The 59,010-nt window shown below is 37.4% G+C and overlaps 2 protein-coding genes across 2 annotated transcripts; both read left to right on the forward strand.

Annotated features, from left to right (window-relative positions):
* The first annotated feature begins 7,239 nt into the window (after positions 1-7,239).
* Positions 7,240-40,833, forward strand: SEC62 (SEC62 homolog, preprotein translocation factor). The gene is made up of 8 exons (XM_040248684.1): positions 7,240-7,549; positions 16,299-16,407; positions 17,612-17,717; positions 23,588-23,792; positions 24,039-24,131; positions 31,863-31,923; positions 33,752-33,871; positions 38,069-40,833. Exons 1-8 carry the CDS (start codon positions 7,514-7,516, stop codon positions 38,536-38,538), a joined length of 1,200 nt encoding a protein of 399 aa, XP_040104618.1. The 5' UTR covers positions 7,240-7,513; the 3' UTR covers positions 38,539-40,833.
* POLR2L (RNA polymerase II, I and III subunit L) lies at positions 39,155-46,332 on the forward strand. The gene is given in 3 exon segments (XM_040265352.1): positions 39,155-39,197; positions 46,060-46,270; positions 46,272-46,332. Coding segments are annotated over 3 exon segments (315 nt in total).
* The last annotated feature ends 12,678 nt before the right edge of the window (positions 46,333-59,010 follow it).

Here is a 59,010-nt window from a genome sequence, read left to right on the forward strand (position 1 = left end):
TTCAGTGAAGAAAGGAGCCAAGTGCTAGGCTTTGAGGTGCTATGACAAAATCTGGGGTTGTTGCTTGTTTTCTAAAAACTGAAAGTCTTAGAGGAAATCTAGCCAACGCATTTTCATGTCCACAAACACTTTCTGTGGCTGAGTTGCGAAAATCAAAAGCATGAAAACCAAAAAAGAAAAATAATGAAAGCATCTCTCTACATGTAGCTTTTATTAATTCTCAGTCAGATGATTGTGGTGTTCTCTCTAAAGCTCTCTTTCTTGTTTCATAACTCTTTCACACTCTGTTGTATCATTCTCAAAATACTCCCTCCCCACATTTCCAAGGTTACAAGCAGAGAATCGTTCTTCACCGATCTGTGAACAATGAGTTCTGTTTGGTAAGAGAACTTGACAACTGAAGCAAAAGAAATCCTGACGTTAAAACAGGTTGAGACAGGAAAATGATTAGTAACTCAAGTGTCTGGGTGGAAAGGGATTATGAACTTTCAACACCTACCCATTCCGTCCTGTCAAGCTCGGAGCCATGTTAAAACCCCATAATTCAGAAAGACACATGTAGTGCAGTGTTCACTGCAGCACAATTTATAAGAGCCAGGCATGGAAGCAACTCGAGTCCATCAACAGATGAATGGGTAAAGAAGACATGAGATATATATATAGGTATATATATACACACACACACACACACACACACAATAGAGTGTATATAGAACAAGGAACAAAACTGGGTCATTTGTAGTGATGTGGATGGACCTAGAATCTATCATACAGAGTGAAGTCAGGAAGGAAAAAATAAATATCACTATTACTGCAGATATATGGGGCTTCCCTCATAGCTCAATTGATAAAGAATCTGCCTGCAATGCAGGAGACCCTGGTTTGATTCCTGCATTGGGAAGATCCCCTGGAGAAGGGATAGGCTACCTACTCCGGGATACTTGGGCTTCCCTTGTGGCTCAGCTGGTAAAAAAATCTGCCTGCAACGTGGGAGACCTGGGTTCAATCCCCGGGTTGGGAAGATCCCATGGAGAAAGGAACAGCTACCTACTGCAGTATTCTGGCCTAGAGAATTCCATGGACTGTATAGTCCAGGGGGTCACAATGAGTCAGACATGACTGAGTGACTTTCACTTTCATTAGAAATCTAGAAAAAATGGTACAGATGAACCTATTTGCAGGGCAGGAATAGAGATGCGAACGTTGAGAACCAAATTAAAATATAGCTGATTTACAATGTTGTGCTAGTTTCAAGTGCACAGAAAAGTGATTCAGTTTCATATATATATTCTTTTTTAGATTCTTTTCCATTATAGGTTATTACAGGATAATGAGTGTGGTTCTCTGTGCTATACAGTAGTCCTTGTTAGTTATCTATTTTATATGTAGTAGTATGCATGTTTTAATCCCAAATTCCTAATGTATCCCTCTCTTACACACAGTTCTTTTCCTTAATACAGCAAGCAACTTTTACCACGGGTCATACTCTGCCAGAAGTCTGTGCTCTACATCAGAGGTAAGTTCTGCCTCAGTGGTCTCAATCTACACCTCCTCTGAAGCTAGTGTTCTGTTTGGGTCTAACTTACCAGATCAGGCTTCTTTTCCCCTTATAAGGAGCTCCCGTTGTCCTCATGCCTCACACTGTTCTTTCTAAAACTCTGACTCCCCATGTCCATCACACATGTTGTATATGCCTTCACAGAGTTCAAGGTCTTTTTCTTGGAAAGATGTTCAGGGCAGATCCATGGATAAAAACAGATTCACAGTGAGAGAGAAATCTCTATCGTCCTCTCTACAAAACCACAGAAGTTCTTTTCCAGATCAGCCCCAACCAAAAAAAAAAACAAAAACAAAACAGCTCCACAGATACCACAAAAGGAAACAATTCTTAGAGGTAGGGATGGAGGTTGTCATATTAATTCTCATTCACAATTCCTAACTGATGGCCGCTAGAGAGTCAAGCCACATAGATAATTGGAAGAGTAAATTAATAAATAAACTATTTCTTACAATATTATTCCAATTAATACATGAGAAGGAATGATAACAATCGAAAGTCAGCATTTGGCAAACACAACAGTAATAATTATTTCAGGCAAAGATAATTAATGAGTGCTAAAATGAGTGGTCAAAAGTATGCTGGAAAGCAGAATATTTACCTGGTTTCAAAGTAACCCCCCTTAGATGTTAACTAATTTCAAAGGAAAGAACTGTAACTAAGTGGTCAAGGTTAGTATCACCAGTGACGGAACACATCAACTTCCTTCCTCTTAACAGAACATGCTGAGCAGGGCACACTGTCACTTCTGTGATAGTCTTGCCAAAAATGCATAATCTTAATATTCAGTTCAGTTCAGTTGCTCAGTCATGTCTGACTCTTTGCGACTCCATGAATTGCAGCATGCCAGGCCTCCCTGTCCATCACCAACTCCCAGAGTTCACCCAAACTCACGTCCATCAAGTCAGTGATACTATCCAGCCATCTCATCCTCTGTTGTCCCCTTCTCCTCCTGCCCCCAATCCATCCCAGCATCAGAATCTTTTCCAATGAGTCAACTCTTCACATGAGGTGGCCAAAGTACTGGAGTTTCAGCTTTAGCATCACTCCTTCCAAAGAACACCCAGGACTGATCTCCTTCAGAATGCACTGGTTGGATCTCCTTGCAGTCCAAGGGACTCTCAAGAGTCTTCTCCAACACCACAGTTCAAAGGCATCAATTCTTCGGCACTCAGCTTTCTTCACAGTCCAACTCTCACATCCATACATGACCACAGGAAAAACCATAGCCTTGACTAGACAGACATTTGTTGGCAAAGTAATGTCTCTGCTTTTGAATATGCTATCTAGGTTGGTCATAACTTTCCTTCCAAGGAGTAAGCACCTTTTAATTTCATGGCTGCAATCACCATCTGCGGTGATTTTGGAGCCCAAAAAAATAAAGTCTGACACTGTTTCTACTGTTTCCGCATCTATTTCCCATGAAGTAATGGGACCCGATGCCATGATCTTCGTTTTCTGAATGTTGAGCTTTAAGCCAACTTTTTCACTCTCCTCTTTCACTTTCATTAAGAGGCTTTTTAGTTTCTCTTCACTTTCTGCCATAAAGGTGGTGTCATCTGCATATCTGAGGTTATTGATATTTCTCCTGACAATCTTGATTCCAGCTTGTGGTTCTTCCGGCCCAGCATTTCTCATGATGTACTCTGCATAGAAGTTAAATAAACAGGGTGACAATATACAGCCTTGACGTACTCCTTTTCCTATTTGGAACCAGTCTGTTGTTCCCTGTCCAGTTCTAACTGTTGCTTCCTGACCTGCATATAGGTTTCTCAAGAGGCAGGTTAGGTGGTCTGGTATTCCCATCTCTTTCAGAATTTTCCACAGTTTATTGTGATCCACACAGTCAAAGGCTTTGGCATAGTCAAGAAAGCACAAAAAGATGTTTTTCTGGAACTCTCTTGCTTTTTCCATGATCCAGCGGATGTTGGCAATTTGATCTCTGGCTCCTCTGCCTTTTCTAAAACCAGCTTGAACATCTGGAAGTTCACGGTTCACGTATTGCTGAAGCCTGGCTTGGAGAATTTTGAACATTACTTTACTAGTGTGTGAGATGAGTGCAATTGTGCGGTAGTTTGAGCATTCTTTGGCATTGCCTTTCTTTGGAATTGGAATTAGGTTTATCATATCTTATTTTGATTTAAACATATTTATATTAATTTTTTTCTTTGTGATAACAGCATTAAGTCACTGACATTATCAGTTAACATATATTAAAGTGCTTTTTATAAAAAGAATGCCCCAGAAGGTCTGGCCATTATTTGCTATGCTTCCCTACAATTTTTTTCTTTATATACTTAACATACCAAATGGACCCAGAGGAAGTGTTATTTAAAACAAAACCTAAATGTATCAGTGTTCAGTTTGCATACCCGTGATCAATGGGAATACACATTTACATACTATTTATTCCCTTCTACTTCCTGGGATGGTAGCTCCCAGGAAACTGAATTCTTCAAGTCCTCACCTATTCATTAGTCCTCCAGTGAGGGTATCAAATCACAGAACTCTTTGCTTAGCAGAGCATGGTAATGAGTTTTTATATTTATATATCCAAAGGAATCTTACAAAGAGTAAAGACATCAAATTCTCTACTCCATGTGGCAAGAGAAATTCTGAGTTTCAGAGACAGCCCTGGGGAGAAGAAGTGACAGAGTCAAGGGGTAAAGAGCAGTTTTGCTTTGACAAAAGAAAGGGAAAGAGGCAATATCCTTCATTTGGGAAAGAAATAAAAGCCAAGTGACAGGAATGAGATTGCAAATTCAAAAGGAAGTCAGAGGAACAGGAGAAAACTCACCACCACCATCAAAGATATAAATGGGGTGCTGATAAGAATGCTTGAGCTATTTTTATATAGATCTTAAGTGGATTTTAGACCCAGAATGTGACATTTGGGTTATAATTGTAAACTTAGTCATTCTTAATGTTGCTACACACACCTGGGAAGAATGGGCAGGGGGCAGTTAACAATGAATGGAAGATGGCCTACAGAGTATAGAGAGGGTGGAATTTGGGGGCAATGATTAGGAGGCTTTTGCAACAACAGTTCAGGTAGGAAGTGGTAAAGACTTGATCAAAGCAATGGCAGTAGGAAAGATGAGGAAGGGAAGCTTCCAAACATCTCAGCTGTAGACTCAACAGGATTGTTGACTGACCGGTTGGGATAACTTCCTTGAAGGTTTCTAGCATGAGTGATTAAATGAACAGTGATGCAGTTATAAGTTTAAAAATACAGTAAAAGGGACAGATTTTGCCAGGGAAATGGTGATTTCTAGCTGGCCATTAATTGGAGATATTAGAAGACAGTTAGAAATATACATTTATGCAGTATTTTGGAATTAAGCTATTAAAATGTAAAAGAATCTCCAGAATGTATAGAGAAAAAGGAAGAAGATGAACATGGAAGCATGGTGACCATGAACACTGACAAGCTGGGTAAAGAGAGAGGACTCAAAAGAGAAACAAGAAGGAAGAACCTGATATCACGAATGCCACAGAAAGAGCATAAATTAAGTGCATGGTCAATATTGTCAAATCCTTAATATGATGCTACAAAAGAAGCTATTGAATTTGACGTGAATATTAATGGATGGTGGAGGTAGAAACCAAAGTGTTTGAACCTGAGTCTCTTGTGTCTCCTGCATTGGCAGGTGGATTCTTTATCACTGAGCCACCTGGGAAGCCCATTCTCCAAATACAACAGTACAAAACAGATCTACCCTGATTCTGGATGGGGAGGCCTGAAGGAAATAAAGACGTTTCATATTGTATTGTCTTGGGTTAATCAGTAAGAATCACTTTTTCCTTCACCCCTCTCTGACTATACATACCTTGATTCTAGATTATAGAGGGAAAAGGAACCAAGGACTTGCTGGGAAAAGGAACTAAAGGACTTGTTGATACTGTTTCTGGAGTGCAGAATTTCATAGTTCAAAAATGAACTTCAGCTATCTTATTTTATAAAAGAATAGGCATCAAGATGCCACTATTCACCTTATTACATACATACTATGGAAAACAGATAATTTTTTAATGATATATGTCCAACATAACATTAAGTGAAAAAGGCATATTATGCAATATGATCTCAATTGGAGGAAAGGGAGAAATATATAAGTAGACACAAAGTATAAATAAATACTAGAAGAAAATAAACTAAAATGATAACAGATTTTTGAGTAGTAGCATTAGGGATTTTTATTTCCTTCATCTTGCTTTTCTACATTTTTCCAATTTTCTACTATTTAAAATGCTTTAAAACCTCCATTAAAGTCACAAGAATTTCATCTAGAAACATTTACTAGCAAGTTAAGCCCATTCTCTTTATCTGGGCAACTCTAAAATAACAATGATGACACCACCCTTACAGAAGAAAGCAAAGAAGAAATAAAGAGCCTCTTGATGAAAGTGAAAAAGCTGACTTAAAACTCAACGTTCAGAAAACTAAGGTCATGGCATCCGGTCCCATCATTTCATGGCAAACAGAAGGGGAAACAATGGAAACAGTGACAGACTTTATTTTTGAGGGGGCTCCAAAATCACTGCAGATGGTGATTGCAGCCATGAAATTAAAAGACACTTACTCCTTGGAAGAAAAGCTATGACCAACCTAGACAGCATATTAAAAAGCAGATACATTACTTTGCCAACAAAGATCCATCTAGTCAAAGCTATGGTTTTTTCAGTAGTCATGTATGAATGTGAGAGTTGGACTACAAAGAAAACTGAGCATCGAAGAATTGATGCTTTCCAACTGTTGTGTTGGAGAACACTCTTGAGAGTCCCTTGGACTGCAAGGAGATCCAACCAGTCCATCCTAAAGGAAATCAGTTCTGAATATTCATTGGAAGGACTGGATGCTGAAGCTGAAACTCCAATACTTTGGCCACCTCATATGAAGAACTGACTCATTGGAAAAGACCCTGATGCTGGGAAAGCTTGAAGGCAAGAGGAGAAGGGGAGGACAGAGGATGAGATGGTTGGACGGCATCACCGACTGGATGGACATGAATTTGAGTAAGCTCCAGGAGTGGGTGATGGACAGGGAAGCCTGGCCTGCTGCAGTCCCGTGGGGTCGCAAAGAGTCAGACACGACTGAGGGACTGAACTCACTCAAAATAACAATAGTTATAACTAGTCTCCCAGGTACCCTGCGGTCTTCTTAATTTCAACTTCTTAGATGTTCTCTATTTATCTTATTAGTTCCTCGTACCTCCCTGAGTTCTGACTCTTGGATTCTAAAAGAGCGTTTTGAGAAGCAACGTGGAAAATGGAATGCGGAATCCAAAGTTTGTGTCAGATGAGCCCAACGACTCTCTACATTGTATGGGGAAAGATAATTGGGCTTCAGTCTAGGATGTGCCATTTACTAACGGTGGAGCCTTAGATAAACCAGTTCATATCGCTGCACCTCCGCTGTCTCAGTTTTCCCACCTTCAAAATGGGAGTAGAATTTACAAACAGAGTAAGGATAGGGCAGGGCTCACTACCAAAAGAGGAAGTATCACAGTCAAAGACTGTCTAGAATTCCATCCACTGCTATGCTATGTCACTTCAGTCGTGTCCGAATTCCACAGGTCCCAGTAAATCCTAGCGGAAAAGCTCCACCCCAAACCGACGGACTCCGAGGGGGTGCGGCCCCGGAATCTGTATTTTAACAGCTTTCCAGGTGAGTCAGATGTCTAGTGAAGAGGACTCTTTCCAGCTCTTTAATCCACTTATTAACTTCCTTCTGGTCCTAGCGATTTCCAGTTCCCGCAAAAAAAAGGAGCCGAAGAAAGAGGGGAGAAAAAGTATATCCAGGGTCGGAGTGGCAGATACCGGTCACTCACCAGCTTCCTTCCTCCCCCGGCGCCAGCCGCCAGGTTACATAACGGGTCCCGCGGCGCGCTCTCGCGAGGTTTCCACCGCCCCCGCCTCGGTCCACGTCAGAGGGAACCGGGCGGAGCGGCCAACATGGCGGAACGCAGGCGACACAAGAAGCGGATTCAGGTAGCAAAGCCGAACCCTTGGGTAGGGGGCTTTAGGGCGCTCGGAAGTGGAAGATGCTGGGAAAACTCCCGGGAAGGGCGAGCGAAATCGAGGACGAGGTGGGGTGGGGTTCCACCGCGAGGCCGCAGGTTGTGGGCTGCGTCGTTGTGAGGGGCCTGAGGAAGGGCGGCGTTGGAGACAGCGGAGGTGCTGGGGCTGCAGCGGAAGGCAGCAGGCGCTGCGCTCGGAATCGGCCGTGGAGGCGCGGCCGTCAGTTCAAGGTTCCGGTGGAGGCGCCGGCCTGGGCCTGTGCTGGGAGGTCAGCGCCCTCCGAGCACAGACATCGACCCTCCCGGGCTCCTCCCCTCCCTTCTCCACCCCATCTTTTCGCCGTAGCTGTCCCGAAATTGAGGCCACGGTAACTAGGGTAGAACGCGGAGGACTGACCTAAAGCTACCCGTTCTTTGTGCGCGGATAGAAGGACCGTAGGAGGTGGGAGTGAGCGGGATTTGGTCAGCTGTCCCGAGGCCCCGGCGGCGAACTGCGTATCCAGGTGTTCGTTTGCTTGTACCCTCCTTTCTCGTTTTTATTATTAACGTAAGCGTCCAGTTGAAGCTTTGTGGCTTTCTTTCAGCGACACAGTGTAAATAAACAAAACTCTGGGTACTGCAACGAGCGGGTCGCGCCCAGAAACGTTTGACATGGCAGTGTGTCATCCTCATAACCTACATAGCATCCCTCCCTCATTCCACAGGCCTGTCATCTGTGTATTTCTTCCCTACAATTTTCCCCTGTTGGTCATGCTCTCTGCTGAGAGGATTAAACATGTGGAACATCTTAGACTCAGGATGTGTGTCTGCTTGTTAGTTTATGTGCCTAGAAACCTTCATATGTCATCATAAATTGGGCATGTTGTAAATTGTTAATATGCTAATCACAAATTGTTACACTCATTTTCTTTCTGTTCCTTACTATTTCATTGCTTAGAATGACTTTCTGTCTGAAGTTTTATTTCCCTGTTTAAAAAAAGTTTACCACTTAACTTACACCATGGGTGATTTAGGTATGCAAGTTAAAATTATCCTTAAAAGTCTGAAGTACTAGGGGAAAAAAAAGATGTGATCAGTAAATCTGAAATTTTGGAATTGAGAAGAAATAAGAAAGTAGTTTCAAATAGAGTACAGAAGGGGACCAAAAAGAGACAAATCCTGCCCCCTCCCCCAAGTTCAGACAAGTCATAAAACCAAGGCTTAAGTTTATTGTGAAAGAAGTTTATAATTATACTATTCCTAGTCTTTCAAAATTTAATGTTATTGGTCAGTTGTGGATACATAATATTTTTATTAGAATTCGTATTGAAGTTGTCAAATTAGTACTTACTGAATTTCTTATATTTACACATATGGTACATTTTATGACCCTAAATAAACTTTTTTAAAAAATTTCAACTGTTCTTTACTGTGGTCACAAAGGTGATCTTAATTTACTTTGAATAGCTGCTCTATTTCAATTGTGATCTCATATTAAGCAAAAAGATTAAAAACTGATACAGCAGTGGTAGTGACTGGGAGCTAAAACTTGAGCCATACTGTGCCTGTTTGTACCCCAGTGTCAGTATTTATTAGCTGTGTAATTTTGGTCAAATTACTTAGCTTTTTTCCTCTATTTCCAAATCCATAAGAAGGAATATTTACCTTGAAAAGAGATCCTCTTTGGGTTGTGGTGGAAAAAATACATGAGTGGATGACTTATTATTAAAGGTTATAAAAGCTATGAAAATAGTATTTGGTACATAACTTTTTTTCCACCTCCCTGAGGATGAAGGGTTTAGGATAACTTTTTTTAGGTTTTGCTAAGCACTTTGATATGCTGAAGAAAGATTAACAGTTACCTATTCAGTAAATAAACCTTTGAGTTGTGAGTGCCATAAAAATTTTTTTACTTACTATTGTTTAATTGTGGATTAGCAAAGTATGTGAGGATCTGATTGTTAAAAATCAAGTTGTTATACTGCTAAGTGAAAATAAATGACATTTCTCAAATCCTCCCAACTTTTCTATATAGCTATGCTGTGTGGAAGGAATCTTATAGAGCTCTTGGGCATGCTACTTGGAGTACTACTATGCAGTCTCAACAGATTAATAAAAATATACAGTAGCTTATCAGTCTCCCTTTTTTTCCCTTCAAGGAATCAGAAACTAATATTGGCATTACTTTAGACAAAAAGATCAAATGTAGTGGCCATGTTTACAGTTGAAGTTACAGAAAAAATCCTATTGTAAGACTTTTAGACAAAAAGTTCTGTAATATCAACTCGATTTCCTGTTGTTTGTTACTTGATGTTTCGTGTTTACAAAAGATTTCTACATATAATAGAATTAGGGACCTTGAATTGTAATTTATATGTTGGGGGAAAGGATTGCTACATGTAAGTTCGGGGTTTTAAAAAGTAGTTAATCTGTATGCTTTTTCTGGGATAGCCTAATTTTAGATTTCTGGTATTCCATCAAAGTTGGAAGCAAGAGGACTATTTCGTCACATTTCCTTCTTGGACTCACTTTACTGGCCACTGAAAACCAAAAGTGAGCTATGTGTTCATTGACATTACATTGGGAAGTTTTCTTGTTTGAGATTCCCAAGTGAAAGGGATCTCAATTCAAATTAATAAAATATTTGAAAACAAATAACTGTTAGTTTTCTAAGATATGCAACCATGTAAGTTCAAGAACTTACAATAAACGCTTATAGGTTAACAAAGTGCTGTTTACTAGAAAGGTTAGCTTAAAATCCTAGTACCATCAAATTTTAGAGTTGAAAAGGGTTTTCAAATTGGGTTTTTTGGAAACCTCAGTAGCCACTACTATACTACCATTATCCCTCATCCTTTAAGCTACTGTGTGTGACTTTAAGCAAATGATTTATCTAAGATCTCTGGCTTTCAGATTTTAACTTGAAACCTATTTGCATTTTCACAAATATTTTACACTGCTTGTGAAAGTGTTTGTCGCTCAGTTGTGTCTGACTATGCTACCCCATGGGCTGTGTGTAGCCCACCAGGTTCCTCTGTCCATGGCATTCTCCAGACAGAAATACTGGAGTAGGTAGCGCTTCTCCAAGGGATCTTCCTGATCTAGGGATGGAACCCTGGTCTCCCACATAGCAGGCAAATTCTTTACCATCTGCGATAATACTGCTTGTATAAAAATACAAATTGACAATTGGTGCCCTAATCTATTTCTTTTGCTCAGTTTATTCAACAAGCTTATTTATTACCTAAAGCCTCTTGATGAAAGTGAAAGAGGAGAGTGAAAAAGTTGGCTTAAAGCTCAACATTCAGAAAACGAAGATCATGGCATCCGGTCCCATCACTTCATGGGAAATAGATGGGGAAACAGTGGAAACAGTGTCAGACTTTATTTTTTGGGGCTCCAAAATCACTGCAGATGATGACTGCAGCCATGAAATGAAGAGATGCTTACTCCTTGGAAGAAAAGTTATGACCAACCTAGATACTATATTGAAAAGCAGAGACATTACTTTTGCCAACTAAGGTACGTCTAGTCAAGGCTATGATTTTTCCAGTAGTCATGTATGGATGTGAGAGTTGGACTGTGAAGAAGGCTGAGCGCCGAAGAATTGATGCTTTTGAACTGTGGTGTTAGAGAAGACTCTTGAGAGTCCCTTGGACTGCAAGGAGATCCAACCGGTCCATTCTGAAGGAGATCAGCCCTGGGATTTCTTTGGAAGGAATGATGCTAAAGCTGAAACTCCAGTACTTTGGCCAACTCATGCGAAGAATTGACTCATTGGAAAAGACTTTGATGCTGGGAGGGATTGGGGGCGGGAGGAGAAGGGGACGACAGAGGATGAGATCGCTGGATGGCATCACTGATTCGATGGACGTGAGTCTGAGTGAACTCTGGGAGTTGGTGATGGACAGGGAGGCCTGGCGTGCTGCGATTCATGCAGTCACAGAGTCGACCACGACTGAGCGACTGAACTGAAGATTATTTCTGTTGAATAAGTTGATTTAAAATTTTTTTCATCATTTTTGAGGGTAGGAGAATGAGGGAGCAGAAATTCTAAGTCAAAAATTCTGTAAGATTGAAGCCCATGGCTTACTGACTCTTGATCTAATTTTTTTTTTTTTTCCTCAAAAAGGTTATCTTAAGTACCAGTTAAAATAATATATATCTAGAAATGGTAACGGAGAAGGCAATGGCAACCCACTCCAGTACCCTTGCCTGGAAACTCCCGTGGACGGAGGAGCCTGGTAGGCTGCAGTCCATGGGGTCGCTAGGAGTCGGACACGACTGAGCGACTTCACTTTGACTTTGCACTTTCATGCATTGGAGAAGGAAATGCCAACCCACTTCAGTGTTCTTGCCTGGAGAATCCCAGGGATGGGGGAGCCTGGTGGGCTGCCGTCCATGGGGTCGTACAGAGCAGACACGGCTGAAGCGACTTAGCAGCAGCAGCAGAAATGGTAACCCCAGTTTCATTGTAGTATTTTCTAATGTTGATGTATTCTGAAATAAAAAATTGTATTTGTTAAATAATTTAAAAAGAAAGTTCTACCCTAGCTTTCCATTTTTGTAATTTTGGACTGTGAGTTGCAACTGCTGGCATCTTGGTGTTTGGGTTGGCAGTCCACCCTCAAAATGTATTGCTTCTTTGCTTGCTCATTCTAAGATGTTTGGGCTCATTCATTGAGCTACAAAGTTCCCTTCATTGGAGAGTTGATAAACTTGTTTCTCTTTGTAAGTGGCTGATGCTGTTCCCAAAAGACCTTCAATTTTTTCATTAGATTTCTAGAAAAGTTAGGAAAATATTCTGAAGGTAATGTATATATAGACAGGAAGAAGATAAGACTGTTTTAGCCTGCAGCAGGGGAGCAGTGAGAATGAAGATTCCGTGGCAGGCTCTTCTGTATTACTAGCTTCCCAAGTCATGTTATCTTGGTATGCTTCAATAACAATCTTTCTGGCTTCAAAGCCCCAGCAGATGGCACAAATCCTAAACTCTTAGAGGCAGCCTACAATATGTATAAGTTATATGTGGTATAATGAACATGTCATATTTCACAGAAGATAATAGTTTTTTAAGGATTTGAACTTGAAGGAAGAGCAAGGAAGATATCCGTTCTTTTGTGCAAATATCTTAAGCATTCTAGTTAGATGTTTTAGGGAAGTTACTGATACTTTAAGAAAGTATCAATGAATAGGGAACTCTGTGTCTAGTTGAGAGAGATTATTCAAGTCCATGTTTTCTGGGCCTTTTCTGTTTATTCATGCTTAGTAGTGCCTTTACCAAGGAGGGGAAGGGAAGGAAGATAGAATACTTGAGTATGTTTTTGCAGTTGTGGAAAAGAGCTTGGTGAATTTGAAGTTAATTGTTAAAATGAGGTTTTTAAACTTGTGGATTCATGTAGAATTCGATTCCATACTGTATAATAATAGAGTTAACTTTTCAGTTTCTTTTGTTTCCTTATAACATAGTTTACGTGTGATGCCTATATCAACAGTCAGTAGATTGGTACCATGTTTAGTTAATGGTTTGAGTGTTAGTATGAGTGTAGACTTGTCATGCCTAAGGTTGATGTGATTGTTTCCTCTCAGAATAACCTTCATTCCGAAATTCTGTTATTGAAAAACTGTCCTTTTAGTTGATCAAACTAGAAATTTGACATCTTTTATTAAGTAATTTCATTCATCCTTTATCATTGAGTCCTTCCTATCTGTTCTACACTTGAAATGTTTCAAATATCAAAATCCTTCTTAGTCCAGAGTATCACGTCACATCCTACTTGAATACTAACTAGTTTCCCTGCCTTATGCATTTATTCCCCAGTTCATTCTACATGTAGGCTCCAAAATAGTGTCTCAGTCATTTTTTTTCTCATTATGTCCTCCTCCTAGTCAAAAACTTCCTGTGACTTACAGGGTAAATTTAAAATTTCTCAGAATGCTTTGAATACTATTTAGCCCTATTATACTTGCACGTACTTAGCCTCAAAATGCTTTCTAACTTGTCTCTAGTGAAACCAAATTTTATGCTCATTTTCAGCCACAGTATTTTTATACTATTCATTCAGCTTATCCTAAACTTGTTCATCTTTCAGAGTCTAGGTCCCTCTTCCAGGAGATCTTTCATAGCTCCCATTTTGTACTCCTAAAATATTTTTCCTACCACTCATTTTGAAAAATAACAGTTGTTGTTTTGGATAGTTGTAACATACTGTAGGTATTGTGCCTTAACAAATTTTTGGTATTAACTGTAGCACCCAATGGTATTTTAGGGTAAACAACTCAGTAAGTGTATGTTTGAACAATTTACGTTTATCTCTTCTCCCCCACATATCATTTTTAATCAAGCGTATCCCAGTAACAAATCAGTCAATTGGATAAATCTTTAGATTGACAACAGATGTATTAACTGAGGGAAAAATTAAACATACATGGGTGTGATTATAAAATAGTATTGGTCTCTATAAAGCCAATTATACTATCTCATTATTACCAACTATTTATATAGTATGACTTTTTTGGCTGTATATGAACATACAGGATATTGTTTACTAATAGATAAGCCTTCTAGAAATTCAGTGTTACTCAGGCATAATTAAATGCTATCATTTTACGTATACTAATGTATTTTAGTGTGATTTCAGAAACCAAAATATAGAATACTTTTTAGCTTGTGAGAACTATATTTTGTGAAAGTGAAAGTTGCTCAGTCTTGTCCGACTCCTTGGCGACCCCATGGACTGTATAGTCCATGGAATTCTCAAGGCCAGGATACTGGAGTGGACTGGACCCCAGATTAAATAATTATGAACACTGTAGATGGTAGTGAACTTGGTAGTGTTAAAGTTTGAATTTACAGCTTTTTAAGATTCTATTTTTCTGTGATATTTATTTTTATATATAAAACTAAAGGTCTTTTATTCTTAAAATATTTGTTTTTTATTATAGTCTTCATTTGGATTGAATGGTTTGGGTTTTTAGTTTTTCTTTTTTTTTTCAATTTTTATTTTATATTGGCGTATAGTTGATTTACAATGTGTGGGTTTCTAATTTTTATTGTCACAAATAGTAACCCACAAATGAGGTAGTATGAGAGTATAAATATCATGCACTGTGTTAATTGGCTGTTTGAAGCAGAGAAATTGGGAAATGCAAAGGAAGAAATCCAAGAAGTAGCTGCCTGGTGACCCAACAACAAGGGCACAGATTTTCCCTTCATCTCACAAATTACTCCTCTTCAGGATAAAGTTAAACCTGAGACTTTGTTAGTTGTCCCTTATTTTCCACAGACATAAGTGAATTCAGACTTCTTTGAAATTTGTGGAAAAACTGATGTAAATACAGATGATTTAGATAATTTTTCCTTTTTTTGTATTATTAGAATGTCTTGCCTAAAAGGTAACTGTCTTCAGCATTATTTGTTCTCGGCAGTCTAGATTCTTGGCAGTTAATTCTTCACAATTATTTGGCACTTTATTCATTTTAAGAAATAGACCTTCATGAAATCATTCACATTTAAATTATATATTGCTAGAAATATTGCTTGAGTTCTCTATATATTGTGCTTAAAAATGTGAAGACAGTGCTTTTATTTTGATATTAGTAGCTTACAGCAGTAAGACAACTTCTAAAAGTAAAAAAATACAAGATGTATATACAAATGTAAATTGCTCTCATTTTCTTCAGTATATGAGTGGGGAGAAGAAGTACACTGCTTTTAACTACTCAAAAGTAGTTCAGAAGATAAGGAAATACAGCAAGATGGGAAATGATAAACAATGAAGTGGTAGAAAATTTGGAAGAAGGAATGGAAAAATTTTAGAAAACAGGGAAGGATTAAAGCAGCCTTTTCAAAACTCCTTGTTCACTTCCATTAATCAGTTCTTGGAGTGAAAGTCACTCAGCCATGTCTGACTCTTTGCAACCCTCTGGACTATACAGTCCATGGAATTCTCAGTCCATGGAATTCTCCAGGCCTGAATACTGGAGCCATTCTCTTCTCCAGCGGATCTTCCCAACCCAGGGATCCAACCTAGGTCTTCTACATTGCAGGTGGATTCTTTACCAGCTGAGCCACCAGGGAAGCCCAGTCAGTTTTAAATGAGATTATAATTTACTTGTCTATTGCATTTAAAGGCAAGGTGAGAAAGGATTCCCTGAAAGTATCTAGAATTTGTAACCCTAAAAGAAAAGGGAATACAGATCTTCAGCATCTCAAGTAGTATCTTGTATCTGGGACCACACTGGGACAGCTATCTTTGGTTAATTTGAGAACTCCTCCTGCAATCTCTAGTCTTTTGTTTAGGGTACATAACTTTGGCTGTTACTTAACATTTATTTATGGCACCTGTTTCTACTTACTTTGGCATTTGGGCACTCACTATTGACAACCTCTTAATGTTTTGAATTATTGTCTTATGGCTTGTAAAGAGAGACCAAGCAAGGGTAAAGATGAACTGGTACAAAGTGGTTACCATGCTGGTAAAACAACTCAAAATAAATGCCTTGTAGCTGAAGCCAAGAGAGAAGCAACTTTGGGCCCTGTCAACTTGTATTTGAAAAATGTGTAATTTTTAAAATATCCGTTCTGTCTTTTGTATAGATTACCAGGTCTGCTCTAGAAAAAGCTTGAAAGAAAGGCCTGTAGTATGCTTTAAAAGATTTTCAGAAAAGATCTGTAATTCTTCAGTGTATGAATGTCTCAAGTAAATGATTACGTTAAATTTAATATTGTTACTTTGCAGGAAGTTGGTGAACCATCTAAAGAAGAAAAGGCTGTAGCCAAGTTTCTTCGATTCAACTGTCCAACAAAGTCCACCAATATGATGGGTCACCGGGTTGATTATTTTATTGGTAGGATTTCATATTTAAATTATGTTAGTGTACGTATTTTATAAGGAAAGAAAGAAAGTGAAGTCGCTCAGTTGTGTCCGACTCTCTGCGACCCCATGGATTGTAGCCTATCAGGCTCCTCCATCCATGGGATTTTCCAGGCAATAGTACTGGAGTGAATTGCTATTTTCTTCTCCAGGGGATCTTCCTGACCCAGGGGTCGAACCTGGGTCTCCCACATTGTAGACAGATGCTTAACTGTCTGAGCCACCACCTAATTTGGGGATAGGCAGATGTTTTAAAAGTGCTTTGCAAGAATGATTGGTGAAGCTAGGTGAGGGGCATATGGCACATGATTATCTTATTCTTTCCTTTCGTGATTAAAAATATCAGTAGTAAAAATAAAGTACTTCTTAATGACATTTGAGATATTTTTATAATATAATGAGATTTATTTTCAGTACTAATTTTTAATCAGATAGTACATGTACTTAATGATACTTTTTTTAAAAACTCCAGCATAAAATTTAGTGTGAAACCAGTCTGTTGGAACCAAGTTGGGAGCTTTTTCTTCATATAATCTGAACAACTTCATTATAAGCTAATATCATCTGTAGTATTGCCCCATAACTTATAAGTCAATAGTTGTTGAGTTTGCCTGTCTGATCAGTTAAGATTGAATTGCCATTATAGAGAAGAAATTGCTTTGTATTCTCTTTAGTGCTATGATTAATGATTTTGCTAGTCAATAAAAGTTTGAAAAATGGACATGCTATTCTTTTCAGATCTCATCTATTTAGCTTTTTCTAGTGACAGCAGTAGATTGTTCACAGAACTTATTCCTTGGTGGGTAAAGCTTAGAGACAGAATTTCTCTTAACTGTGGTAGAGGACGGTTTTTGCTTTGTCTTACATTTTGATTATTTGATAAGAGTGATATTTACATTTATTTTGAACTTTTTAAAGAACATTTTCTCATTAATTTATATTGCTTGAGTTAATATTTTTTATTTATCATTTATTTCACAGCATTACTTTAAAAAGCTGCTTATCAGTATGTTTCACAAATTGAGCTCTTTGTCATGATTGTGTCAGACTTAAATTTTCTGTTGAACTTGGTTTTATTTTCGAATGCTGGAATGTTGAAATTTGCCTTATAGAATATTATTTAGATAGACTCAAGTTCTGCTGTATACTAAATTTATAATAATTAATTTCTTCTTTAGCTTCTAAAGCAGTGGATTGCCTCTTGGATTCAAAGTGGGCAAAGGCCAAGAAAGGAGAGGAAGCTTTATTTACAACAAGGGAGTCTGTGGTTGACTACTGCAACAGGTACTCTTTATTTCTTAGTGAAGGATAATGTGACTAGTAATTTAAAAACAGTCTCCATGGTCCTAAAGCTCCTTCCCTATTTTCATTGTTTAGTTCTGTTGCAACATAGCGCAAGCATGACTTTTACACATAACTTGGATATTTTCAGTATCTCAGGAAATGCATTTATTTGGAGTTAGACCATCATATTTTTATAGTTTTTATTTGTGTTCTGTTAAATTTATATATTTGCAGGCTGACTGAACTGAGGGATCAGCAATAAAAATCATACACCAGTGCCTATCATGAACATAAAAGTTCTTTCTTTTCTAGAGAAAACAGGTGGGGAGTCTTTTCCAAAACTTTGTCAGGGACTCCTAATTGGCCTGTTGTCCCTGTTGTTTGTGTGTCTACCCACTGAGCCATTAGCCAGGTACACTCTTCCATTTTGTTTGTGATTGCTATTGTATTCCTTGTGAAATCAAGGCAGCTGTGACATCTACCTTTTCTTGATTCCAAGATGAAGTATAGACAGTTCAGTAACATGTCCATTTATTTTATAGATACTTCTTCTTTGGGAAAAATGTTTCATGGTGAATGTGTAAAACAATCCGTTTTCTGGGAGTCCAGTGGTTAGGACTCTGTTTCCACTGCAGGGGCCATAGGTTCAATCTCTGGTCAGGAATCTAAGATCCCTCATGCCATATGATATGGGCCCCTCCCCCCCAAAAAAAATCACTTTTCTCTTGGAAAGAAGTATGCTGGTTTTGTGGTTTTCCCCGCTCCCCGCAGTTTTTCCCCTTGGTTTATTTACTACTTGAACATATTTATTAAGATGTTAGTAAATCAGATTGCTTCTGTGACAGTGAATTTTACAATTGGTGGGAATTTGACATTTTAGATTATCTTATATATTTAGTAGGGAGATACACATAGCATTTACTAATATATTGATTAATGGCATTTAAAATGGCAGCCACATTTTAGTCCTCAGTCATTGAGTTGTGTCTTAGTCTTTGTGATCCCAAGAACTGTAACCTGTCAGGCTCCTTCTGTCCATGGAATTTTCCGGCGAGAATAGTGAAGTGAGTTGCTGTTTCCTTCTCCAGGGAATCTTCCTGACCAAGGGATCACGCCTGAGTCTCCTGTATTGGCAGGAGGGTTCTTTACCATTGAGCCACCTGGGAAGCAGCAGCCACATGAGAACCCTCTTAAAAAACTGTGGAAAAAAATTTCACAGTTTGTCTGCTAAAGCTGTAAAGTTGAAGAATTGTTAAATGTTTCTTAAAATTCTTAGCTGCCAGGGAATTCCCTCGTGGTTCAGTGGTTACGACTCCTATTTTCACTGCCATGGGCCTGGGGTTCCATCCCTGATTGGGGAACTGAGACCCCGCAAGCTGTGCTGCACAGCCAAAAAAAAGTTCTTAGCTGCCAAAAACTGGAGTCATTAATGGACCTTTCAAAAACAATGAAAATTTCATTGTTGGGGCAGGGATTAAGCTAACAGCAGTGCAGTCACTATTTTCCTTTGTAGCCATCTGTGTATTAGAATTCCAAAGTGCAAATTTCCCTACCTGCCTCAAAATAGACTTATTTTTTATACATAGTATAAAAAGTAGAAGGTGCTATAAATGCACAAACAAAGAAGTTAAATCACTTACCCAAAGTCACAAAGCTAGTAAGTGGCGAGCCAGAATTCTAAATCCAGCCATCAGGCTTTGTCGTGTAGTCCATGCTCTTAAACACTGCACTATACTATCTCCTCCAAAATAATGATCCATTTAATGAAGCAAAAATTAAGATGAAGGATTAACCTGTCAGTATTGTGTGAATATTAGTGCTTGCTTTGGCAGCACATACACTAAAATTTAATATAAAATCTGAACCCAACTCTCCAAGATAAGCAGCCAATATTAATATATTTCTCTTGGCGTTTTAGGAGACTTGATACTTTGTTATATGAAAAGCAAAAACAAACCTTGAGTATGGAGATGGTTCTAGCAATATAATCACTTTTTGTTGTATATGTTATTCCCATTTATATCAAGCTTTTTGTGTCCTTTTTGCACTGAGAAGCATAAATTTTTCAAAACCACTTATAATAATAACCATAGAGACCTCATGATGACCAGCTCTCATGGGTTCCTGACTGACTACAGGCAAAACCACAGAGAGATACTAGTCCTGTCTCATTCTCTGAAGTGTGCTTGAGGGAGGTTGAGGAAAAACAAAAGAAAACAGGAAACTGTAGTATGATACACAAAACAGCCTTTTCTAGTATGCTCCATGCCTCTTCATGGCCTGTTTCAAGTACAGACTCTTAAATCTTGTATCTAGTGTCATCCTGACCTTCCTGTGACTTTGCATCTCCAAGCCCCCAGTCCACTAATGTCCTTTTCACTCTCATACATATACCACACTCATTCTCTTTTCTGGTCTTTTTTAGGTAATAACCTACCACTTCCCCACGTGGTTCTATCCTGCCTGCCTCTCAATATAAGTCCCCCACATTCCATCTTTACCATTTAGTATTCCCCAGGTCCTCTAGCTTACATTAATCTAATATTCGACAGAATTGATAAAGGTAATATCATGCAGTTTGGTCCTTAACTGTTTAAATAGATTTGTTACATGTGTGTATGTTTTTTTTAATTTCTTGCCTGCTAAATCTGAAGGCAGTTGGAGGACTGTTCTATACTTTACTGTAACTCCACAGCAGTTAGCTCAATGTGGGCATTTGATAAAACCTCACCCTTGTTAGATAAGTTAAAGTCCTAAACACATGTCTGGCATTTAATAAACATTTACTAAACCTGGGAAAAAATTCAGAGGTGAAGAAAAGTAATAAGCAATTTAGTGACATTTTGCAGGCTGCTTTTAATCCATTTATTTATTCTACAAGTACTTACCAAATATCTATTATAGGCCAGGCCTCAGGAATACAGAGATAAATGTGACTTGGCTCTTGCCTCCAAAGCACATATTGTTGTCCGTTAGAGTAGATCTGTGACTAGTTACAGTATGGTGTGTCCCACAAGAAAGAAAGGAAACTTCAAGAATAGCCTCACAGAGAAAACATTTTAATAAAATTTTGAAACGTAAAATAGGTGATTACCCAGCAAACAATAGGGGAGTGGACATTTGATCCTGGCAGAGGGCATAGGACATCCTGAGTTAGGAAAGTATGAGTAGTCTGTGAAAATGTCAGTTTATATAGATGATTTGTTCTATACGGTGTGTTTAAAGCTAATTAATTGAGGCAATGATTTTATTACAATAGTGTCATCTCATTTTTTGAGGCATATGGTGAATTGAAGTAGACATTCCCTATCAAGGAATAAGTCAATGATTCTACTTATTAATGAACGGAATGAGGGTATAATGTAATGATTTATAAACCAAATGTGTTTTCCCTATTAAATTAATGATCTCACTACAGCACTGGTGATGGCTAACATTGAGAACATGCATTCTGGGCACCATGGTAAACAATCTGTATGCTTCTCATTTAGTTCTAGAAACACCTATGAAATAGGTACCCCATTTTAGAAATATACTAAAATTAAGTAACTTACCCAATACTGTGTAGCTAATTAGGTGATAGAGGTGATATTTGAACCCATCTACCTGATTGTGAATTTCTCATTACCAATTTGATTGGTTAATAATCTTACTTTTCTCTCATGGCGTGGAGCAGCTGTGCAGGAGAAGTAACAGAAGCAGATGTTCCTGCTGATTCTGTCCTCTTCTGTAACTGCTTGTCAGGGGAAGAATTGTTTTTTTCCCTAAAGTTCTGTGGTTTATTTTTTTAATTATTTACTTATTAAGAACATTTTTTTCACTAAAGCAAAGAAAACTTTGAGAACCCAAAGAAAGCAAAGAAACTTGAGAAAACTTTGAAAATAATGCAGAAGAAAATCCAAAGTACTAATGATGTTGCCCCAGGAATAATTACATTACCATTTGAGACTGTATATTCAAGTATCTGTATATATACACATGTACTCTTAATATATGGAGAGCTATAATATGAACTGTAGTATGAAATGCTGCTCTTCAATTAACATACAGTGAGTAAGATGTTTTTTCATTTTCATACTAAATTGTAATAAATGATCCTGATAAAAAATCTGGAACTTATATAAGTGAAAAATAAATTAGAATATTTTCATTATAAATTTTTGTAAGAAAGTCTGAAGTAGAATGAAAATTAAAGATTCCCCCTCATTCAGATACTCACCACTACTCTTAAATTTCACTTTCTGCTCATAAGTAGTTAATTATTAAGGGTCTCATTTCAGATTTTTACTTGTTTACATATATGTGTATATGTAAACAGTTATTCATATATGTATATGTAGTAGATACTAATTGGAGAAGGCAGTGGCACCCCGCTCCAGCACTCTTGCCTCGAAAATCCCATGAATGGAGGAGCCTGGTGGGCCACAGTCCATGGGGTTGCTAAGAGTTGGACATGACTGAGCGACTTCACTTTCACTTTTTATGCATTGGAGAAGGAAACAGCAACCCACTCCAGTGTTCTTGCCTGGAGAATCCCAGGGATAGGGGAGCCTCATGGGCTGCCATCTATGGGGTCACACAGAGTCGGACACAACTGAAGCGACTTAACAGCAGTAGATATTAATGCTAGATTCTTTGGGGACATTTCAGACAGTTGCACAATTGTATACTATATAGTTCTTCTGAACAAGAAAAAGTCCAAATGAGGAGACCTAGAAATTAGCTTTTTGGCAGTGTTCATGGGATGGTCCTAATTGGGCAGCAGAAAGAAGCCCAGCCAAGCAGGTCAAAACACAGGTAAGTACAACATAATGATCAGAAATAAGTCGTATTTGGCCAGGAAGGAAGTGTCTAGTTAGCAAGTGGTATGATGTATTGGAGCAGGTACCAGTGGAGGTAGAAAGGTGGATAGTTACCATTAACAGGCCCAGCTGATGGCAGTGAGACCTAGCTTCTAGGTTGTGTTTTGATAGTTATCCTTTATCAAGACAGTAAGGAAGGAACAAATGAGGAACTCTGAAACTGGAACATAAGATTTGAAAAGTTTTTCTTCTAGGTGATAAAAATAAGCGTAACCCGGTTGCTTGAGTGGGATTAGAAAAGATTGAGTCAACCAAGGTTGACTTAATTTGGTCTCAGCTGAGCTTCCAAACTCATCAGATAAGAAAATGAACAACAAAAAAGAACAAAGCAAGCATCTCACTCTTAAGTTTATAACAAATATAACATGAATTGTATTAGAAGAAAAACTGCTGTGGATAACATAACAGAACGTGTTGAGAGAAACACATAGTGTTGTCTTGCCAAATACTTCATACAATTTTTATCTTGATACTGTGAAGAATTGTTTACAGAGTTCAGAAATCTCAGCATATTTAATTATTCATTAATTGAAGATATTTCATTATAGTGGCAGGCTGAGTAGTTAGGTACGTGGAGAGAAGAAAATAACATCAAGAAAGACATCTGAAGACACAGTTTGGATCAACAGATCATGAGCACATTTTTAATCTGTTAACATTTAACTGTTTTATTTTCCCCCTATATTTATATTCCACTTATGTCTACTCTTGAATTTGAGACTTAACTTTAAATAAAGCAGAATTTTGATTACTCCTTATGAACCTAAAGAAAAGCTTAAGGAATCTCATTAAATTACATAGTTGAAAATTAGATTTCATATAATCAGGTTGACTGCACAAGTTTTCGAATAGACTGTTTTTCCATGGACTTACTAGTTGTAATTTTTCTTGTGAGTTGCCAATGTATGTCTTTTCTTTGTTCACTTTATTCAGGTCTTGATATTTTTGCTTTTCAGTCTACATCTACATAATGGATAGGGAATATAATGTCATACCTTTTTTTTTAAGGCTTTTAAAGAAGCAATTTTTTCATCGGGCACTAAAAGTAATGAAAATGAAATATGAGAAAGACATAAAAAAAGAAAAAGAGAAAGGAAAAGCTGAAAGTGGAAAAGAAGAAGATAAAAAGAGCAAGAAAGAAAATCTAAAGGATGAAAAGACAAAAAAGGAAAAAGAAAAAAAAAAAGATGGTGAAAAGGAAGACTCCAAAAAGGTGATTTCAACTAGAATTAAGTAAAAATAAAAAATTTATTACATGCACGTTATCACTACTGGCATATCAAGACTTTTAAAATCTTAGGCAGCAACCACTTAAACCATATTAGGGTTTTTATAAATACCATGATTGAGAATTTTGATTTCTGTGTCTCATATAGTAAAACTTTGAGTATATGAATGTCATATTCCTTTTTGCTTGTTTGTAAATACTTTTTCTTCTATTCAACTTGTTTTTTAATAGGAGGAAACTCCTGGAACTCCCAAAAAGAAAGAAACCAAGAAAAAATTCAAGCTTGAGCCCCATGATGATCAAGTTTTTCTGGATGGAAATGAGGTGAGAGTATCTACTAAAAGTAGAAACCCAATTTTCCATAGGAGTTTTTAGAATTATCTTTGATGCCTTCACTAAGAAAAGAAGTAATTTAGATAAATTTAACCATGTAGATATAAAATTACCCTTTTTAAAAATGAATTTCTCTGAATTTATATTTATAAAAATTTATTAAATCAGTCAGAAGTACGTTCAATTGTCTGTGATAGGTAGAAAACATGAAATAACAGTGACTTAAGATGGATACTTATTTCTCTCTCATTAATGAAATCTGATGGTAAGCAGATACAGCAGCTCCATGGTGGATTTGAAGTTTTCTGCCTGTGTGAGGCAATTAGTAAAGATTATCTCATGGTCCAAAATGACTGCCAGCCTTATATATGCATCCAGAGGAGGGAAGGAAAGTGAGGGACATGCTTCTTTTTTCAGGATACTATCCAGAAAACAGGCAGGTTCTGGCCAATGGAATTGAACCATTGGCCAGAACCTACTCACATGGTCATGCCTTCCTGCCGTAAAGTCTTAGAAACATGATTTTCATACTGAGTGATCCTTTGCCGAGTAAAATACAGGGTTTCCATTACAATCAAAAGGAAAAGAAGCAGAATGGTTAATGAGGAACACATACTGGTTTCTACCTCTCACAGTCAGACACATTACTAGAAGAGTCTAAAATTTTTAACATTACTTGATGCTTTACTCAAAATCATTTTAATGTATTTAATAGAATGTTTGTGTGGTGGTAGCCTTCCATGAAGACCACTTAAGTTAGTCATTTAACCATTACAAAAACATTTGGTTATATACTAGCCATTGAGTTGTGAATTTCTTTCTATGCTTAATACAAAGGTAGTATAAATTTAAAAAGTAGTCGTTCTTGGAGCTGTGAGCTTGAAATTCTGGGAAGGCTTTTCAGACAATGTGCACTAGGCTCATTCCAGACATACTTGCATGAGGATCTCTAGGATGGAATCTAGAGTGTGTATGTGTGTGTGTTTTGTATTACATTTCCATGAGTGACTCTGATGTGAAGCCCTGTTTAAGAACCAATGTAATAGAAAACCACAGGTCTTTCTTAATGTGAAAGCTCAAATGCCTTCAGTTAAACATCAGGTTAACTCTATGCCAAGTCATTTTTATAGGTGCTGGGAATAGCGTAATAAAAAGATAAAATTCTCTTCTTGAAAACTCTTAGTCTAGCAAGCACACAGACCAGACATCCCTCATTTTGTTGTGCTTCAGAGATAAAGTGTTTTGGGAGGGGGTTTTGTTTTGGTGTTTGTTGTTTGTTTGTTTTACAAGCTGAAGATTTACAGAAGCCCTACATTGCATGAGTCTATCGACTTCATCTTTGCAACAACATTTGCTCACTTTGTATGGGTCACATTTTGGTGTTTCTCACAATATTTCAAATCCTCTTCTAGCAAAAAAAAATTTTGACTCACTGAAGGCTCTGATAATGGTTAGCATTTTTTAGCAATAAAGTATTTTTTACTTAGGGTATGTACATTGATTTCTTAGACATGATGCTATTGTACACTTAATATTGACTATAGTATAATGTAAATGTAACTTTCATATGTACTGGGAAAACCAAAAAATAAAAAATTGTATTATTGCAGTATTATTGGAGCTAATCTTGGAATATCTGAAGTATGCCTGTACTGTATTATGACATGGGATAGTATTATGATGGGAGAATACCAATCAGGAATGGTTAATCCAATGAAAAGAGGGTTAAGAATGATCTGGAGATCCTGGACACTTGAGCTGAGCCTTGAAGGATGACTGGCAGATTGCCAGGTGCACTGCAAAGGAGTTAGAGGCCTATTAAACAAAGGAAGCAGCCTGAGCAAAAGCTTGGGTGCTTGCAGTCCCAAAAAGGCTAAGGTTTTATTCTGTACAAAGAAGTATGCTTTCAGACTTTTAAAAAATTTTATCTGTTCTTTAGGTGAAGGATAGTTGCTTTACAGAATTTTGTTGTTTTCTGTCAAACCTCAACATGAATCAGCCATAGGTATACATATATCCCCTCCCTCTTTAACCTCCCTCCCATCTCCTTTCCCATCCCACCCCTCTAGGTTGATACAGAGCCTCTGTTTGAGCTTCCTGAGACATAACAGTAAATTCCCATTAGCTATCTGTTTTACATATGGTGATGTAAGTTTCCATGTTACTCTCTCCATACATCTCACCCTCTCTTCCCCTCTCCCCATGTCCATAAGTCTGTTCTCTAGTTCTGTTTCTCCATTGCTGCCCTGCAAATAAATTCTTCAGTACCATCTTTCTAGATTCCGTATATATGCATTAGTATACAATATTTATCTTTCTCTTTCTGACTGACTTCACTCTGTATAATAGGCTCTAGGTTCATCCACCTTATTAGAACAGACTCAAATGTATTCCTTTTTATGGCTGAGTAATATTCCATTGTGTATACATCTAGGTTGCTTCCATGTTGTAGCTATTGTAAATAGTGCTGCAGCGAATATAGGGGTACATGTGTCTTTCTCAGTTTTGGTTTCCTCAGGGTATATGCCTAGGAATGGAATTGCTGGGTCATATGGTGGTTTTATTCCTAGTTTTTTAAGGAATCTCCATACTGTCTTCCATAGTGGCTGTACCAATTTACAGTCTCACCAACAGTGCACAAGGGTTCCCTTTTCGTCACACCCTCTCCAGCATCTATTGTTTGTAGACTTTTTGATTATGGTCATTCTGACTGGTATGAAGTGATAGCTCATTGTAGTTTTGATTTGCATTTCTCTAATAATGAGCAGTATTGACCATGTGTTAGCCACCTGTTTGTCTTCTTGGAGAAATGTCTGTTTAGGTCTTTTTCCCACTTTTTGATTGGGTTGTTTTTCTGGTATTGAGTTGTATAAGCTGCTTGTATGTTTTGGAGATTAATCCTTTGTCAGTGGTTTCATTTGCTATTATTTTCTCCCATTCTGAGGGTTGTCTTTTCACCTTGCTGATAGTTTGCTTTGCTGTGCAAAAGCTTTTAAGTTTAATCAGGTCCCACTTGTTTACTTCTGTTTTTATTTCCATTATTCTAGAAGGTGGGTCATAGAGGATCTTGCTTTGATTTGTGTCATCGAATGTTCTGCTTGTGTTTTCCTCTTAAGAGTTTTATGTTTCTGGTCTTACATTTAGGTCTTTAATCCATTTCTAGTTTCTCTTTGTTTATGGTGTTAGGAAGTGTTCTAATTTCATTCTTTTACATGTAGCTGTCCAGTTTTCCCAGCACCACTTATTGAAGAGGCTGTCTTTGCCCCATTGTGTATCCTTGCCTCCTTCGTCAAAAATAAGGTACCCATAGGTGCATGGGTTTATATCTGGGCTTTCTATCTTGTTCTGTTGGTCTATATTTCTGTTTTTGTGCCAGTACCATACTGTCTTGATGACTATAGCTTTGTAGTATAATTTGAAGTCAGGAAGCTTGATTCTTCCAGCTCCATTCTTTCTCAAGACTGCTTTGGCTATTCGAAAATTACTAGAGCTAATCAGTGAATTTAGCAAAGTTGCAGGATACAAAATCAATACACAAAAATCATTGCATTCCTATATACTAGCAGTGAAGAATCAGAAAGAGAAGTTAAGGAATCAATCCCATTCACCATTGCAACAAAAAGATTAAAATATCTAGGAATAAACCTACCTAAGGAAACAAAAGAACTATATACAGAAAATTATAAGACACTGATGAAAGAAACCAAAGATGACATAAATATATGGAGAGATATTCCATGTTCCTGGGTAGGAAGAATCAATATCGTGTGACTCTACTACCAGAGGCAGTCAGTCTACAGATTCAGTGCTATCCCTATCAAATTACCAGTGGCATATTTCACAGAATTAGAACAAAAAATTTCACAATTCATATGGAAACACAAAAGACCCTGAATAGCCAAAGCAGTCTTGAGAAAGAATGGAGCTGGAGGAATCAAACTTTTAAAGATGGGAAATGTCTTTTAAAATTTGTTTCTTTAGAGTGCTAAATGGCAGAAGTGACGTCTGTAGATCTGATTTCCAGGATAAATATGCAGAGTTAAAAAAGAGGATTGTTGGAACCAGATCAAAAAGACAGTAACAAAGAGCTTTGGTCAAAATAGAACCAGGAAATGGAGGACTACTGTTATTTATAAAAACCAAGAGAATAAAACTAAGAGTTTTATGGTTGATGAACAGAATTCTAATTATTCTAGATGAAATTTCTGTTGTATAAAGTAAGCTTTAAAGCAGCAGTTCCCAGCTTTGGGGCAGTAATATTATTGCAGAGAGTCATAGAATCTTTTATGTTCACTGAGCATAATTTTTTTTAATATTTATTTTAATTGGAAGCTAATTACTTCACAATATTGTATTGATTTTGCCATACAACAACATGAATCTGCCATGGGTGTACACGTGTTCCCCATCCTGAACTCCCTGTCCCACCTCCCTCCCCATACCATCCCTCTGGGTCATCCCAGTGCACCAGCCCTGAGCATCCTGTATCATGCATTGAACCTGGATTGGCGATTCGTTTCATATATGATAATATACATGTTTCGATGCCATTCTCCCAAATCATCCCACCCTCGCCCTCTCCCTCAGAGTCCAAAAGACTGTTCTATACATCTGTGTCTCTTTTGCTGTCTCACATACAGGGTTATTGTTACCATGTTTCTAAATTCCATATATATGCGTTAGTATACTGTATTGGTGTTTTTCTTTCTGGCTTACTTCACTCTGTATAATAGGCTCCAGTTTCATCCACCTCATTAGAACTGGTTCAACTGTATTCTTTTTAATGGCTGAGTAATACTCCATTGTGTATATGTACCGCAGCTTTCTTATCCATTCGTCTACTGATGGACATCTAGGTTGTGTTCTTGTCCTGGCTATTATAAACAGTGCTGCAATGAGCATTGGGGTACACATGTCTCTTTCAGTTCTAGTTTCTTTGGTGTGTATGCCCAGCAGTGGGATTGCTGGGTCATATGGCAGTTCTGTTTCCAGTTTTTTAAGGAATCTCCACACTGTTCTCCATAGTGGCTGTACTAGTTTGCATTTCTACCAACAGTGTAAGAGGGTTCCCTTTTCTTCACACCCTCTCCAGCATTTATTGCTTGTAGACTTTTGGATAGCAGCCATTCTGACTGGCGTAAAATGGTACCTTATTGTGGTTTTGATTTGCATTTCTCTGATAATGAGTCATGTTGAGCATCTTTTCTTGTGTTTGTTAGACATCTGTACGTCATCTTTGGAGAAATGTCTGTTTAGTTCTTTGGCCCATTTTTTGATTGGGTCATTTATTTTTCTGGAATTGAGCTGCAAGAGTTGCTTGTATATTTTTGAGATTAATTCTTTGTCAATTGCTTCATTTGCTATTATTTTCTCCCATTCTGAAGGCTGTCTTTTCACCTTGCTTATAGTTTCCTTTGTTGTGCGGAAGCTTTTAATTTTAATTAGGTCCCATTTGTTTATTTTTGCTTTTATTTCCCATATTCTGGGAGGTGGGCCCTAGAGGATCCTGCTGTGATTTATGTTGGAGAATGTTTTGCCTATGTTCTCCTCTAGGAGTTTGATAGTTTATGGTCTTACATTTAGATCGTTCATCCATTTTGAGTTTATTTTTGTGTATGGTGTTAAAAAGTGTTCTAGTTTCATTCTTTTACAAGTGGTTGACCAGTTTTCCCAGCACCACTTGTTAAAGAGATTGTCTTTTCTCCATTGTATATTCTTACCTCCTTTGTCAAAGATAAGGTGTCCATAGATGTGTGGATTTATCTCTGGGCTTTCTATTTTGTTGCATTGATCTATATTTCTGTCTTTGTGCCAGTACCATACTGTCTTGATGACTGTGGCTTTGTAGTAGAGCCTGAAGTCAGGCAGGTTGATTCCTCCAGTTCCATTCTTCTTTCTCAAGATTGCTTTGGCTATTAGAGGTTTTTTGTATTTCCATACAAATTGTGAAATTATTTGTTCTAGCTCTGTGAAAAATACCATTGGTAGCTTGATAGGGATTGCATTGATTCTATAGATTGCTTTGGGTAGTATACTTATTTTCACTATATTGATTCTTCTGATCCATGAACATGGTATATTTCTCTATCTATTAGTGTCCTCTTTGATTTCTTTCACTGGTGTTTTATAGTTTTCTATATATAGGTCTTTTGTTTCTTTAGGTAGATATATTCCTAAGTATTTTATTCTTTTTGTTGCAATGGTGAATGGAATTGTTTCCTTAATTTCTCTATTTTCTCATTATTAGTGTATAGGAATGCAAGGGATTTCTGTGTGTTGATTTTATATCCTGCAACTTTACTATATTCATTGATTAGCTCTAGTAATTTTCTGGTGGACTCTTTAGGGTTTTCTATGTAGAGGATCATGTCGTCTGCAAACAGAGTTTTACTTCTTCTTTTCCAATTTGGATTCCTTTTATTTCTTTTTCTGCTCTGATTGCTGTGGCCAAAACTTCCAAAAGTATGTTGAATAGTAGTGGTGAGAGTGGGCACCCTTGTCTTGTTCCTCACTTTAGGGAAAATGCTTTCAGTTTTTCACCATTAAGGATAATGTTTGCTGTGGGTTTGTCATATATAGCTTTTATTATGTTGAGGTATGTTTCTTCTATTCCTGCTTTCTGGAGAGTTTTTATCATAAATGGATGTTGAATTTTGTCAAAGGCTTTCTCTGCCTCTATTGAGATAATCATATGGCTTTTATTTTTCAATTTGTTAATGTGGTGTATTACATTGATTGATTTGCAGATATTGAAGAATCCTTGCATCCCTGGGATAAAGCCCACTTGGTCATGATGTATGATCTTTTTAATGTGTTGTTGGATTCTGATTGCTAGAATTTTGTTAAGGATTTTTGCATCTATGTTCATCAGTGACATTGGCCTGTAGTTTTCTTTTTTTGTGGCATTTTTTTCAGGTTTTGGTATTAGGGTGATGGTGGCCTCATAGAATGAATTTGAAAGTTTACCTTCCTCTGCAATTTTCTGGAAGAGTTTGAGTAGGATAGATGTTAGCTCTTCTCTGAATTTTTGGTAGAATTCAGCTGTGAAGCCATCAGACGTGGGCTTTTGTTTGCTGGAAGATTTCTGATTACAGTTTGAATTTCCGTGCTTGTGATAGGTCTGTTAAGATTTTCTATTTCTTCCTGGTTCAGCTTTGGAAAGTTGTACTTTTCTAAGAATTTGTCCATTTATACCAAGTTGTCCATTTTATTGATATATAATTGCTGATAGTAGTCTCTTATGATCCTTTGTATTTCTGTGTTGAGCATAATCTTAATAATGGTCCTTTGCATCTCATCAGTTTGAGAGAACAGGGTGGAATTGAGAGCTGATGGATCTGTCATAGGACCTGACTACAATCTGTCTTAACTGTGCTCTTTGATTGATTTTACTCTGCTCATGCCTATATACATCATTACCTTAGGGACAGAAGGCTGTACAATTGCTGGTCTTTAAGTTGAATAAGTAATGGTTTGTACCCAGGAGTAAATTGTTAAAAACATGGAAGTACATGAAAGTGTACTTAACTGCATTACCTAATTTATAGTTTTAAAAATAATTTTCTAACTGAATAGGTACCCAAAAAACCACTGCTACTAAAGGAAAGGTCTTTGAAATTTGTTTAATCTTTAAGTAGTTCTTATGTGTTAATAGGTGGGAACTAACTGTTGCTGTAATGTGATCTTAGAACTTTAAGCACTGGAGTTTCTTGATTCTTCTAGGTATTTGTGTGGATCTATGACCCAGTTCACTTTAAAACATTTGTCATGGGATTAATTCTTGGTAAGTACACTCTCTAAAATTTAGAAAGGAAAGTAAACAATACAGAAGTTAGAAAGAAAATGTTTAACATAAAATGGCTATTTTTTTAAAGTACATTTTAAATAAAGCCAGAATATAAATGATAAACTGAGGAAAATATTTGCACTACCTTAAAGCAAAGATCTTTAAGAAATTAACAGCCTGCTAGAAAAATGGTAAAGGTAGCTCACAGATAAAGAAATACAGTGACCAATAATTGTGAGTGATACTTAATCACCCTCATGTTAAATACAAATTAAAACAATAGCAGTTATCAAGAGGACTATAAAGTAGAATAGTAACTATTATTAATGAAGGTCCAACACTTAAGAAAAAGCACTAATAGCTCTAATGCTCTAATAGCTGTTGGTATGTTCATTGTTTTATTTTTTATGGAGAGAAGTTTGATAATATCTTTCAAATTTTAAATGTATACACACCGACCCAAGTGTTCTGTTTCTAGGAATTTATCCCATGGCTGTTCGTAGTAATACAGTTGCATAAAGTGTCTGTTCAGAAATATGCATTGACATTTAATTCTAATCCAAATCCTTCAGACTGTAGTTAGAAGGATAATTAGCAAATATCTTTCAAGTTTTAAATGCCTTACTTTGTGACCTAATAGTTAAACTTCAGGGAGTTTATCCTATACCTTAATCAATTGCACACATGGGCATTGGTAATTGTTGCACTTTTGTCAATAACAGGATAAAGCTAGAAGCAATTCACGTCTCTCACTAGGAGGATGGGGAATAAATTACAGTACTAATACATGCCAGAATATCATGCAGCTTTGAAAGAATTAGATAAGGTGTACTCTCAGAAGGATACCTAGAATATATTAAAATTGTGAAAGAGAATATTGTAAATTTTTTTTTTTTAATCTGTGTGACTAGTTTTAATTGTATACAGGCAGTTTCTGGGCATACAAAAAAGAAACAATAATAGTTAACCTCTGGGGAGTGGACCAAGAATTGGGTAAAGACTTCACATTATACTTTCTGGTTTATTTTTAATTGTTTTTTCCTTTATTGTTTTATTTATTATCATAGGTGTGTGTTATTCCTGTGAATTTGGTTGGGGTAGGGGTAGAGAATGATTTAACAAGTAGAAAAAAATAGATAGCAGTTGAACAAATTTGATCAATATGTTATCATAGGATCCCATTCAAAATAATAAATTCAACCCTTAGCTTGTAAATGAAATAGCCAGAATTGGAATCCTGGTTTCTCTTGCTCTAAACAGCTAAATACCAGTCATTAGTTTGGTTATTCCATGTGGTCCCACTGTACTTAGGAAAAAAAACTGGAGATGCTTGTATATGGTTTCCCTATCACCAAAAATTATCTGTATCAGAATCATCTGATGAGCTTTTCATTCAGCAGATGTCAGAGTTTCACCCCAGAACCAATCTCCAGGGAGGGATCTTTGGAATCATTTTTTGGTTAGTTTTGTTGGTTGGTTATTTCTTTAAGCATCCCTTTTTGGTAGACAGATATCTTATAGTTAAAAATGAAGTTGAAAACAGCAGCAGTTGATCATTTAAGGAGCTAACAATTTCACGTTTTTAGACAGCACTTTTCTAATTATATGTAATTTATACTAGAGAAATATTGACCTAATATGAGAATAGTAGTTAAAATGTTAGGTTGAACTATGCAGTGATTGATAACTGAGCATATTATATGTTTCAATAAGTTTATGTTTTAATTCTCCCCCTAGGGGTATGTATATTCACTGTCTTGGCAACTGAGCCATTTAAAATTTTAATCTAAAGTTTCTATGTGTAACTTTTCATCTCTTGTTCCAGTGATTGCAGTGATAGCAGCCACCCTCTTCCCTCTTTGGCCAGCAGAAATGAGAGTAGGTGTTTATTACCTCAGTGTGGGTGCAGGCTGTTTTGTAGCCAGCATTCTTCTCCTTGCTGTTGGTAAGTATTGTTACTAGCAAGACTGACCTCAGTAAGAGGTAGCTGTTGAGCAGTTTGGACTATAATCTGGAGCTTCAGTAAAACTTAATAGCAAAATTAATGTAGGTGAATTAGGAAGTATATGGGCCTACCTCTTTGGTCATATCCCAAAACTGACTCAGGCTTCCAGTAGTATATGTGTTTAATTAGATTTACTCTGTGTGATGAAAGGATTTAATGTGTCTTATTCTGCAAATGGGCTTCCCTGGTGCCAATGCAGGGAAATGCAGGTTTGATCCCTGGATCAGGAAGATGCCCACGAGAAGAAAACGGCAACCCACTCCAGGAGATCCCTGGAGATCCCTGCCTGGAAAATCCCATGGACAGCCTGGCAAGCTGTATAGTCCATGGGCTCGCAAAAGAGTCAGACATGACTTAGCAACTAAACAAGAGTCTGCAAATGGATATGCTTTAAAATTTAGCTGCCATAAGGACTTTAATATTTTTACAGTGATTGGTCATTTAATAAACATAATACTTTCAGTTACCTTTTTTTTTGCTTAACACAAATGAAACTTATGTTAAACATTTATATTTTATATAGTAAATGATTATAAACAATTGATTTGCCATTTTTAGGAAAAATCTGTTTGTACCATGGACCAAAATAAGTTCTTGATGCATTAACAAGTTTTAAAATCCTTTTTGAAAATTAACAAGAAAATATAAATAATGTTATTTTACTTTTCTGAATGATTAGGGGCTTTCATAGCTAAAAATAAAGCATTATAAAAATAATCCAGTTCAATTCAAAAGAGGAAATTAAAAACAAATGATTAATAAATATATGAAAAATGCTTGTCACTAGATGTCAAATAATTAAGATAATGAAGTATTTTTGGCTTATATAATTAGGAAGATTTTTTTTTTTAATGGAAATACTCAGTGCCAAGAAGGATTTGACTATAAGGAAATACACCTAAATATATACCTAAATATAAATGGTGATGATAGTTATGAGTGATTTTAGGATTCTTATTTATACTTGTCTATATTTTTTACAATGACCATGTTATTTAATATGAGGGAAAAAAGTATTATTTTGCTTAAAATTCTAGTCTTTGAAGATTTTTTCAAAGGATTAACTGGTCTAATTTAGTTTTTCATTTGGGAAATAGCAATGTTTTTCTGCTTTTTTAAGCTGTTTAGTGATTTTTTTTTTCCTATCATATATAATTCTTTGAATCATTGAGAGCTTATGTTGCTATATAGTAACTAAGTTCTGATTATTTTCCTCAAATGACAAATCAGCTTTTCTACCAGAACATATAGGAGGAGTACTTTATAATAATTTTTTAAACAATCGGAATACTGATTTAATATCTGTTTTTAGAGGACAAAATTTGACCAATATTGTCTGAAAGAGATGTGTTACTCTGAGATTCTATGACATGTAATGTAGTGGATTATTATGTTTATAATGCTCTAGCCCCTAAGCAATAGCCCTAAGCAATTTCCCTCCACCCTGGACATCAAGGGGTCCTGATTTGATGCTACCATCCATAGACCCAGGGATTCATCAAGTATTTTCATTCAGTTCATCATGTTTATGGGCCTCCATTTATGGGGGGAGTTTCTGACTCTGTGTGAAACCTTATTCATCCACCTTTCAGTTTTTCCTTCCTCTAGCCTATTTACCTTAAAAATAGCCCCTGAAGCTTCTGCATGTAACAGTACATTTGCAGGCCAAAAAAATAAATGTCTAAGAGTGTGAAGCAGGTAACTAGTGGTAATGTACTACCTGCACCAAGAATGAGAAGCCATAAAATTTTATCTGCCATTAGATACACTAGTCAAGTTGATGTCTTCTGATTCCCAGATCCCTGAAAACTTAGAAGCTTTTTGAAAATTTGCAGCAAAGGTTAATTTCCACTGAATAGAGTTAACCCACTTGCTTATCTTTCATTTAAACTGATATTCACAATAATATATGGTTATTATCTTGTTTTACTCTTTAAAGTATTGTTTCTTAAGTAATTCTTTCTATAATTTTTCATTTTAAATATACTAGGAGTTTAAGTAGCAATGTATGTTAAAAAGCCTTGTCAATCAAATCAGAAAATAAATCCAACATTTTTGTTACTTCTCTTAGAAAATTCCAAATAGACTTTTAAATGGTTTGATCTGTATCCGACTTGTAAATTGGATATTATTTCATGAAGTATTATTTATTGGTCAAATTAAATTTGGTGTTGCTTTGAATATGTATATTTAGTATTGCCATTTAAAATAAGACCTCTAGCAATTTTCTGAATGTGTCACTTTTAGTATAGAAATGGTTCAGTTCAGTCAGTTCAGTCATGTCTGATTTCTTTGTGATCCCATGGACAGCAGCACGCCAGGCCATAGAAATGGTGTGACAATACATATCACAGTAGTTTTTCTCATGATTCTTCTCTTTTTGCCCTCAATAATATACTGGCATACAGAGAAAAACTGTTGAACAAAAAGAATTCTGCTATTCCCACAGGGATGCGATTTTATTTGCCACTTTAATGTTGCCTTTTCTTGGATTTCAGGCAAGATTTCATATTATGAACTATCTGTTTTACAACCCTTCAAAACCTATTTTAACATCATAATTCTATTTGGAGGGAAAAATATGCAGCTTCCTTAAGAGATGTTCATTATTTATCAGTGGGGTTTATTCACTGATTTATTTCATAATTTCAAGCATATTTGCCTTTTCTGTTTGTACGCACAAAGGATACTGGTGTGTATACAGTCTTTCAGAATATTTATGTTCTTTTGTGAAAACAGAAATTACTGCTTTATAAAAGTCAAGGCAGCTATAACTATTTTTGTCTGAAGCTAAATAATGGAAGAAACATAAATGAGCTTTTCTCAGACTTTATTAGAAAACAAATATAGGATTATCTGTAAAGAAAATGAAAACTAAAATGAAACCCAAGAAACCTGTCATAATTAGCTCATAACATTCACGTAATTGTGACCTTTAAGAAAGTAAAATCCAGACAAATCACTCAGCTCCATATATGTGATAAATTAAAAGAAAGCTATATGAAATATTGGGGTTTGTGATAGTTCATTACTATAAACTTTAAAATTCTCAATTTCCTCCATTATCTAACCATTGTTGATCCCATGGACTATAGCCTGCCAGGCTCCTCTGTCCATGGAATTCTCCAGGCAGGAATACTGGAGTGGGTAGCCATTCTCTTCTCCAGGGAATCTTCCCGACCCAGGGATCAAACCCGTGTCTCCTGCATTGCAGGCAGATTATTTACCATTTGACCCACCAGGGAAGCCCATAGTTGTCATACTTCTCTAAAAGAGTAGCTTCAAGCCTATTTGTTAAACCTATCTGAATTTCATTTGCATTGTATGTTACTTAATATTGGGAAAATGTTGTCCTTAAATAAAAAGAAATTACTATTAGGAAAATGTTCTCTTATTGTTCAAAAGTATTTTAACTTAGAAGACTTAACCTTTAGGCAGGGTCAGCACATGCCTTGAACTCATGATACATTTAGGGACCCGTGGAAATAATTTCATTTTCATTTCTTCTAAAATCAAAAGTAACAGTATATATACTTCTCTATTATAATGAGCCTGTGCAGGGTTATATTTGTGTTTATACCAGAATGGTTGTAAAAAGCGTAATTTTTTCTATTTTTTAATGGAGAAATTGCCTTATAAAGGCATAAGTATCTAGAGAAGTCATAGTGCTACCCTGCTTTCTCCTTTCTAAGACTTCTTAAGATATCATTCATCTCTTACTTGCGTTTATTTCCTTTTTTCTTCTACCATGATTTCATGCATACTTCCAGGGTCCAACTGGCAGCTGTGCTTATTGAACTGTAACATAGCAAAGTACATAAAGTATAAGTATATCCAAGAAATAAGTGGATACTTGGATATAAGTATATCCAAGAAACAGTGCCCAGATGAAAAAAACATAAAAGCACTTCTTTGAATGGCATTGCAGCATTGTGCCCTCAAGTTCAGAGCAGAATGCTGTGGGCCCAGAATACGCTTGATAGCTGCTAAACTAAGATTTAACTGTTTATATTTAAGGCGCATGTAATATGCAAATAAGAAGACTCTGAATGTTTTCCCACTTTTTCATTAACAAATATTCCCTGCTGTCTGAGTCAATGCTTGAATTATTCAATTAGAGAAATTTTTCTCCCACAGCTCGTTGCATTCTGTTTCTCATCATTTGGCTCATAACTGGAGGAAGGCACCATTTTTGGTTCTTGCCAAATCTGACTGCTGACGTGGGCTTCATTGACTCCTTCAGACCTCTGTACACACATGAATACAAAGGACCAAAAGCAGACTTAAAGAAAGATGAGAAATCTGAAACCAAAAAGCAACAGAAGTCCGACAGTGAGGAAAAGTCAGACAGTGAGAAAAAGGAAGATGAGGAGGGGAAAGTAGGACCAGGAAATCATGGAACAGAAGGCTCAGGTGGAGAACGGCATTCAGACACAGACAGTGACAGGAGGGAAGATGACCGATCCCAACACAGTAGTGGAAATGGGAATGATTTTGAAATGATCACAAAAGAGGAACTGGAACAGCAAACAGATGGGGATTGTGAAGAGGAGGAAGAAGAAGACAATGATGGAGAAACAACTAAATCTTCACATGAAAAATCATAATCTGACTAATTTGGGGACTAAATATGTGCAAGAGGTTGGATTTTCTATGTTGGCTGATCATCATAATGTACACATGGCATTTGTAGCATTCTTTAAATCCATTTACTGAAATGGATTTGACATCTAAGCAGTTACATTCAGTCCTTCATTTAATATAATACTATTATTGATACAGTCTAAAGCCATTTATAAGTTTTATCTATTTGATGATTTTACAGTAAATAGGTCTCAATTATTTTGACAATTATCAAAGATGTACTTTCCACAATGACATTTAGATTAATGGCATTTTTGATAGTTGTATGGCTTTTTACTGTTAGACTGATCAGAATAACTAAAAGGGATAAAAATAAACACCAGTATTTCAGATTAAGCATAGTTTTGTAGCCATTTCACAGTTTCTTTGAGATGCAATGCTTAAACTTATTAATTTAGCTTTTGTTGATTATTAAATTATACCAGAAAACTTCTAAGATTCTAACTTAGCAGGGTTCAAAAACATTTTGTGGAAACAAGCCAACTAGTAATAATGCAGCAACACTTTTAGTCTAGCTACAAATTCTCCTTTTCCAACTTAGGAAATCCAAACTGATTTGTACGCCTGATTCAGAGGAAGATGGTCATCTCCAACAGAGGAAGCAAGCAGAATTGGCTGGAAGGTGATGGTTCTTCCCATTTCCTTGTCGTAAAGTAAAATGTATTCTGTACATAATTTACAAATAAACATTTTATTTTAATTGTTACTTATTATTTAGACATTTTCTCAACACTTAAATTTGTACAATTAAGACCATTTAAGGGTATGTTTTTAGATGGAAGTTTCAATAACCCACAGAACATCTTTGATCTTTCTACAGCAGCTTCAGTTTTGTGCCAACATTCCATGTATTTGAATATGAGTTGAAATGATCTTTATTAAATAAGAGCAGACTTAAAGTAGCTGTTTGTACGCCTTAATGTTTATTTTGATTTTATCTTAAATCTCTACATTCAGAAATGGGGTACTATATTATCAGACCAAGAGAACTGCTATGAAAGATAATTTACTGTTCTAAAATATCAATTTAAAATAAAGAGCATAAAAGAAAACATAAGAGAACTATTGGACTCTAATTGCTTTCAACTAGTTTTGCAGTTTGATTTCATGTCTTGCAAACCTTAGTTACAAATCTTTAGGAATATCGTGTGTTTACTTATGAGCATAATCATTCCTTGAAGTTATACTCTTACAAAATGATAGTGAATATTGAATTATTTTCCTTCAGTCACAGAGCGTTTTGTAGTTGAAATAGGTGGTGTGTATAGTTCTTCATTTTTCTTTAGGCTGTTTCCCATCTAAGTGTTAGACTAAAGATTTAAATTTTTGTAAGTGTGAAAAACCACTTTCTGTATGCTAACACATTTTGTTAAACGTGACTTGTTTGCTTCTTTATAGTATTCCTTGTAAGTGGACAGAAATGTGGCTATTTGATGTTAATGCAGCTCTCTCAAGGCTGCAATCAGTTTAAGTTTCCTCCTAGCAAATATTCATTGATTTAAGTGCCTGGGTGTTTTTCCCTCACATTTCAGAGCTCTCCTACTTTATTTCCACAATAAGGGATGTATAATTATAACTTCTGAGCTTCTTAATCATCGGTACCATTAATACCTATTTTGGGATATGATAATGGTACCAAAAATGTCTTTCAGAAATAAAAGTGATTTAACCTTTACTGTTGTAACAATGCCCAGGCACTCAACATTCATCCATAAGCTCTTTATAATGTATGTACTACGTCTCATCTTTAAGGCATTTGAAGCCTGGCAGGAAAGTCAGCTTCTTATTGATATGTGTGGATTCTTAAAGAATGTTAATCCAATTTTTTAAAATATTTGAAGGTCCCTGGGGGAAAATGTCATTCTTAATGTGGCTAGGAAGCAAGTTAGAAATTTCAGCTCTTTTACTATTCAAAGTTACTTACTTTAAACAAAAAATCAAAAGATTGCCACTGTTATATTTCTCAAGAATAATAGATGGCTGTCTTTGTTGACTAACATCAAATATTCTTATACCAGAGCATGGGAAATTGGTTACATTAGTCAATGGAATGGTGATTGTTTTTTTTTTAAAAAAGACTTCAGGTTTGCTATGCTACTGTAAATAGAAGCATAAAGCTTTTGGATAATGTAGGATTTATTGTGGAGTGGGTATAAACTGGCCTAACTAATAAGCAGGATTGAATTAACCAACTGAGTCCAGATAATAACACATTTGTGATTGTAAAGTCAATGTATTAAATAGATTGTTTTTCCTTTTCCCTCCCACTGATTTCTTTAATTTTCAAGCTATATGGCCTTCTAGACAACTTTAATTGAAATAATTTGGATTTAGCTGAATACTATCAAAAAGTAATAAATTTTAATATATCATATTAAAATTATGCGCAGGTTTTAATGTTTTCCCCCTTCCTGGTTTTGCGTTATGAGTGCCAATTAGTTGCTAATATAGAAGAATCATCGGTGTCTTTTGTAAATTGAATTTTCTTTCTTGAATATTAGGAACTAGAAAACAACACATATCATCATTATTCATGGTGATTGGGTTCTATAAAGTCACCATGTTGCGTGCTTGCTAAGTCGCTTCAGTCATGTCCAGTTATTTGCGACCCTGTGGACCATGAGTCCTAGAGTGGGTTGCCATGTCCTCTAGGGGCTCTTTCTGACGCAGGGATCAAACCCACATCTCTTACAAAGCCTGCATTGGCAGGCAGGTTCTTCACCACTAGCGCCACCTGGGAAGCCCATAAAGGTACCCACCAACACAGAATTAGCAGATACGGAACCGTTGCTCCTAGGGGGAATACTAGGGTTATTCTGTGAGTCCCTGGGCACATGTTTACCAACTAATCAACACATGAACTTGTCTCAGGTGTCTTTCTGTTTTGTTAACTAACATTGAATTCATGGGTCAACAGCACCATAACTTCATGCCCAAGCCAAGTTTATCTAATACATGTGCTTCCTCCATAACGTCTGTCACTGCCGACTAGTACTTAGACACTAGACAGCATTTCAGCACTTCATTTGGGGGCCATTTTAAACAGTAAAACCACCAATTAAAACAACCCAAAATGCAAAAAAATAGAGCAAAGGATGCTTGTTTAAATTATATGAACTGAACCAAGAACACAGCATGTCATCTTGTCACCCTCAACTGGGAGCATATGCATTGGGCTAGGTCAAATTTTTCACCACTCCATGCGTGACTGTGAAAGCACCACGAAAGTTTTAAACCACAGGCAAATTTACAAATGAGGAATCCACAAATGAGGATGAACTGTACTTTTATAAAGCTGTGACGTATCTGTCTGATCTACAGAACAGAATTTATTGCTGAACCATGCTCCAGTATTTCCATAATATTTTAAGTATCCATTCTGACTGAAAGTAAATACGTAGTTCCTAATTGTAGTTTGCTTTTACTCTGTGTTTCAGTAATATTTCAGTTCTTCGTCCGTTCATTCAGTGATACCAAAAGCTTAACATGCCAGAATTTTAGGCTAGCCATGGGTTTTTTTTTTTTTTTTGACCATCAAATAGTTTGAAAATCACTGTGGTAGAAATTTGCCAAGTGTGCTGGATATCTCTTCCTCTTACAGTTCCACTCTGCTCTCTGTCCCCATTAGGCTGATGAGTGGGCCACAACAGCCCACTCGCCTCCTGGCTTCTGGGTAGGTTTGGCTAAGGAATGTCGTGGCTGGAGATCTGAGGATGGTCAGGGATGGTCTCAGCTCTCCCACAGTGAGCCATCTCAGTACTCAGAGATAACCACTTCCTCTAAACTTTGCTTATTTCTTTAGGTTTGCCACTCCTTGTTCTCTTCCCTTCTGGCCAAGGGGTGATGCCAGATCTGCTGCTGCTAGCCAGGAGTTGTTGAAGCTATTGTGTTTCCTCTTGTGAAGTCCCCCACACCCCACATCTTTGTTAGTATCTCCTCAAAGTGTCATCATTTAAGAACTATCTGCTTCCTGTTGGGCCCCAAGACCAATAAACCAAAGAGAAGTTCCTAGAGAACAATTCTGATGAATTCACCCCTGATGGGTTCTTATCAACAAACATTGTTAGAAAGTATCTCACAACCTTACAGAGTGTGCCCTTACAGTTTGGATAACTGAAATCCAATTCTAGTGGATACCTATGCAGGTAACCGCACAAAGAAATGAATTTGTCTTTAGCAAGCTCTTAAGCCACTGTTTGTGGCATTTAGTTAACATGTTTTTGAGTAGATCCAAATTCATTTGGATCTAGAGCTAGACATCCTGGAATGTGAAGTCAAGTAGGCCTTCGGAAGCATCACTACAAACAAAGCTAGTGGAGGTGATGGAATACCAGTTGAGCTATTTCAGATCCTAAAAGATGGTGCTGTTAAAGTGCTGCACTCAATATGCCAGCAAGTTTGGAAAACTCAGCAGTGGCCACAGGACTGGAAAAGGTCAGTTTTCATTCCAATCTCAAAGAAAGACAGTGCCAAAGAATGTTCAAACTACTGCACAATTGCCCTCATTTCACATGCTAGCAAAGTAATGCTCAAAATTCTCCAAGTCAGACTTCAACAGTATGGAAACTGTGAAATTCCAGATGTTCAAGCTGGTTTTAGAAAAGGCAGAGGAACCAGAGATCAAATTGCCAACATCCACTGGATCATTGAAAAAAGCAAGAGAGTTCGAGAAAAACATCTATTTCTGCTTTATTGACTATGCCAAAGCCTTTGTGTGCATCACAAAAAACTGCTGAAAATCCTGAAAGAGATGGGAATACCAGACCACCTGACCTGCCTCTTGAGAAACCTGTATGCAGGTCAGGAAGCAACAGTTAGAACTGGACATGGAACAACAGACTGGTTCCAAATAGGAAAAGGAGTATGTCAAAGTTGTATATTGTCACCCTGCTTATTTAATTTATATGCAGAGTACATCATGAGAAACGCTGGGCTGGAAGAAGCACAAGCTGGAATCAAGATTGCCGGCAGAAATATCAATAACCTCATATATGCAGATGACACCACCCTTTATGGCAGAAAGTGAAGAACTAAAGAGCCTGTTGATGAAAGTGAAAGAGGAGAGTGAAAAAGTTGGCTTAAAGCCCAACATTCAGAAAACGAAGATCATGGCATCTGGTCCCATCACTTCATGGCAAATAGATGGGGAAACAGTGGCTGACTTTATTATTTGGGGCTCCAAAGTCAATGCAGATGGTGATTGCAGCCATGAAATTAAAGGACGCTTACTCCTTGGAAGGAAAGTTAGGACCAACCTAGTTCAGTTCAGTCACTCAGTCATATCCGACTCTGCAACCCCATGAATCGCAGCACACCAGGCCTCCCTGTCCATCACCAGCTCCCGGAGTTAACTCAGACTTAGGTCCATCGAGTCGGTGATGCTATCCAGCCATCTCATCCTCTGTCTTCCCCTTCTCCTCCTGCCCCCGATCCCTCCCAGCATCAGGGTCTTTTCCAGTGAGTCAACTCTTTGCATGAGGTGGCCAAAGTATTGGAGTTTCAGCTTTAGCATCAGGCCTTCCAATGAACATCCAGGACTGATCTCCTTTAGGATGGACTGGTTGGACCTCCTTGCAGTCCAAGGGACTATCGAGAGTCTTCTCCAACCATAGTTCAAAAGCATCAATTCTTTGGCGCTCAGCTTTCTTCACAGTCCAGCTCACATCCATACATGACCATTGGAAAAACCATAGCCTTGACTAGACAGACCTTTGTTGGCAAAGTAATGTCTCTGCTTTTGAATATGCTGTCTAGGTTGGTCATAACTTTCCTTCCAAGGAGTAAGCGTCTTTTAATTTCATGGCTGCAGTCACCATCTGCAGTGATTTTGGAGCCCCCCAAAATAAAGTCTGACAGTTTCCACTGTTTCCACTGTTTCCCCATCTATTTGCCATGAAGTGATGGGACCCGATGCCATGATCTTCGTTTTCTGAATGTTGAGCTTTAAGCCAACTTTTTCACTCTCCTCTTTCACTTTCATCAAGAGGCTTTTTAGTTCCTCTTCACTTTCTGCCATAAGGGTGGTGTCATCTGCATATCTGAGATTATTGATATTTCTCACAGCAATCTTAATTCCAGCTTGTGCTTCTTCCAGCCTTGCGTTTCTTATGATGTACTCTGCATAAAAGTTAAATAAGCAGGGTGACAATATACAGCCTTGACGTATTCCTTTTCCTATTGGAACCAGTCTGTTGTTCCATGTCCAGTTCTAACTGTTGCTTCCTGACCTGCATATAGGTTTCTCAAGAGGCAGGTCAGGTGGTCTGGTATTCCCATCTCTTTCAGAATTTTCCACAGTTTATTGTGATCCACACAGTCAAAGGCTTTGGCACAGTCAACCAACCTAGACAGCACATTATAAAGCAGAGACATTACTTTGCCAACAAAGGTCCGTCTAGTCAAGGCTATGGTTTTTCCAGTAGTAATGTATGGATGTGAGTTGGAGTATAAAGAAAGCTGATTGCAGAAAAATTGATGCTTTTGAACTGTGGTCTTGGAGAAGAGTCTTGAGAGTCCCTTGGACTGCAAGGAGGTCCGACCAGTCCATCCTAAAGGAGATCAGTCCTGGGTGTTCATTGGAAGGGCTGATGTTGAAGCTGAAACTCCCAATACTTTTGGCCACCTGATGCGAAGAGCTGACTCATTTGAAAAGACCCTGATCCTGGTAAAGATTGAGTGCAGGAGGAGAAGGGGATGACAGAGGATGAGATGGTTAGATGGCATCACCAACTCAATGGACATGAGTTTGGGTAAACTCCGGGAGTTGGTGATGGACAGGGAGGCCTGGCGTGCTGTGGTTCATGGGATCACAAAGAGTAGAACACGACTGAAGCGACTGAACTGAAGTGAACTGAAAAGGCTCATAATCTCTTATCTTAGCACCGCCTTAGAGCAGGTGGGCTAAGGTTCTCTGAAGTCAGATCATCATACTTTGGTCTCATCTTGTTTCTAGTGAATGCTAGATCACTTTAACATTTTAGTGCCATGGATCCTGTCTCAGAATGTTGTTTTCAAGTGCAGAAGTAAAATGCATAGCATTACAAACAGAATCAGTTATGTTGAGGTGTAAGTTATCAAAATATGTGTGTGATAGAGTAATGTATGTGTTAATAGCTGCTACGACACTGAAGCAGCCTGAACAATATATTGAGATCTCTGCAACTGCAATGTGATATGAAAAGACTGGAACCCTATTAACGACAAAGTCACATTACTGCCTAAAACATCTCTGGATTATATGCATCTATAATTAAAAGGAATACTAAATTTTAGTTATAGCCTAGTGAAAAAAAATGTTTTTTTCCTAACCAAGTTCACATATCCTCCAAATTCTGACAAATTCCCTTAGAGTTCTGTGTACTCCAGGTTAAAAACCCTTTACCTAGATAATCAGATAACACCAATATCAAGTAGAAGTATAACATTATATTCAAAGGTCAGGGATACTTAATTTAGCGTAGTTTAGTATTTAATATAATTCACAGCTCACATCTACTTCAGTAACACATATTTAGGAAGTTCCAAGTTGGGACAGCCTGCAGGACCAGCCAGCTGGCATGCTGCTGCCGTGATAATACCTGTGCACAGCTTCACCTGTAGCAAGATTGTTGGCAACAAGTGGGAGGCCTGCTTGGGGCTGCTGCAGGCTGAGTACACCCAAGGGATACCCTGGATGCTGGCGCAGAAGCACTGCTGCAGTGCTGGCCCAAGTGGACTTAACCAAGAAGCTGCTCAAGTACATGCCCCTAGAGGAATGATGGTTTGCTTAGAATCTCTTCCTTTGGGGACCACTCCTCCTTCTGTAGCCTCCGCATTCCATTCTAGGGAGACTGACCCCATGGAAGAGCACATGACCCAATGCAGACCAAGTCCTCTCTTCATTGTCTATAATAGTTCTAAGGACGAAGTGTACCTGGAGGTGCTAATGACTCTATTTCCTCCAGGTGGACTGCGCCTACCTAGAAATAAAACCAACATGAAAACAGCAGAACCAAGGAAGAAAAGACATAATGCCATCATGGAACTCCTGGATCTAGCCCTATCTAAAGCTCACCCTAGATTTTTCATGAGCAAGCAAATTTCTCATTTTTGCTTAGGCTATTTTGTGAGGCTTCTGTCACTTGGAACTGAAACGTGACTGACTAACGCAGGATAGTAAGTATGAACAGTGATACTGAAGTACCTTTGGAGGGAAATGATTCAAAGGAAAGTGTCACAGTCTCATTTGCATCTTAGGCTATACTAACCACATGGGAATAGACTGATGACAGGCAAGTCTAGATAGAGAAGATTTGGCTATTGGAGTGATCATATGAATATTTCTTAAATTTAGATGTTCTAACCACAACTTCCCTCTTGCTTTAAAATAATTAGAACTTATTGTCTTAGTACAGAAAAGTCAGATAATACATAAAAGCAAAAAGAAAACCCCCAAATCTACCCTCCAGAAACAACTATTGTTAAAACATACATTTATACTTTCAAACTCTTAAGAGTATAGCTGTGTTCACTGAGGTGGGAAAATGTATTCAATGAATTCAAGAACCTTGCACTTAGAATATGCAAAAATTGCTGATCTGGAAAAAGTACTTGTGTGAAACTACAGACTTAATATTTTGTCAAGAGGAAAAATTAACCAGCTTATGATTTTAAATTGTATTTCTGTTCACCAACTTCAAGTTTTGAAATGTGAACTTAATGTTAACTTGAGACTTAGTATATACCAAATGCATGTTACAAAGATTTCACATTACAGTATGTTTGATGATTGACACAAGAGGGGATTGGAAGAGGGAGATTTAATGATTAATATAACCAAATCTTCACCTCTTACAATTATAGCACTTTGTACTTCAAAGAAAAAGTTTTACTAACAACAAATTAATCTGAAACTGAGGAAAATAGCAGTGAGTATGTAGAAACTGGTCTGCATTTGTATAGTCTACACAATTATCTGTCAGACTTCACAACTGGAAAAAAGCGATTAGATGCTACACAAGGCAGCGCATTTCCATCCCTGCTCTCTAGTTGCAGATACTCTACAAGGTTTACAAGATTGAAACTCTAATTCTTAATAACTTTATTCTCACTGTTTAATAAAAGAAATCTCAGGATTCTCCACTTCTCAAAACCCTATGCATTTGCTTCTGCCTCACCTTCCAGCCTGCCCTAGCTTAATCTCTTTCCAAAGGTCAGTTTGCAAATTTTATTTCTTAAAAATGGCATATACAAGGACTCTGAAGATGTCTAGTGATTCCCACAGTCGCCAACCAAAGTGACTTATTAAATAGTGTTGGAGGGGAGCACGGAGTGGTAAAGCTAGTGGAGAGGATGGAATTCCAGCAGAGCTATTTAAAATCCTAAAAGGTTAAAGTGCTGCATTCAATATGTCAGCAAATTTGGAAAACCCAGCAGTAGCCACAGAACTGGAAAAGGCCAATCCTCACACCAGTTCCCAAGAAGGGCAGTACTAAAGAATGTTCAAACCACCGGACGGTTGCACTCATCTTCCATGCTGATAAGGTTGTGCTCAAAATCCTTCAACCTAGGCTTCAGTAGTACGTGAATCGAGAACTTCCAGATGTTCAAGCTGGATTTAGAAAAGGCAGAGGAACCAGAAATCAGCTTGCCAACATTTGCTGGATCATAGAGAAAGGGAATTCCAGAAACACATCTACCTCTGTTTCATTGACTACACTAAAGCCTTTAACAGTGTGGATCATAAACTGTGGAAAACTCTTAAACAGACGGGAATACCAGACCATCTTACCAGATCATTCTCTCTCCTGAGAAACCTGTATGTGGGTCAAGAAGCAATAGTTAGAACAAAAGACTGATTCAGGATTGAGAAAGTACAACAAAGCTGTTTATTGTCACCCTGTTTAATTAACATGTGCAGAGTACATCATATGAAATGCTGGGCTGGATGAATAACAAACTGGAATCAAGATTGTCAGGAGAAATATCAGCTACCTCAGGTATGCAGATGATACCACTCTAATGGCAAAAAAAACAAAGGGGAACTAAAGAACCTCTTGATGAGGGTGAAGAAAGAAAGTGAAAAAGCTGCCTTAAAACTCCATGTTAAAAAAACTAAGATCATGGCATGCGGTCCCGTCCTTTCATGGCAAATAGAAGGGGAAAGGTGGAAGCAGTGACAGATTTCCTCTTCTTGGGCTCTAAAATCACTTCAGATGGTGACTGCAGCCATGAAATTAGAAGATGATTGATTCTTGGCAGGAAGGCTATGACAAACCTAGACAGTGTGTTAAAAAGCAAAGACACCACTTTGCCGACAAAGGTCCATATAGTCAAGGCTATGGTCTTTCCAGTAGCCATGTATGGATGTGAGAGCTGGACAATAAAGAAGGCAGAGCACCGAAGAACTGATGCTTTCCAACTGATGCTGGAGAAGACTCTTGAGAGTCTCCTGGAAAACAAGGAGATCAAACCAGTCAATCTTAAATCAACCCTGAATACTCATTGGAATGACTGATGCTGAAGCTAAAGCTCCAGTACTTTGGCCATCTGATGTGAACAGCCAACTCATTGGAAAAGACCCTGATGCTGGGAAAGACTGAAGGCAGGAAGAGAAGGGGATGATAGAGGATGAGATGGTTAGATGGTATCACTTGATGGATGAGTTTGAGCAAGCTCTGGGAGTTGTTGATGGACAGGGAAGCCTGGCGTACTGCAGTCCATGGGGTCTCAAAGAGTCAGACACGATAGAGCAACTGAACTGAAGCGCAAATTTTCAGCCCCATTGCCTACTCACATTCTTTTCCCCTGACCTTGTTGCTTGGCTTGTGAAATCTTAGTTCTCTGACTAGGGATTGAATCCAGGCCACAGCAGTATGCACTAAGTCCTAACCACTGGACCACCAGGGAATTTTCCCAACTCACATTCTTTATTCCAGACTATACAGATTAAGAGGAGTGTGGTGACCAGTAGGGACAGAAGGAATGCCATTTACACTCCCAATATAGACCATAGAATGCTTTTCCACGAAGCAATTACAGTGTTCTGCAGGACTCAGGAGGTCAGTCAACTGCAGAACCTTGAAACTGGGAGACCTGATCCAACTTCCTTCTTTTGCTTTGTTCAGTCAACACTTACTGAGCCCCTACAATGTACCAAACAATGGAAATATGACATGAGGAACCTGTAGCCCCTGCCTCCAAGCAGCTCATAGTCCAGGTTAAGGAGCAAGCCACCAGCCTCTGCTCATACAAGAGCAAACAGTGCAGAAGGAGATCCATCTTCTACCCTAAGAGAATGATCTCTGCCACCGGGAAGTTTCCAGCCTTGCGGGGGAAGATAAGTGAAAGTGTTAGTCACTCAGTCTTATCTAAGTCTTTGCCACCCCAAACACTGTAGCCCACCAGGCTCCTCTCTCTGTCCATGGAATTCTCCAGGCAAGAATACTGGAGTGGGTTGCCATTCAGGCAACTGCAAAGTTGAACCCTGTGTCCCATAGAGACAAAATGTTGGTGCTGTGGGGCTTACTTAGATCATGAAAGAGAGACTGAGGAGGGAAAAAAGGAAGATGAATGGGGTAGCCCTCATGCAACAAGCAAGGGTTTTATCACTGCAGTCACTCCTTCCCTTTTTACTATCAACAGATGCTTTCCAAAATTGGGAATATTGCCCTTTAGGAATTTACAAATCCAAGTGAAAAATAACCACTAACTTTTGAAATAGAAAAGAAAGGAATAAAAGAATAACTCCCTGATCCTCTGTGAGAGAGTTCCAGTACAAAGCCTTAATATCTGAGACAATGTCAAATAAGCATTCTACTTATTTCTTAATTATCTCATGCTTATCGTAGTCAAAGTTAAACCTGCTTAAAATAAAATCCATCAGGATGCTCGTTTTGTTTACCCTGTGCTGCACTACAAAGAGGAAGCAACCCAGGACATTGTTCTTTGCTACAGAGAACAATTCCATTTCCTTCCTGTTGGCTGATTTTATTTTTCTTGATACAGCATGTAATCATGGAAATTTTTTTCAAGCAGATTTGTACTATAAAATTCAGTCTCTCCTGCAGGAACATAAGATCCTTCTGCAGAGCAAGGCAGCCAAGAACAGTATATTTAGAGAAGGGGGTTTGCTTTAATGTGTGTGACAAACTTCCTGTTGCCTTTTAATGTTCTGTTGCTACAACCGCTTAATTGGATAATTAATTAAATGAGCACACACACAGGAAATATTTTTAAATAAAATTTTGGAATAAAGTGTGGCATACCTAAAGAAAAATATACAAATCATGAGTGTGTGGCTTGGTGAATTATCACGAAGTGAACACACCCGTGTGACATCAACCAGACCTCGAAGTAGGACACCAGCACCCAGGAGCCTCCAGGGCCCACCCAGCCGCCTGGCTCTTCCCTTTCCCACCTTGCTCACTTCTGCCTGTTTTCAATGTCCTATAAAATGGAACTATCTTACGTACTCTTTTATGCTGACTTTTCAATATTGAGGGAATCCATATTGTGTGTAACAACAGTTCCTTCACGGTCTTTGCACAGATGATTAATCACATCCTGGATGGGAGAGAGAACCACACAGAGAGTGGAGGTTTCCCTCAGACTCCAAGTGCTACGTCATTGCCTTGGCTCCCTGGCCTAACACTGGATGAACAGAGGCACCAGTGTCCACCGTGGTGGATAGAATAATTCCCTGAGACTCTGACCATTAAACCTCAATCTCTGTTAAGAAGCCTTCTGTTGCCTTCCTTGTGAATTCAACTAGTATTTACTGAGCACCTCCAAAATGTGAATCACTGTGCTGTGTGAGTGCTGCAGGAATCACATTCCCAAGAAGGAGCAATGAGATGAGTACAAAAACAACCGTCGTTCAAGGGCTCAATCTGGTTGGAAGTGATAAGAGAATATAAAGTACGTTGAAGTTTTGGAGTCAGAGGAAATCACATTCAGGGAATAGAAAAAGACTGCATAAGTCTTGGGGTCCAGTGGGATCATTAGGTTGCATGTTGAGTAAAAACAAGTAGAAAACAAAGACAGATAAGAGATACTTTGTGCAGAATAGTAAATGACCCAATTGACTTAATCTTAGGGAATATTAAGAATTTTTTAAAAGTATAATTGATTTACAGTGGTGTATTAATTACTGCTCTACAGCAAAATGATTCAGTTATACACACACACACACACACACACACACACACACATATACATTCTTTTTTTAAAATATTCTTTTCCATTATGGTTTATTAGAGTATACTGAATATAGTTCTCTATACTATACTAAAAGGCAAAATGGTTGTCTGAGGAAGCCTTACAAATATCTGAGAAAAGAGAAGCAAAAGACAAAGGAGAAAAGGAAAGATATACCCATTTGAATGCAGAGTTCCAAAGAATAGCAAGGAGAGATAAGAAAGCCTTCTTCAGTGATCAATGCAAAGAAATAGAGGAAAACAATAGAATGGGAAAGACTACAGATCTCTTCAAGAAAATTAGAGATACCAAGGGAACAGTTCATGCAAAGATGAGCACAATAAAGGAAGAAATGTAATGGACCTAACAGAAGCAGAAGATATTAAGAAGAGGTGGCAAGAATACATAGAACTATATGAAAAAGATCTGCTCAACCCAGATAATCACGATGGTGTGATCACTTACCTAGAGCCAGACATCCTGAAATGTGAAGTCAAGTGGGCCTTAGGAAGCATCACTACAAACAAAGCTAGAGGAGGTGATGGAATTCCATTTGAGCTATTTCAAATCCTAAAAGATGGTGCTGTTAAAGTGCTGCACTCAGTATGCCAGCAAATTTGGAAAACAGCCGTGGCCACAGGACTGGAAAAGGTCAGTTTTCATTCCAATCCCAAAGACGGGCCTCCTATTCAATATCATACTAGAAGTACCAGCTGATGCACTAAGGAAAAAAAAGAAATAAAAAGCATAAGAATTGAAAAGAAATTGTATGACATGATTATATACAGGGAAAATACAGAAGAATTTATGGACAAGCCACTGGAACTAGGAAAGCTATTGGATAAAGGTTAACATATATTAGATTTAAAATGGAATAGTACTGATGTTTCTATATACAAACTACAAACAAGTAGAAATTAAAATACTACCATTTACAATAGCATCAAAAAATATAAAACACCTAGGATTAAGTCTAGCAAAATGTGCAAGCAATGTTACTGTGATGAAATAACACTCCTCTACACTGAAAACTGAAAAATATTAAGATAAATGAACACATAGTAAGACATAAATAAATGGATTAATATATAACATGTTCCTGAATTGTGACAATATTATAAAGATTTCATTTCTCTTCAAATTGATGTATATGTTAAATTAAATTCTAATCAATATCCCAACAGGGATTTCTTTAATGAAAAATGATAGGCTGATTCTAAAATGTAGTCAGAAATATCTACAAAAATCAGACCCAAAATAGCCAGTAGCCTTGAAAAAGATTAATACTCACATGTTTATATTCACTTGATTTAAAATAAATATGATACTCCAGTCTGGTGGGGAGTGAATGTGAGTATGTGGACAAAAGTACCTATATGCAAAAAAAATCTTGACCTCTATATCCTATCATACACAAAAATGAATTCCAGGTGACTAAAGATCTAAACATGAAATGCAGAATAATAAAGCTTTATTAAAAAAAAGAGAGGAGTATATCTTCATGACCTTGAGCATGTAAAGATTTCTTAAAGAGGTCAGAGGTCACCAAAATCATGCAGACCATAAAGGGGGAAAAAATGATAAATTTAGGTACAGTAATAGTAAGAACTTCTTTTATCAAAAGACACTATTAAGAAGGTGAAAAGATAAGACTTGGAGTAAGTGAAGATATATATATAATACTTATATCTGATTTGTATCCAGGACTCTAACAAATCAGTAAGAAAAAAGCAGAAACTCAAATAAAGAATAAGCAAAAGATTTGAACCCCCAGCATCTCCCAAGTAAGCATCTGAAATGTTTCTCAAATAAACATGTGCAGACATCCTCAATATCAATAGTCATCAAATTAAAACCACAGTGTGACACCTCTACATAACCACTAGAATGGCTAAAATAAAAGAAAATTCAAGTGTTGGTGAAGATGTGAAGCAAATGGAATTTTCATGCCTTGTCAGCAGGAGAATAAATTGATGTAATAATTTCAGAAAACTGTTTGGTAATATCTACTAAAGCCAAACACATACCAACTTTATGACCCAACCACTCTACTCCTAGGAATATACCAAACAGAGGTGCATCAAAAGATGTTTACAGATTCTTTTTTAAGATGAGTCCAAGCAGCATTATTGTGATAGCTAAACACTGGAACCAACACAAAGCTATGCTGTTTGAAGTCAGAATAGCCGTACCCTTGTTGAGGGACAGTGGCGGAAGGGTGGGGGATTCAAGGAGGTCTTCTCTGGTTCTGGTGGTGTTCTGTTTCTCACTCTGTGTGCTGCTTACCCTAGTGTAATCAGTTTATGCAAATTCATTGATTTGTACATTTATGGGCTTCCCTGGTGGCTCAGTCAGTAAAGAATCTGCCTGCAGTGCAGGAAATGCAGGTTCAATCCCTGGGTTGGTAAGATTCCCTGGAGAAGAAAATGACAACCCACTCCAGTATTCTTACCTGGAAAATCTCATGAACAGAGGAACATATGTACACTTTTCTATGTGTAGATTATACTTCAATAAAAAGTAAAGCAAAGACAAAAATTGTGGAGAGTTAGAGAATATGAGAAAAGTCTTTTTATTGAAACAATTGATTTACCATGTTGTGTTAATTGCTGCTATACAGCAAAGTGGTTCAGTTATACATGTATATACATTCTTTTTTCTTATATTCTTTTCCATTATGGTTTATCATCGGATACTAAATATAGTTCCCTGTGCTGTATAGTAGGACCTTGCTGTTTATCCATTCCATATATAATAGCTTACCTCTGCTAAGCCCAGCTTCCCATTCCAGCCCCTCCCCCTTGGCATCCACCGGTCCACTCTCTGTCTGTGAGTCTGTTTCTGTTTCATAGATGGTCCATTTGCATCATATTTTAGGTTCCACTTGTAAGTGATATCATATGGTGTTGGTCTTTCTCTTTCTGACTTACTTAGTATGATGAGCTCTAGTTGCATCCATATTGCTGCAAATGACATTATTTCATTCTTTTCTATGGCTAAGCAGTACTCCACTGTATATATGTATCTCATTTTCTTTCTCTATTCATCTGTCAATGGACATTTAGGCTGTTTCCATGTCTTATCTATTATGAATAGTGCTGCCATGAACATAGGGTGCGTGTATCTGAGGAAAGAAGGCTTTAGTCAAAGTAGATGTGGGCTATTTATTTTGATGTCTTTTGTGTACTTTGAGAAAAGACTGGACTGTTCCTTTCTTGAAGGTAGTGGGTTCTAGATCATGCATCAGGCGCTGGTAGAAGAGAACATACAGAGGCCTCCTTATCCTTAAAGATATTCTGGCCTATGGCTTAGATCAGTGTGCTACTCAAAGTATGATCCGGGAAGTGGTGCTGGGCCAAAACTGTGTTATTACTAGATCACAACACAAAGAGAGCTTGTTCAAGAATGTAATCAACATACTGCTTACTTCATCAAGAAAATCTTGATCTGAAAAAAAAAAAAGCAGGAACTAAACAATGTGCTTAGTGATACATTTGATTTACATTCTGTTGGAAACCTCATCTGAATGCAGACCAATAGCAGCAACAACAAAAAGCCATAATATTATTTGAAAGTACACTGTGTTAAGTTAAATATATATATATTGTAAATTTTAGGGTAACTACCAAAATTTTTTAAAGATGCATTGTTAATAAGTCTAGTAAAGATTAAATAAAAACATAATAAATACTCAATTGACTAGATTAAAAGGCAGGGAAAGAAGGGAAAATGAATTAAGAGCAGATCAAACAGAAAGCAACTAGAAAGATGGTAAATTTAGGGCTAACACTAAGAGTAAGTGGTCTAAATACCCCCCAAGTAAAAGGCAGAGGTCGCCAGATTGGATAAAACTAAGAGCATAGATAGGCTAAAAAGAAAAAGATGGAAAAAGATGTACCATGCCAGTGCAAATCAAAAGAAAGCTCAGGTGGCTTTGTTAATGTCCAAGTGGACAAAGCAGGACACTGCATGATGATAAAGGCATTAATTCATTAAGAAAACATAACCCTGAATATGCATGCACTTAAGAACACAGTTTAAAAATGTAAGAAGCAAAAACTATTAGAACTGATAGGAGAAATAGAGACTGTTCTGCAAATATATTAGAGACTTAAATGTTATTGTCTCAGGACAAGTAGAAAAATCAGAAAGGATATAAAAGGGAATTATACTATCAACCTACTTGACCTGATTTCCATTTATAGAACATGCTACCTAATGACATCAGAATACATATCCTTTTCAAGTGCACATGAAACATTCACTAGGATAGACCATATCCTAGGCAATAAGAAATGTTCTACAGAATTGAATTTGTAGAATTTGTTCTACAAAATTTTCTAATCACAACAGAATTAAAACAGAAATATAAAATAGAAGGTATCTGGTAAATCCTCAAATGTTTGGAAATTAGACAACATACTTATAAATAACTGATCAGCCTAAGAGGGTATCAAAAGGACAATTAGCAAATGTTTTGAATCAAATGAAAATAAAGATAAAACATACAGGAGTTTGGGGCATATAACCAAAGTGTGCTTAGAGAGAAATTTATAGCACTAAATGTTTATATTAGAAAAAGAGAACATTTTGAAATTAAAATTCTTAAAATTCTATTTCTATTTTAAGAAATAGAAGCAAATAAATTAATTTTTTATTTTGTGTAAAGAGAATCACAAATTTTTTGTTCTGAAAAATACATTTTCATAAAAGCACCTTATTTATGTTAACCTATAATCTCTTTCACTGTTGTTTTTAAATTAATGAAGAATAGCTTTTAAAAATTTTTGCTCTTTTGGTTTCTAATGCAGTAAAATATTGACAGAAATAATTCACAAAAACAGAAGTTTTTAGCATCCTCAATAATTATTAAAAGAGCATTTAAGGAGTCCAGAGATCAAATCATGTGAGAGCAGCTTAGCCTTTAAAAGATCTAGACAAAGGTGAGTGAAAATAAGGAGGGTTTGACGACACACAGTGCTGTGGTTTAGGAAAAAAGGACAAAGGACGTTAGAAATGGAGGCAGACAGAATAGGACCAGAAAACTCAAGTTTGGAGAGTTACACAAAATGGAGGAGGGGTGAGAGCTCTGAGGAGACTGTCTCTGGGGTGTAAATCATTTACCTACTCAGCATGGACCAGCTGTACCTGGCAAACAGAACAGACAGGCAACTTGGGCGATTAGTTGTTTGAGACACAGGTATGAGTGCAGACTGTGACTGCATTTGCTAACAATACCACTTAAACTGCATCTGGCAACTAGGGCACTGTCCAAGTCCCAGTGGCATCGTCATTAGCAGCTACCTTTCTGCCATCATGCGTCCATTTCCGTTATGAAGAAATTGCAAACTTGCAGAAGGAAGAATAGGGGACTTTGGATTCAGAGAGCCCTGTACTCAAAGCCTGTCTAATCTAGCCTTCATTTAGAAACCAGTGTGTGAGATTAAGCATTTCAGGCTTCCTGTGCTGAAGGTGTGTGCCTTGGAAACAAAGCAGAATTGCTGTGACTTCGGCCCTTGCTCTGACACGAGGTTTCTCTGGCTGCAGCTCAGTATTTGAGCCTGATTCTCTAGCTCCATGCATAAGTCTCAGAGCCACTCAGACTTTAACAATATCTTCATCTTCTTCTTATAAGTGAGGGTTCTAGTTTGCCACATCCTCCGTAACACTTGATACTGTCCATCTTTTTTATTATAGCCATCCTAGTCCAAGTTAGTTGATTTCTATTGTTTGCTGCTAAAATGACTGTGGATAACCGCAAAATGAATTAAATCATAGATACTTCGTAGAAAACCCTCATTGTGTAACACTTCATCTTCCAAGTTGAGAAATTACTTTTGACTTGTGTGAGGACAGAGCAGGAAGAAGTCAACACTATATAACCCTGGGAGGCAAGTAGCATTGGTGCATGAGCCCATAGAGAACTTTCCACACTTTTGGAATGAATACTTCCTGAACATCTTTAGGCCCAACTTCCAAGTACCAACTCCTGCGTAGGTTCTCTCTGGCTCCGAGAGTCCACATATGAATCAGGCCGCAAGTTCCAGGGAATCAATGTATCTCAGGAGCAGCTTTCAACCAATGATTGCTAGGAGCTGGCAGATCAACATTCCAGCTCCCTCCTCCTTTGAGCAGCAGAGTATTTTTAAATTTTATGTCTCATTTTTTTATTGAGATACAGTTTACATGCCATACAACTCACACTTATAAAGTGTACAATTTAGCAGCTTTTAGTATATTCATACAGTTTTGCAACCATCACTCCTACTCAATTCCAGAATGTTCTCATTTCTCCAAAAAGAAACCCAGTAGTACTCACTCCCCATCCCACCTTCTCTGCAGCCCCTAGCAACCACTAACCTACTTTTGGTCTCCACAGATTTGTCCTTTGGGGAATTTCATATCAGTGAGATCATATAATATGTAGCCCTTTGTGACTGTCTTCTTTCACTTATGTTTTCAAGATTTCATTCAGGTTGTACTATGTATCAGTACTTCATTCTTTTAATTGCTAAATAATATTCCATTTTATGGGTATACCACATTTTGTTTATCCATTTATCAACTCATGGATATTTGGGTTGTTTTCACTTTTGCTACTATGAATAATGTTGGATTCATGTTTTTGTGTAGACATATACATTTGATTTTCTTGAGTAAATATCTAAGATTAGAATTACTGGGTCATATGATAACTCTATGCTTAAATTTTTGAAGAACTGGAAAACTGTTTTCCAAAGCAGCTACACCAGCATTGTATGAGAATTCAAGTTTCTCTAACACTTGTTATTGTCCATCTTTTTTATCATTAGCCATTCTAGTGGGTGTGAAGTGGTATCTCATTGCTATTTTGATTTGACATGGAACAACAGACTGGTTCCAAATAGAAAAAGGAGTACATCAAAGCTGTATATTGTCACCCTGCTTATTTAACTTATATGCAAAGTACCTCATGAGAAACACTGGGGTGGAAGAAGCACAAGCTGGAATCAAGATTGCCAGGAGAAATATCAATAACCTCAGATATGCAGATGACACCACCCTTATGGCAGAAAGTGAAGAGGAACTCAAAAGCCTCTTGATGAAAGTGAAAGAGGAGAGTGAAAAGGTTGGCTTAAAGCTCAACATTCAGAAAACGAAGATCATGGCATCTGGTCCCATCACTTCATGGCAACTAGATGGGGAAACAGTGGAAACAGTGTCAGACTTTATTTTGGGGGCTCCAAAATCACTGCAGATGGTGACTGCAGCCATGAAAT

Source organism: Oryx dammah, unplaced genomic scaffold, assembly GCF_014754425.2.
Source record: "Oryx dammah isolate SB20612 unplaced genomic scaffold, SCBI_Odam_1.1 HiC_scaffold_2, whole genome shotgun sequence".
Classification (NCBI taxonomy): domain Eukaryota; kingdom Metazoa; phylum Chordata; class Mammalia; order Artiodactyla; family Bovidae; genus Oryx; species Oryx dammah.

Excerpts from the sequence above, each read along its gene's own strand:
- SEC62 (XM_040248684.1), top strand. The coding sequence starts at position 7,514 with ATGGCGGAACGCAGGCGACACAAGAAGCGGATTCAG. Across the intron at positions 17,718-23,587 it reads GTGGTTGACTACTGCAACAG|GCTTTTAAAGAAGCAATTTT; the intron begins GTACTCTTTATT and ends TTTTTTTTTAAG. Across the intron at positions 31,924-33,751 it reads TGTCATGGGATTAATTCTTG|TGATTGCAGTGATAGCAGCC; the intron begins GTAAGTACACTC and ends CTCTTGTTCCAG.